Source organism: Strongylocentrotus purpuratus, unplaced genomic scaffold (assembly GCF_000002235.5).
Source record: "Strongylocentrotus purpuratus isolate Spur 01 unplaced genomic scaffold, Spur_5.0 spur5_scaffold_19, whole genome shotgun sequence".
NCBI classification, from domain to species: domain Eukaryota; kingdom Metazoa; phylum Echinodermata; class Echinoidea; order Camarodonta; family Strongylocentrotidae; genus Strongylocentrotus; species Strongylocentrotus purpuratus.
In genome coordinates, this window is record NW_022145604.1 from 13908421 (window position 1) to 13980509 (window position 72089).

General features: G+C 38.1%; 3 protein-coding genes across 3 annotated transcripts in view; all 3 read right to left on the reverse strand.

Annotated features, from left to right (window-relative positions):
- Positions 1-3295, reverse strand: part of LOC115917925 (monocarboxylate transporter 7-like) — a 21757-nt gene extending 18462 nt beyond the window's left edge. The window contains exon 1 of the mRNA XM_030989793.1: positions 2942-3295. The gene's annotated coding sequence lies outside the window, so the exon portion shown is untranslated. The remainder of the gene's footprint in view (positions 1-2941) is intronic.
- A 24361-nt stretch (positions 3296-27656) lies between these two features.
- LOC115926048 (vacuolar-sorting protein SNF8-like) lies at positions 27657-35106 on the reverse strand. Its single transcript, XM_030990354.1, has 6 exons — positions 34984-35106; positions 32835-33024; positions 31275-31458; positions 30683-30827; positions 29540-29614; positions 27657-28296 (listed from the first exon to the last, which is right to left on the reverse strand). The coding sequence occupies exons 1-6, from the start codon at positions 35032-35034 to the stop codon at positions 28204-28206; spliced, it is 738 nt and encodes a 245-aa protein (XP_030846214.1). The 5' UTR covers positions 35035-35106; the 3' UTR covers positions 27657-28203.
- Positions 35107-38829: 3723 nt separating this feature from the next.
- LOC755913 (asparagine synthetase [glutamine-hydrolyzing]) lies at positions 38830-51886 on the reverse strand. The gene is made up of 10 exons (XM_030990355.1): positions 51465-51886; positions 48634-48780; positions 47576-47663; positions 46020-46193; positions 44817-44918; positions 44008-44135; positions 42192-42318; positions 41122-41329; positions 39798-40035; positions 38830-39291 (listed from the first exon to the last, which is right to left on the reverse strand). The coding sequence occupies exons 1-10, from the start codon at positions 51735-51737 to the stop codon at positions 39019-39021; spliced, it is 1758 nt and encodes a 585-aa protein (XP_030846215.1). The 5' UTR covers positions 51738-51886; the 3' UTR covers positions 38830-39018.
- Between the last annotated feature and the right edge of the window lie 20203 nt (positions 51887-72089).

Here is a 72089-nt window from a genome sequence, read left to right on the forward strand (position 1 = left end):
TAAGACCTGATTGCAACATTTCAATAAAAGTGAATTGAATGGAATGAGAAAATATCACTTTAATAATCAATTTGAGATACAAATTACAAGTATATATATTTCTCACCTTTTTTCACCCATCTTTATTTTTCATTTTTCATTTCAAAGTTACATCTATGTTATAATTGCATAATGGCGTTCTCCCAAAAAGGCATTATTATTTATTTATTTACTTATTTATTGTGGTATAAAAGAACATTATACATGGCAGCCTTTCAGCTGAATTGAGTGCAATTTACATAAGTAATAACACAAGGATACTGCACAAAATACGATAGTATTAAAAAGTCATTAAAAATAGTACATTCATAACAAACAATTATAGGTAAACCTCAGATCAACGAATATTGATGGTAGGATAACGGAAGCGGGTAATGGATGTGGAAAAATAAATGTTTTATGGTATGACTTAAGCAAATTCATAGGAAGAATATAACAGTTGAATAAATTATGATCAGTGCTAAGAAAAATAATCTGTTTTGCATGCTTCAAGGTAGGCCTATTGTCATATGGGTGTAAGGTACATGACTTGTATATGGAGAACAAAATGGACATATACTTCCCCTAAGACGAAAGGAGAGTGAAATTATAGTTTCACTTCCTGTTATTGGGTAAAAGAGAATGTGATTGGTAATGCAATATTGAAATTAACATAATCCGTATAAACAAAATATGTACCTTCAGTAAACAATATCATTTTTCATTTAAGCACATCTATAAGATAACAATTTGATTTACGTATATGCTTAGCATTTAAGAACAAGAGATCTGTCTGTACATTATTCCAGTTTTGAATTGAGTAACCTCACAATGAAGGGTAGTGCGCTCTTTCTGTAGCGTATTATGCTTTTGTGGTATAGGCCTTCACTTCGCATTATACCTACCCGTTATACTAGGACGAAACCATTTGGGGTCCCGTCTAACCCATTTTGTTTCATAAAGAGTATATCATGGGAATCAATTATAATTTTGTTATGAATAATCAGGCCCAAGTCCGAGAAAGGGAAATTGATGGTGTTTCAACACACACGATCGCCAAGACTTTCGAGAAAAGAAAAAAAACCTAGGGCAATTTCAATAGCTTTGTTCATCTCCTATTTAAACTTGAAACTATAGTTCAGGATTATTTATTTCCATATTTTTAAAGAAATGTGAATGTTTTACAAAAAAATGTTACATGCTTTGTTATGGAAATGAATGGAAATAATCAATCAATATTTGTAGATACTTTTTACCCTTTATGTTGCATCTACTGCGTTAGCCTGTAAACCTTTTCTAACATTGCCTTACTACCATATTTCTAACGGTAACAATGAAATGGGATCAAGGCAACAACTCATATTAGTTTCCACTCCCTTAAAATAAATTTATTACATCTGTCATGAATTCATAAACCCGCATAGCCAGACTCACATTATCACAATCATCGACATTTTTCGTTAATCTATGCAAATTGAAGAAAAAAAAAGAAGATATTTCGATATGTCTTGTTGAGGGTAAATATAATCATGAATTCAGCTCGTAAGGGGCGACGATACTTCTAACGGTAGCAATGAAATGGGATCAAGGCAACAACTCATAATATTAGTTTCCACTTCCTTGAAATAAATCTATTACATCCGTCATGAATTCATTCACCCGCATAGCCAGACTCACACATTATCACAATCATCGACATTTTTCGTTAATTTATGCCAATTGAAGAAAAAAATGCCGTTGTATGATGCAATATGAGACGGCTGTATATAAAGCATATAGTGTAGACCATTCTCACGCCACAGGATTAATTGCAGCATATATGCCAGGATGGTAGATATATATATATATATTAATTTAGCATCAACATGCAGACATAAACTATGGCGGCCTACGTACTGTCCATACAATATAGACGCCGGTCGGTTGCTTTTGCGACATAGGTCATTGGGCAAGCACAATACTATCTCACACCACACATCGAACAGCGCTATTCACGATGAAGTGTGACGTCGTATGGTATGGAAACTCAGTGCTATAGTGATCTGGTTCATAACACTAGGAACAGAGCACTATAACACTGAGTCCCCATATCCATAAGACATATATTTATTCAGATGGTCATATCTCAGCCAATACTTGTCATATTCAATTGGTTTTCGACATTCGGACATTATTTTTGACGCGCTTTTGGAAAATGAAGAAAAAATGAGAAATTCTAAAACTAGATTGTTATTTCATAGCTTCGATCGGTACTCGATCTATTTATTATGATATGTTATATTGATATGTTTTGTTGCGGGTATCTACAGTGATGATGTACAGCAGTATCAGTAACAGTATGTCAACATGGCTACTCGCCCTATATATACCTTATTGTAAATCTTCGAATCACATTTATACCGCAATCTGAGGATATTTTCAAACTTCCATGAAATTATTATCGTAGTGATAAAGAATGCATATTCGTGATCGGTATGTACAAGGCCTAAGTATATTATATGGCATGCACTATGTAGGTGCATAAAAACGATGACTCATTTTTTGCATCATAATATACTCAAGTAAAATTGAACCGTTTATAGTGTAGACTTTTCATTTCATTTCATTTAAACACTGTTAAAGCCATGTAGTTCGGTTTTATAGCTGGATTAAACCATCATTAGGCCGAGTGCCATTTTGAAGTTAAGATCGAGTATGTCTCTTCTCGCTATAGCTGTGGTGCATTCCCGGGAGATGACTCAATTCCTTCTATACACACTAGTGCTTCTTTCGAATCGGATAGACTTAAACAGTTACATGTATACACCTATAATCTTCGTGAAAAGCATTCCCAGACAAGTGGTTTTTTTCAGTGGTGCTATCTGTAAACCAGACACAATGCGCTTAACCATTCAACGAAAAAATAATCGATTTCACACATTACCTGCTATATATGATCCCGTTTGCATCAGACGATCACTATAAAACTCAATGGCGACCAATGTTTAGAATCATCCAACGTTATCCTTTTTCTTCTTAGATGAATTGGACGTTGGATTATTGGACGTCCATGTCGTGAAGGAGCAGCTGAGCTATCGATCGCTTTATCTCCTTTCTGAAAATAACCCGTCCTGGATTTCGATCACGAGCGCGCGCATGAAAGGCTGGGCTCGCCGTTTAAGACGACGGGAGTGCTATGCTAAATCCTTGACGTACGAAAGCGAATGGACTGCATTCAAGTTGGCGGGGAGTCGCTTTCTCCGAATGCGTTGGTGCGGTACTTACATTTACTGCAAATAGTCTGGCGTCGCTGCAGATTATGTGCGCGGGGAGGTGTTATAGAAATTCTTCCAAACCGACACAAATCATTTTACAAGGCATTACAAACAATAATATCATGCAGATATCAATTTCAATGATTTACATAATCATATCCGAGAGTGCACTGGTATATATTGGCTCTCAAACGAGAGGTTCCGGGCTAGATCATCGCTCGATCTGTGCTTACATTGTGTATCCGTGACCCCGCCTATTATTATAGTTATAAGGCATTAAAGATTTCGATATCATTTTACTTATGAGAAATATGCCAAAAACTGAGGGGAAAAATGACTTCGATGTTATGCAAAGAGACTTACCAACATTATCATTATTCAATGGTTCTTTTTTTCTCTCATTATGTTATTTATTCGACATTAGAGAGATAAAATACAATGAAGACATGTGTAGCGTCAGAAATGAACTTAGAAACATTAAAATTACAAATTAATTAACCACATACACATGTACAATATTTCCAAAACAGTATTCATATACTGTGCGTGTTATAGTGTAGGCATTAATGTATGTACATTGTACATGTATCAGTCAGAATTAACATTCCTCAATGCCTGACCCTTTTGACCTACAAGGACATTAGCTGACCGAAAGGGGCATGAGTCCCAATACATGTAACACCACCACTAGCCAGAACAGGAAGTGGTCACTACGTTTTGAGCCAACAGAGCATAAGCAACGGTAGTCTGAAAATACTATCAAAATGTTATTCATTTAATAAATTTAAGTGTTGTATCTATAACTTTTCTGTGTAGTGCTTTGTATTTAGGCATAAAAAAGTGGAATATATATTCCAAACGGTAATAGCAAATCGGTCGATTTTATTCAAAGAACATACATTGTTTTATAGCTGAATTAATATATTGACCTTGAGAGGGAGCTATACAACATAAAGAGTTTATTATTTACAATTTCATCACTTTAGACTCGATTTCAACCGCTACAACGATCACTGAATATTGTAGGATCGCAAATGCTTCCAATATGTTCATTTGAACCAAATTCATGACCCCATACCAAAACTTTGTATTACCTTTAAAGAAGTTTGTGAGAGAAACACGGGAAACAGACGTACTATCATTTATATCTATATAACTCCTTTGTTCTTCCTAGTACTTTGTGATTTAGATATATTTTATCCCATGTTCCTGTGTTTAAATTACTTGTAAAATAATAAGCACTATATATTTGTGATCATGCTTGTTATAAGCAATTCATTCATGTAAATTGTTTCATGTCATTACTGGCCTATACTGGAGAGGTGTTTACGCCCGACTTAAATTGCCTGATTATTCTTTGATTAATTAACTTAGCATCTAAATGAACGAACTGTAATACTACGTTTTTCATTTGTCCTATTACAGTTAAACCATCCTCACCGGCCATCATTGAGGTGCGCCAATCGTCGTAGAGCAAAGGGCTTATAAGAATTAAAAGACATAAATGCGGATATTGGCTGTGGTTTGTTTATTCGTGACGTCGCGTGACGTCGCGAGAGTGAGAGCGGATGCGTTTGACATCGTTTGACAATAGGGACTAAAGTCTTTTAGATTTGCACGAAGACAATGTGGATTGCTACGGTCGACGTCCTTTTAATGCACTGCCTTGAATGGACGTCACAGTATCAGTCCACGCAAATCTAAAAGTCCCTACTAACCTAATGTAGTTTATGCTACTACACATGAAATATGAAGTATAAACGTATTATTATGCTTCCCAGAGAGTGCATGGAACTGTAGATGGGGAAAACTGGAATTCATGGACAGAAAAATAAATCTTTTAAAAGGGTTTGAATTTACTTCAATCAATTCAATTCCATTCATTTTTCAAGTTATTCATTGCATAAGATCATATGGAAATGCGTAGGGTTTAGAACATTTTTGATAGTGGATGCAAAAGTGTAACGCTAACATTCTTTAAACTTCGTCTGAAGTGAAAGCATCGAAAACCTCAGAATAGAGCCCTAAAATCATCGCTGTAATAAACAAAAATTAAGAAAACGGATTGATGGTTATTCTGAAGTTATCATACTCATAGCCAAATATACAACAAAATGGCAGCTCATTTGCCAACCGATGACAACATGACTACATTTTACCTTCCGAATGAGATGTGTTCTTTCCTAAACCCACGAATTAAGTTCCTGATTATATAACTAATAAATAATTCATGATCTTGGTTACCACAATGCCAATGAATGGCAAAAAAGGTGACTTTTAAAGATAAAGTTTCGTGGTTATTTTCCCACATTTTAAACAGTTCCGACTGATTCTTACTGATCGTAGATCGAGGTGTCGTAGTCGAATGGATTGAGTGTTTGCATTTAATTTGATTTCATTTCTTTTTATTTATTTCCCCAATAACAGCATTTAAAAAAAATACAAAGCTTTAGTTTTCCAAAGTCATTCCATTTCAAGAAGTAAAATAGTACCAAACGAGAAATATACATAATATGATACGTGTAATGCAGTAACAGTAAACAATTGAGACTAAGAAGATAACAGCTTGCTGTATTGAGGAGGAAACCTAGGAAAGCATATCTCGTAATTGCCATCATCGAAATGCAAAGGTCGTGGGTTTCCCGACAAGGCGTCCCCCCCCCCCCCGCCCCTTTCCCGTTAAAAAGCACCTTCTTATAATATCATCCCCTTTCTTTCGTTTCCCCATATCAGTATTTTCCTTTTCCGCCTTTTCTCTCCTCTCTCCTTTTCTCTCTTCACTCTTTTCTTCTTCTTTCTCTCTTACTTTTTCTTTCTTCCCCCCCCCCCTCCTTTTTCTTTTCCCTCCCTTTTCTCCTTTTCTCCATTTTTCGTTTCCCCCTCAGCCCCCTTTTTTTTACCGGGGGAGGGGGAGGCACGTGACCGCTGCCCCCCCCCCTGAATCCGTTACTGATTATTACACAGTCACTACAAATGCAGGCATCATTGTAAGGGAGAATAAACAGGCTTTTCAAGTATACCAACGAGAGAGATATCAACGCTCAAACTTGAATTGCAGAACCTTTTTTTTCTTGTTCAGGAGTTATTAGTCGCGTGAGCTAAGACGCGTGAGCTAATCACGTTGTTTGCTATGTGTATAAACATCATGCTTATTGCAACGTTTAAGAATTGCGTTTACACCGATTTTTGTAGATCATGCAGGGAGTTGAAATGAGGTTTTTTTTTTCGTGTTAACAAAGACCGTTATATGAAAATACGTGTATCACAATTTAATGATCTGATCTGGAGATACTTGAAAGTTGATTGAAAATAAAACCGTCTGATCATATTTTCCCAAAATAAACCAACTCGATATAAATCAATAGGCCATTTTCGTAATGTAACCAAATTTAATACATAGGTCTTTGTGAAGTGCCTCAATAGAAATTATTTCATTCACCTGATAAGAATAATAGTATTTCAATAGTCAGAATGCAAACTGCATATATTAAGTGTTGCTAGGTAGGTCAAACCATAATGTTTATCCTAAGGCGGGCCCCTGCATGCTTGCCTGACCGTTCTAAAATGCCTAAAACCCCTGAGCTTCTGGGGGCTCCGCCTCCTAGACCCCACACAAATACGTGACCTGCCGGTGTCACAAATAAGGTATACAAATATGAATATCTGACGATAATTTAATGTATAAGAACCCTGAGATTCTGGGGTTTACGCCACTTGGAGCCAACACCAATTTGTGTCCTGCCAGTGTCACAAATAAGGTTCCAAAATATGCTCATCTAACCGTAATTTATTGCCCAAAACCCCTGAGCTTCCGGGGGCTTCGCCTTTTGACCCCACCTCAATTCATGACCTGCTAGTGTCACAAATAAGGTATCAACTAATGCTCATCTGACGGTAACTTAATGTATAAGACCCCTAAGCTTCTTGGGGCTCCGCCCCCTGGACTTCACACCAATTTGTGCCCTACCAGTGTCAAAAATTAATAAGGTATCAGAGTATGCTCATCTGACAGTAATTAAATGCCTCTACCCCCTGATCTTCTGGGGGCTCCACCCCTTGACCCCCACCGAGAAACGTTCAGCATGTAAGAGTAGGGTGATGGGGATTTTTTTTGTCCACCCCCCCCCCCCCTCCTCCCTCCAAACGTTTTTGCCACTGCCGGTGTCACCGTTCCGTACCAATATTTGGCTCGCATAATTTCAAATTTGCCCCCCCCCCTAAGAAATCCTTGATCCGCGCCTGATACCACTACTACTAGGCCTACTACTACATGTACTACTACACTAATGACTGCTATTGAGTGTTATGTTGACGTCGCTGATGAAAATAATAATAATAATCATCATCTTTATAATCATCATACAAATCTATATCCGATCCCCTTAAGTCGTATACCATGATCCCGCCCCCCCCCCCCCCCACTCAGGGGTCGGATTGACCGCATGCGTGTTGCCAAAATGTCCGATAAAGGGGTACTTTTCGTGCGACAAAGTCCGGCCCGAGAATTGTAAAAAAAAAAAGGGTTGTATTTGACTTTTCACCCGGAGATTTCTTTAAAAAGGGGGTGTTTTTCCTTTTTTCCTCTCATCTCTTTGGACTCCTGAGAAGTTATTCCGAATTTAGGGGGGGGGGCACATTGAGCATTTTTCCTGATTTAGGGGGGGGGGGGTCTCCAAGGCAGGAAAAGCCCGCGAAAAGCCCGCGAAAGGGGGGTTCGGAAATTTTCCCATTTCACTGCAGACACCTTGTTCCACTCGATAGGCTTACTGGTTAATGTCTTGTGATATCAGCTTGTAAACGTGTTTTCTGTTCCCTCCCGTAAAAGAAAAAAAACCTGACGACATTTCACGTTTATTGATTATATTGTCTCAAAAACAACGAAAACATACCCTTACAAAAAACCTCAAGCACAAATTTACAATTTCTTGCCTTTTCTTCTTTAAATCACAGCGATGGCGAGGAGACGTTAGCAGGAGGTAACATCCGCTTTACAACGATTTAGATCGTCACGTCTGTCTGACTGAACCAGTATCCAGCTAACCAGGATATAAAGAGGAAGGCTGACAAGAAGAGACCGATACGTTTACTCGTTATACGGTATTGTGTGGTTGTGTGGTATATATTCTTCTAATCATCCGAGCAAAGAACTTCAAATGTTAAGTTCACCCGATGACCGATGATCTACGTCACCTCAGCCTAAGTATGACCAGTCACCGGATAGACAAGATAAACGAAGGAAACTGTGAGAAAATGGACTATCCTTTTTTACATCGTCTTACTATGTATCCTCAGATAGGGGGTGCTTTCAAAAAGAGGTTGTCGAATAGATTGTTTAGAGTAAAATTACAATGGAAAACTATTTCAAATGTAAGCTTGTCTATTACAATTGGGCATTACTCCGTTCCGCTTCGATACAAACATTCCTCGCTACAAGAACATACGAGAAAACTCAGACAGACTTGAAGTGACAAAATGGAAACAATATTTTGGCTTCTGTTTATGACACTTTACCTGATATTGAGGTCCACCATCCTTAACAAGATTTCAGACTATGCATCATAATCAGGCGCGTACGCAGGGGGGGGGGGGGGGAGGGTCAACCCCCCCCCCCTCAAATTTTGTTATGTGTGTGTTTTGGAGGAACCCCCCCCCCCCCTCAATTTTTTTTGTTTTGTCAGGCCTATATAAAAAAAATAAAAAAAAATTAACAAAAACAATTGTGCTAAAGGGTGACCAAAAAAAAGGTGACCTCACCCCCCCCCCCCCCAACTAAACGAAATATCGGTCGGCCAAGTTTCTCGGGACAAATAAAAATGTGCTCTAACCCCCCCCCCCCCCCCCACACACACACACACACTTATTAAGCGGCTGGCTGAGTCGTTGCGAAATTTTCGGCGCGATATTCAAATTTTAACCCCCCCCCCCCCCACCCTCGAAAAAAAACTCCTGCGTACGCCCCTGATCATAATGTAATTCAGGAAACAGGTGATAACTCTTAAGTGTAAATATTTAACTACATTTATGTATTTAGCTATGATATGCTATACTCGAACCTTAGAGAGCGTTTAACCGTTAAGCTGATGTTGAATAGATTGAGAAAACCTGAATTTTACAGAAACATTTTTTTTTTTCTGCAGACTTGTACAATAGTAAAAGAATATCAGAACTAGACAAAGTTTTTTTTCTTCTTCAATACAGATCGATCAGTCGATCTTATTTATTGGGTATAAGCCACATATATGTTTAAATAATTGAAATTTCTCCCAGGAAGCATTACGTTTATATAGAAAAAGTTTATCTAGGCATATTTATCATGTATTTGGTGAAAAACACACGAGTCCGTATTTCAATACTATTGTTGATACTTCAAATGATCACGTTATATATTCCTCCGTCTCCCTTACAAAGTATTACAGATACATGAACTTATAAATCAATTTTTATGAAATATATTTAGGCCCTGGCTTAATTAAAAATCAGATAACTAAACAACAACATTCAAGCTATGTAACCTATTTATACCCTAACCTAAAGGCCGATTTTGTACTGCTGAACCAATGATGTTACAAATTTGGTAAAAGTTCATAAAAAAACAAGAACATTTGTTTATTTTGAAACATGAAATTATAACTAAATCACTAAACATTACTTTATATTACAAATATGTTCGAAAATCGCGCCCCCAAAAGTCTGCGTAGTAATGATTATTGATTGAAATAACTCAAGAAAAAACATTATAAACTTATATGGATGTTATGATGCTCCTCTACTCTATTACTCTATCAGGTTGTCTTTTTGTTTATAAGCTATGCTTTTTTAAAGTTGCTGCTTGTAAGTGTCGGCTTGCATGGTGATGTAGATATACAGTAGGCTTGCGGATGCACCATGTGAAAGAGAGAGAGAGAGAGAGAGAGAGAGAGAGAGAGAGGATTGAGGGTGTGTAGATTGATTGATTTTTATTCGACAAGCTTCCAATATACAACAATATACAATAATAACAGATCAAAAATAAGTCAGCTTGAACAGGATAACCCACGAAAGCTCGAGAGCTTATTTCCAGTGGGGTCCCTTACAGACATGTATACAATTAATAAATTAAAATAGTAATATTTACAGACAGATAAGAAAATTAAAAGAACTACTTATTAAAGATAATAATAACAACATTAAACTGATGATAGAAATGATATTAAGTACAAGAAGAAAAAGAAGAAGGAGAAGAAGAAAAAGAGGAGAAGGAAGAAGAGGAAAATAATGATGAATTTGTAGAATTTCTATAACGTACGAAAACATAAGTATATACAACATGAAAAAGTATGAACCGACAGAAGAATAACAATTTCAATCATATAACATGTCATTCACTTCTCTTCTCTGACTGTCAAGTATTAGGTATTCCTTTAATTTCCTCTTAAAATGATCATAGTTTCCTATTTCTTTTACACCATTGGGAAGGGAATTCCAATGTTTTATGGCATTGTAATAAAACGAATTTCCAATACTACCTACTCTTTCTGGTAAGTTAAAGTTGAATCGTCTATTTCTTGTATTATAATCATGTACGTCAGTAACAAGATCGAAGTTGGATCGAATATAATGATTCGCCCTAGTATGATATATTTTATGCACGTGATGCAATGCGAGTTGTTTTGATCTTTGGTCGACTTCAAGAAAACCAGCTTTAGAAAGTTCGCTATAGCCAACATGAGTTCTTGGACCAGAACAGTTGATAAATCTCACCATTTTGTTCTGTATAATCTTCAACTTCTTTTGATCTGACTTGTTTATGTTACTGTACCATGCAGGGTTAGCATAGTCAAATAAACATTGAATAAGAGCAAAACAGAGTGTACGTCTTGCTTTTAAATCCATACAACTTTGATATCTGTACAAAAATTTCAGACGAGAATTTGCTTTTTTTACAACTGATTCTACTAAAGATGAAAATGAAATTGCGCTAGCCAACTCAATGCCTAAATACTTCACAGACTCTTTTCTCTTGATTGCTTGATTATTGTGTGTCACTTTGAATTCAAATGACTTTTTAGAACTACTTTTAGAACAAAATAAAATGCTTTCTGTTTTTCCCAAGTGTAAAGAAAGCTTATTATCAGTCATCCAATCGACACACGTAGACAGCTGTTCACTGAGCTTTTCCTCAATATATTTAGGATCAGGATTTGAATAGAGTAGTACGCTGTCATCTGCGTACAATAATAGTTTGAAGTCTTTTATACAAATACACATATCATTTATATAACTTGAAAATAGAATTGGGCCTAAAATACTTCCCTGAGGAACACCGCATGTTATAGGCATTAGTTTGGAACGAATATCATGAATGGCCACTACTTGGTGCCGATTAGATAAGTAGGATCTGAACCAATCTAAACTTGCCTTATCAAAACCCATTAGTTGTAACTTCTTCAATAAGACGCAATGATTAACTGTATCAAAAGCTTTTTGCAGATCAAGGAGCACCATACCAACAAAGCGTCCTTGGGAAGTTTCTCTCCTCAAATAATCAGTCAAATGAATTAGACATGTTTCAGTCGAATAATCATGTCGAAAACCAGATTGAAATTCATAAATTATTTCATTTTCTTTGAAGTATCTTTCAATTTGAACACAGACCGATTTTTCTAGAATCTTTGATGCTACGCTTAAAACACTAATAGGTCTATAGTTGCTAACATCAGTTTTATCTTTCTTTTTATAAAGTGGAGTCACTTTTGCTATTTTCATATCTTCTGGAAAAGTACTCGTCAAGATAGATAGGTTCATTAAGTAACTTAGAGGCTTAAATAAAACCTTCGCACCATCTTTTAGAAATTTAGCTGGAATCAAGTCTAACCCAGTACTTTTTGATACATTCAACTTACGTAACTCTTTGAAAACAAATTGTTCACTGATTGGTAATAACTCGAAGCTGTTTTCACGTACACCTTTTCTTTCGTAAAAGTCACGAATACAATCATTGTCTGCGCTGAAAAAGTCTTTGGAAGGGGGGAGTTTGTCTACTAATTTGGCAGCCACATTTGTGAAATGAGAATTGAATTCATCAGCGATGGCCATCTTATCATGACATAATTCCCCATCAATTTTAATGACAGATTCTTGTTCTTTTCGCTTCTTATTTTTCAATCCTAAGCTTTTTAGATTCTGCCAAAGTTTTTTCGAATCTTGTTTATTTTCTTCTATCTTGTTTTGTAAGTAATCGAGTTTAGCCTTTTTCACCTCTCTTTGGACCATATTTCTTAATACTCTGTATCTTTTATAGAGCTTCTCATCTTTTGCTCTTTTCCTCCATTTTTTGTATACTATATTTCTCTCTTGAATTAGGGAAAGAATATCTTTAGTCACCCAAGTTTCTGATCTTTGTTTTATTCTTATCCGTTTCAGTGGCGCTATCATATTCAAATTTGAGATAAAAACATGTTGAAATATTGACCATGCCTCATTTACATCTGTACAGTCAGTTATTCGTGACCAATCAACAACAGATAGTTGAAGATTGAAAGACTCTTCTGTATATTTTTTCATGGATCTGATATCATTAGTCCTGTGATGACCTATAGCCAGTCTAACATTTTTCCGTGTACAGAAAGTAAAATAATGGTCGCTAATACCTAGATCAATGACACCACTTTGACTTATTTTATTTTCTTTGGTACAACCAACATGATCCAATAGAGAAGAACATGTAGGTGTAACGCGTGTTGCCTCTTTAATGAGTTGACTAAACCCATGAAGACTCAACAAGTCAATATATTTTTTAGCCAGTGGCGATTTGCGAAGAAGACAAATATTCATGTCTCCTAAAAGAATTATTTCGTCATCCTTCTTTAATGTATCAAGAATATTGGACAATTTCTCGATAAACAAATTGTTTTTCGGAGGTCGATACAGAACACCAACAACAATTGGTTTTGATCTTGGTATAAGCAAATTTATCCACAGGGATTCCGTATCTCCAGTACTTATAGCATCCATAATATTAAATGCAATATCATTTCTGATATAGAAACATACACCACCTCCAGAGCCAGAGGATCGATCATGGCGTATGATTTTATATCCGTCTATTTCAATTTCTTCATCATTTATGGAATTGTTTAACCATGTTTCAGTGAAAGCAATAATAGACAGCCTTTTTCTTTTAAAAAGAATTCTAAGTTCCGATATCTTGTTTAGAATAGACCTCACATTAAGGTGTAAAAAATGAAGACCTTTAACTTTAAACTTTTCTTCAAATTCTTGATAAAGAGAAGTGTTTTCATCTCTGAGGTTTGGCTGAATTACTCTTGCTATCGCTTGCTTTTCAGGTGTAACGCGCGTTATCTTAAAATAGTTTTCTTTTAGTCTATCCTCGTTTTGGCTTTCTTTCTCTAAACAATCGTCGTTAAATAATGAGTCACAAAAAGATGGCAGACAACATGTTAAACAATTCCACTTCTCATCAGGGCATTCATAATATAACCTGCGGTACTCTGAAAAACTGATAGCTTGACAATTAGTGTGAAACCATTTTTTACAATAAGAACACAGAAGGCCGTGTTGATTACATTTGACTGGCTTATCACAGTTCCCACAAGGGAACTTATATTTTCGACCGTCAACTATAATTTTCGGATCATCACTAGATTTTGTCAAACTTTCACTTAATTCAATACCCTTCTTACAAATTGAAGATATTTCGCCCAGTCTTTCATGTCCACCTTGGATGGTCTGAAGGCTGGTTTCAGTCGTGACCTCTGTTTGACTGCACTGAAATCCAAAGATCTCCCAGAAACAGATTCGGCGTAGGACTTTACGGGGCTGCTTTTCTCCTCATCAGAATGAAGACTCTGGTTTTCTCGGTAGATGGCTTGATGCCGCCTTGCTCCAGGTTCACTGCCTGTAACTTGATCGGACGACCGTTGAGTCCAGCCATGGCCTCGTGTTGTCGGTTGGTCAGCACTGTTGATGAGGCGTTTCAGGTTGCCTGCCAAGATTCGTTGACCGGCTCTGTTGAGGTGAACGCCATCACGCCCGAGATGCTGCTCGCTGATATCATTGTTGATGATGAGGCCCCATCTGTTCTCGCTGGCTGCCAACTCCATCAGATAGTTGATCTCATCAACCCGCTTCTTGTCCGCTTCACTCTCCCCTCTACGATGGATGATCGTAGAGACTGAGACGTTAAACCCCTCGGCAGCAACAGACTTGCCGAGGTCTGTGATTTGGTGGCAAACTTCACCAGCACCCTCAGAGATGTTATTGGTGCCAGCGTGGATGATCAGTTCTCCCCCTGGCTTGAGAAACTCGCAAGGTGAAGAGGTGAATATGTCTCTCACTTTTGCACCGGGAAAAGAGACGCACCTCACATTCTTGCTGCGGGAGAGATGTCTTCCGTCGATGTGTTTTATCATGGAATCACCGACCACAACTACATCTCGTTTGTTGCGGATCACACTATGTCGGTGGCGGTATCCCTCTATCTGCTCATGGTATGGTGGTGAAGTAGAAGTAGTACTAGTAGGTGTTGACAAAGATCGGTCTGAGCTGTCATCAGTTGCGTCGTTGTCAACAGTTGCGTCGCTGTCATCAGTTGCGTCATCAGAGATAACTTCAGAATGGGTGATGTTGGTTTTGGAGAACAACTTCAGGTGCTTGGCCTTGTAGTCACGAAGTTGATCTTCAATTGGCATTGATACACTCTTGGCACTGTTGTCTGATTCCGTGATCTCGGATAGTATTTCAAACCGGTTATGCGTAGCAATTGTCGGGAAATATTTGGTGGTAGGCCTAGATACTTGTTGTTGTGCCCTCAGATTCCCTTGCTCCTTCTCCTTCTCCTTCTCCGTCTCCTTCTCCTTCTCCTTCTCCTTCTCCCTTGCACTACATCCTGACTTATGGATCCTGCTGAGTATCGTCGTAGAAGTAGAAGTAGAAGTATGCTGTTCGAATAGATTGTTGAACTTCTTCTCGATAGTATCTAGCCTACCATTCAAGCCTTTTATTTCACTCAGTACATAATGCAGTAGTTGTCGGCAGTCTGCGTCATCATTGAAGACATCATCTGGCTTTTCATGTTTATCTTCATCTACATCACCAGCGGCATTAGTGTTCCTTATTTCGTCTAGGCCTACTGCATTTTCTAGTCTTTCAAGAAGGATCGCCTTTACTCCGTTTGTATGCATACCTCTTTTCTGTAACTCAGCACGTAGTTGCTTCACGCGGAGTCCACGTAAATTTGTTGGTAAAGTTTCCATGGTTACGTTGCTGCGTTGGTATCTGCTGGTCCTTTGCGTAACTTAACTAGTATGGCGCAATATTTTTGCGCACAATTGTTTTGATGCTACGCAGAGTGTTCAAATTTGAAATATAAATTCGCTAAAAAACTGGATTAAAATTGACGAAAAACGAATATATCTCGGAAAATGTTCACATACCGTCGAAAAGAGTGAAATGTCCACAATCACAGGAAAATTTCCAAGACGTAGATGTATAACAGTCAAAAGAAAGTGCACTATAAACGCACAAAATATGGGAATTTACGGAGCACCACAAACACACGTCTGCCTCTGTCAGAGGCAAAAAACATACATTCCTGAAAAGGACTGTTTGTTATCTTTCTGAGCGTATAGTTCTAAGGAGAACTATAGCGCTTGGAGAGGATGAGTGGCTCGACGTTTCGAACAGGTTGACGATCCGTCGTCAGGAGTCGTCCTTAGAACTATAAGCTAAGAAAGATAACAAACAGTTCTTCTCAGGACTACACACCCCCAAGAAAGATCACCGCGTCAGAGTCCTTTTCAGGACTCCTCAATCCAAGTTTCAAGTTTCAAGTTTATTTGTCTTCCAGAAAACACATGTGACAAAATATAATAGAGTATAATCATAACAGTACAATGTAGAACAAAGGAAGACGAGGAGACCTTGGTTGAAGCACAGCTTGTTAAGTTAAGGCCCCCTCATATGATGTGACAAAGATAACTTATTTATGAATACAACAACAAATATGGAATATATAAAACTATTTACAAAAAATACTCTCAGAGAACAACTACCCAACGTTGCATCTAATATGATCTAATATGGACAAACCCAAGCCGACACCAAGTCGAGACATCAATGAGTTATTGCTCTCTGAGTGCAGAGGTCAAGTAGGAATATATGGTATATGTAGTATGTACAGATGAGAAAGAAGAAGAAAAAAGAAAAGGGATGAAGGGGGTTATATGTCAAAGTCAAGAATTAACGAAAAAAAGATCAAGAGTAGAGTTAAATATGCTACAGTACACTAACAATAAAGCTTGATAACACATTCATGTGTCATCGACATACTTGTCAAGAAAATATGACTTAAGTCTACGTTTAAAAACTGAGATACTTGAAGCATTTGTTATGGTAGTATCAAGTGAATTCCAGAACCTGGGGCCAGTGGACATTAGTGTATTCAAAGTGAAGGTTGTCCTTGCATATGGTAAATGGAGAGCAGAAGCCTGTCTAGTATTATAGCTGTGAATTTGGTTATTTCTTCTAAAGATTTGAGCAAGGGCAGGAGGGAGGTCTCCAGAGTGAATGCTAAACATGAGCATTCCAAGTTGCATTGAATAGAGATCTTCTAGTTTTAGAATACTGTTTTCATAATAAAGTAGATTTGTATGTGCACGATAATTTGCTTTACAAATTATTCTAATAACCCGCTTCTGCACAACAAAAAGCCTGTGGATTTGAGTTTTGGATGATTTGCCCCATGCCAACATACCATAATTGATATATGATAAAATAAGAGTAGAGTACAAAATGAACAATACCTCTTGAGGTATACATGATCTCAACTTATAAATAACACCAGTATTTTTTGACACCACTTTACTTAATTTGTCCACATGAGTTTTCCAATTCAGTTTCTCGTCTATGTATATTCCAAGAAATTTCGTTGAAGTTACTCTCTCAATTGGGTTATTATTGAATGCCACTTCGCCTGGCAAAATATTAACTGAATTACTGAACAGTATATAATTAGTTTTCTGAAGATTCAAGGATAACTTATTAGCATTAATCCACTTCATTACTTTTCGAAACTCTTCATTAATAGTTTTCAACAATGTTTGTGGACATCTATGAGAAAAAAATACACTTGAGTCATCAGCAAAAAATATGAATGATAATACACTTGATGAGCGTTGAAAATCATTAATATACAAAATGAATAAAAGTGGTCCCAAAATGGATCCCTGGGGAACACCACATGTTACTTTTTGGGGACTAGAGTCAATTCCATTTAAGGACACATATTGCTTTCTATCAGTTAGATAACTTCTAAACCAATCCAAGGCGACTCCCCTGACACCATAATGACATAATTTACTTAAGAGAATTTCATGGTCTACAGTATCAAAGGCCTTGGAAAAGTCTAAAAATGTACCAATGGTGTGTAAGCGACTGTCTAAGGCAGAAGCAAGTTTATCTATAAGGTGTAAGATTGCATGTGTTGTTGTATGCTTCTCCCGAAAACCAAACTGATAATTACTGAAGACACATGTTTTGTTTAAAAATGTTATAGTTCTTACATAAATAATTTTTTCCAGAATTTTTGAAAAACAGGTTAACAAAGAAATCGGACGATAATTTGTCAGTAATTGAGAGTCACCTTTTTTAAAAATTGGTACAACTTTTGCGATCTTCATGTTTATCGGTACAACTCCGCTTGACATAGACAAATTAAAAATATGAACTAGTGGTTGAAGGATACCGACAATAACTTGCTTAATAAGTTCGTTCCCAATATGATCATACCCAGGACTTTTCTTGTTCTTGAGGGCTCTAACAATACCAAGCAATTCTTCTTCATTTGTGGGCACCAGAAATAAACTTTGCATGTTAGGTTCTACTAAGTAATCATGAAAATCAGTTTGACTGTTAGGAATATTTTTTTTCAGATTCGGACCAATATTACAAAAATATTCATTAAACTTTTCCACTATAATATTTTTATCTTCAACCATTTGGTCATCTATATTCATTTGTATTATACTTGTTACTTTAGATGCTTTTTGAAATACATTTCTTATCACCTTCCACGTGCCCTTGATATTATTGTAAGTTGCTTTAAACTGCGCTAAATAGTATTGTTTTTTGGCTGCACGCAGCACAGAAGTCAGAGTATTTCTGTAAACGGAATATTTCCTTTTTAGAGCTACCGTCCCTGCTTTCTTATACTTATAAAACAGCTCATTTTTCTTATTTATTGATTTCAGCATAGCATTGGTGACCCACGGCATACGTGGAGTTCTTCTACGGTTGTTTTTACTCTTTACTACTGGAATATTAGCATCATACAACAATAAAAACCTATTCATGAAAATATCGAAGGCACTCTCATCACACTGATTCAAAAGAACATCACTCCAGTTTGTCGCCAATAACGCCTCTCTAAACTGATTAATATTTTCTGGGTGTTTCTTCTAACATAAATGTTCTTATGGGTGACTACAAGTTTTTTTCCCAAAGGAATTACAGTATACACAGGAAAATGGTCAGACAAGTCCGACACAACAATAGTAGATAAGGGAAAAGGTTGTAAGTTACTAAAGATATTGTCAATTAGAGTAGCAGAGGATTCAGTTACTCTTGTTGGTTTTGTTATCAAGGGCAACAAAGAAAACGACAACATCAAATTCAGGAAATCATCAACATGAGCATCAACATTGTGCTGTAAAAGGTTTATATTATAATCTCCAACCAAAAATAAGGATTTACTGTTAAGTGACTGGCTTTCCAAAACTCTCTGCATTTCGTCCAAAAAAATGTTCAAAATACCATTGGGAGGTCTGTACACGACTCCAATTACGATATTATTTTTACCAGAAATAAAGACTTCAACAAATAAAGCTTCTAGATTTTCAGTCATAACATTAAGCTCGTGACATACTCGATAATCGAGCCCAGACGGAACATAAAGGGCAACACCACCACCACGTCTGTCTACTCTACTATTGCTTAACAAGTTATAACCTGGAATAATAAAAAAAAATTGCATCATTTTCATTGGTGAACCAAGTTTCAGTGACACCAATGGCAGTTAAGCCTGAGCTGATTTTGTTCACAAATGATGTCACATGTTCAAAATTTCTACTCATGCTGCGGATATTAAAATGAAGAAGGGAAAGCTCTTTATCTGTGGCATTTTTAACTGACTCAAAGAACTGTTGTTCTGTAGAATAATTACATCTTAAAGAAATATTTTCAATGCTGTCACTGATATCACTCAAGCTAGCTTCAAGAAAATTGCAAATATTATGGTCATCTATTTGAGCCATGATCGGTCAAGATAGGTGACAGGATAAACACGAGTACTGATAACAAAGACATAAGGAAACGGCTAGCTAACTTAAATACAACTAGAAAGATAAACACTTGAGACATATAGAATATGAGACAGCAAGTTGGAGAGGAAAAAGGAAGGTATAAACAGGGAAAGGAAGACAAAAAAGAACAGAATGGAAAACATATATATAACTGCGCACAGGATACATTGCGCAGATAAGTAAAAAGACAATTCATATGAAGAAAAAAACAAAACAACAACAGTACCAATAGTGTAGTAAATAAAAAGAGATGTTTTAAATATCATGTGGCAAGAGCTATCAAGTTATTTATAGACAAAGGTTGAATTTAGAGCCTGGCCAAGTCCGCTTCAGAAAAGATGGTTTTCTTCATTTCTTTGCCATCGGTTGCTGGCAACAAGGCGATGACTCGACCATCCCGTGTCCAAGCAGCTTTCACCCGTTGATGGTCACGGGTCATCTTGAGGAGCTTGGCGTTATCGCGCGTGAGGTCCTCCTGGATGGATTTTCTCGTACCCGCGAGCTTGCGTCGACTCCCGAGGACCTCGTTCCTCTTCTTGAACGACAGGAACTTGACAATTATGGTGCTTGGACCCTTTGGACCAGGCTTAATAGCGGAATTCACCCGTTGAATATGGTCTATGTCCCCCTTCTGGAGGTGAACGCCAAGGGAGGTGTTCACCAGATCAACTATTACATCCTCTGAAGGCACCCCTTCAACCTCGGGGATACCAAAAAATCTGAGAGAGTTTCTCCTACTGTATTGCTCTTGGGAGTTAACATCCCTTCTCAGCAGACTGAATCGTTGACCCGTGCCATCATGGCTTTCCTTCAGCAGCTTAATTTCTTTTCTATTTCTTTCTTCAGAAAGCTCAAGGTCAAGGATCCTTGCCTCCTGCCTTTCTATTGACTCCTCGAGCTTTCTCTCCCTCTCGGTGGAAGCATCCTGAAGATGTAGAATCATGGCCGCTTGCTCATCAATCTGTTTTTGAAACTTAGCTAGACTTGAGTCAACATGTGCTGAGACTAGCTGCATAAATTTCTCATCATGAAGTATATCGGTCATGACTGCTCTCTCTCTCTCTCTCTCTCTCTCTCTCTCTCTCTCTCTCTCTCTCTCTCTCTCTCTCTCTCACACACACACACATGGTGCACCGCAAGCCTACTGTATATGCTTTTTAAGTTATCAACGCAAATAAGACCGGCCGGTGAATATCGCTAGGTCTATTTGATTTTTAAAACCTCTTTCATTCACATTTGGGCCTGTCCCTATTTTCACGAAGTGAGGGATTGAGCGCGCAATTAAAAGAAAGTTAGTTTTTAATAAATCGCTTTCAAACTTTCAAACCATAATCTCAACCTTTTTTAGTGTAATTGATACAACATATCTCAATGTTTAGCTCTATGTTTAATCATTCAATAATTTCTCATATTGGGGGGGGGGGGGGGGGGGAATGAGCTGTAAACATAACCGTCACTTCGTGAAAACACGAAATTCAAGGATGCACTGTGATTTTGACTATGTTCTCTACTTATTCCTTCCTAATATTTTAATTGATTTAAAAGATGTATTCATTTTTTTTTTCTTTTCTCCAGATAATATTTCATCAACGAATCGAGTTTTGGTAGACATCTTGGATCAGTGGCGGATCCAGGGGGCGGGGGGCCCGGAAGCCCGCCCTAAGGCCCTAGAGCCCTAAAGCGGACGACTAGATGCTAATCTGACGGTAATTTAATGCTTAAAACCCTGAGCTTCTGGGTTCTCGGCCCCCTGGACCTCACGCCAATTAGTGTCCTGCCAGTGTCACAAATAAGGTATCAAAATATGTTCATCTGACCGTAATTAAATGCCTAAAACCCCTAAGTTTCCAGGGCTCCGCCCCCTCGACCCTAACAGGGGCCCTAAGGCGGACCCCTGCATGCTTGTCTGACCGTTATGAAATGCCTAAAACCCCTGAGCTTCTGGGGGCTCCGCCCTAGACCCCACGCCAATTATGACCCTGCCAGTGTCACAAATAAGGTATAATTATGCTCATCTGACTTAATTAAATGCCTAAAGCCCTGAGCATCAGGGCTTTGCCCCTGAACCCAACCATTGCCCCAAGGCGGGCCCCTGGATGGTCATCTGACCGTTATCTATTGCCTAAAACCCCTGAGCCTCCGGGGGCTCCACCTCCTGTACCCCACGTCAATTAGTGACCTGCCAGTGTCACATATAAGGTATCAAAATATGCTCATCTGACCGTAATTTAATGTATAAGACCGCCGAGCTTCTGGGGGCTCCGCCCCCTGGACCTCACACCAATTTGTGTCCTGCCAGTGTCACAAATTAACTTATCAAAATATCCTCATCTGCAGGGTTGTCGATTTGTATCCGTGGTTGGGGGGGGGGGGGTGATAGGTGCCAACATGTTTTCGGCAATGGATCAAAGCAACCAAGATGTAGAAGCGTGTGGCAGGTTGCACCCCCTCCCTTCCAAGTTATTACATTTTTCAAGTCACCCTCAATAAAGATAACATTTCAGAGAATATAAGAGTGGTGATAAAATTAATAACATGCTAAATATTAGTCCTGACTCCTGCCTGCAGTGTAGGCCTATCAGACTGATATCATCTATTTTTTAACGAAATTTAGACATTACCAAAAAAAAAATCCAATGGTGAGGGATATCAACTTGTGAAAGTATTATATTACCAGTGGGCAAATGCATTAATAAGCAAGCAGGAAAGGTTCATGTAGACAAAAAATTCTTTATATCCTGGTGATAGAAATTTTATGAATATTGATGTCCCCAAACAACATTCATCGTGAAAAACCCATTCCAATATTCTGTGCAAGGAGATCTCAAAAGAACATAGTTCTCATTAGTAAATGAAAAACATATTGCTTTTGGTTCTACATTTGACTCTCTTCCTTCTTTAATTTTCAAAACCAACTAAATCCTCTCTGCGGGAAACTCAATTCAATGAAACAGAATATCACTGATGCAAAATTTGGTTCTCAAAATGACAGAAAATTTCTACTCCTGATTTCATACAGACTGTCTGTTTCTTAAAAACATAATATAACACTAACATTCCAACTACCAAACAACAAACTTCCATTATCTCCTTCTTCACCCAGATATACTTATCATACCAGATACGCTCTAAAGTATAAGCATAATATTCCCACACTATTTTTTTCTTTCAAAACTATAACCAGTCTTAGAAGGTGCATTGTTATTGGAAGGGTGTTATAGACAAAACTTCAAACTTAAATAACATTCTAACCTTCAAAAACACCTTAACTATCTTATGCCTGTTTCGTTTGAATACAATACATATAGGCCTATATCTGCTTTTCAATAAAACAAAAATAAGTTGTGACATAATAATCTTTCTCCAAAATATCGAACTGGAGTATTCCGTTGTATTGGTTGTTTATGTACATACACAGAGCTTGTTTTCAAGAGGCACTAGATCCATGTGTGTAACTTAAGAAAAAACTCTTTGTTTACCCGAATTTGTTCAGGTGTCTATGGAAAATTGTTATAAAAAGATGCATGTGTTCAAGGTAAATAGAGAAAAATGTATATCATTATTTCCATTTTGCTATCAAAAGATTTTGCTCCTTTCGGAAAATAGCTCTTGAAATGTTTTACATGTAGAGATATAAATAAACAAAGAAATGAATGGAATCAATAAAACAAAATAGATACGGAGTATGAATCAGGGAACAAACTGAAATTTTCGTCTCCTACATGCTGCCATTTGGACAAAACCGTCTTTCTCTTGTCTTTCTTCCTTTTCTCTTCCCCCTTCCTTTTTTCTTCTGCCCGTTTCTTCCCCTTTTCCCCTTTTCCCAGGTAGCAAGCCCATATGGGGGAAATGGGATATGTGGGTACTAAATGGGCTTGCTACCTGGGCTATTATCCTCTCAGTCTCTCATTATCTCTCTCTCCCACTTTTTACTTCTTTTTTGCACTTTTGCGCTTCGCGCTTAACATTTAGCTCGTTGCTTTTTAACGCTGCGGCTTTGCATTTGGCGCACTGCATTTCTATGATGCTGTTGATTGAATGAATTGAATAAATTCATCAATCAATTCAACCATCAATTCCTGATGACGCCGTATGAGCGAGAATTCAATTTATTCTTGTCTCATATAAGGTTGTCTCATTTACTTCGTTTCCTATTTACATATGTATGTATTATGAAAATGAGATAGCAAAATATTTATATTGGTGGTCATCTTGTGGTCAACTACTCTCATCGGGCTCTCATCATTAATTTTTCTCTTCATTTTGATGGTGAATTATTGGGGGGGATGATTGTACTGGCCATTCCCCCACCTGAAATATTGGGGGAGGATATATCCCCCCCCCCCCCCCCGTGATCGACACCCATGCTCATCTGACAGTAATTAAATGCCTATACCCCTGAGCTTATGGGGGCCCCATCCCTTGTCCTCCGCCAACAAACGTTCAGCCGGGCCTGGATGTAATGGGGATGATGGGGATTTTTGTTATTCTACCCCCCCCCCCAAAAAAAAAAAGTTTTTGCCGCTGCCGGTGTCATCATTACGTACCAATATTTGGCTTGCATAATTTCAAATTTGGCCCCCCCCCCCCCCAAGAAATCCTGGATCCGCGCCTGGTTCTTTCTCCCCTTCTTTTAATTGCCCTCATTCTGCCGCCCCCCTTCTCTGTCTCTCTTTCTCTCTCTCTCTCACTCACTCTATTTCATCCCCTCCCCTCTTTCCCTTTCTCTTCTCTGCCTCCTCTCTCTCGCCTTCACTCCGTGAATAGAAAAGCATGCATCAAATGTGATGGCATGAACTACCGACAGATCAATCAGTCCACCAAGAGATGGAAAATACCAAATGTACACAAAAGAATGTTATTTTATCTCTTTTTACATTTTATTTTTTATCTCTTTTTACATTTTTATTAGGTAATACACATTCATATTTCAAATAAATGTACAGTATTTCAATTACGAACAAGAAATAAGGCTGACCAAAGACTGGATATACAGTCAAACCTGTCTATAGCGACCGCCCAAGAGAAAACACAAAAAGTGGTCTTTGTAGACAGCAAGGACGGGTTCCTTTAGTACATGTTTCAATGAGAAACCATGGTCAAGGGAAACAAAAAAAATGTTTGTCTTTGCAGACAGGTGGTCACTAAAGCAGATTTGACTGTATAACAGTAAATGCCTCTTAAACAATCTTGCTGATGTTCACATTCATTCAAAACACATGTTGTATAAGTCAACACATTATTACTACGGGTACCGGTATACACAGGGGCGGATCCAGTCGGTGGCAGGGGAGGGGGCCCAATTCATGAGCACTAATTCTTTTTGGGGGGCCCTCGAAAATGTGAAAAATCGCACCCCCTCCCCCCTTCAGCAGCAGGGGAGGGGGCCCATCTCCAAAAAGGGTAAAATTAACATGTTTTTACACATTTTTTTCCCAGGGTAAAGGGGGGGGGGGGGGAGGTCCCCCTGGATCCGCTACTTGGTATACATACATTCCAATATCTTTCTGTATTAACACTACAAACAACCCAACCCAACATAACAAATTTTGGGTCAATTTCAATAACCTTTTATACCGCATATAACAATCATATTCAGATTACAGAATATTGCATTGTCAAGTTTGCACGGTGGAATGGGTCACGCACAGGCATTGCCTGAGGGTGACCTATTTAAAGCCTTTGTGATCCTCTCTTCCTCATCTGATTAAATAGGGGCACTTTTCATGTTCACATCACAAGCATTTGCTTGAGATTTTTTAAATACATGCATACACTGGAGTATTGAATTCTGCTCAGTGTGTGTAGCCATTTTCAGAAACAAATTAGATATAATTACTTGTGTCTTTTACACACATTCATTTAAGAGATTGTTTAAACAAAGTTGTAATTTGTGAATGGCTCAGCCGAACATACACTACGTGCATGTTCTGTAATATTCACATAATTGCGACTTAATTAATATTTTCCTATTGACATTACTGTTTACTAGGTTAATGATTTATGTTTATTTTGCAAACGAGTATTATTTTTGTGACTATTCTGTAAAAATGTTATAAACGATGTAAATATGTTCATTCAGGGCCCCATGGAAGACCACTACTTGTTGGTGAATGGGCTACCCTGTCAAAAGATTAGAAATAAATAAATATATAAATAAATAATTTGCTCTAATCCCCGCCCCCCCCCCCTCCCCCAACTCCGCGAACGGAGGGCCTACATTCATGACATTCAGACAAGGATTAAGAGTTGAGCACGGTTCAAAGTCTGGCTCGTACTGCACAAAAAATAGGCCCGTATTGACTTTACACACCGGATTTAGGGGGATGCTTTCAAAGGGAGAGATCATGCATACGCGTACCCTAAATAACACTGAGTGAAGGGGGGGGGGTGGGGGGTGGGGGGTGGGGGGCTCTAGTCCTGGGATCCATGTTAAGTCTTGTTCAGATATGAAGCGGTAGGTGTTCAAAGGAACACCATTCTATGTATTAAATAAGAAGAAAATGGATAATGTAAACGTGGTAGAAGGAATTCGGACTGAAAAAAGAAAATTTCTCTGATTAAGTGTAACTTTGTAAAGACAGCCAAAATTTGAATTGTCACAATTGTGGAAAAAACTCGACATTGGGCTAAGATTTGCCCAGGTGCAATTTTGTTTAGTCATATATGTTTCTTTCTCTTTCTCTATAATTTTACAGACCATAAAATAATGAATCAAATTGAATTTCAGGGACTGCTAAACTATATTAAAGTAACAGATCAAACATGGGTTCCTCAATTAGCCCTATTCAAGTCACATATCCAGAGCTGCCAACCTTGTGCGACCAAAAAAAGGAATCATGATGGCAAAAAAAAGGAATTTCAAGCAAAAAAAGGAATTCATAAAAACGAAACTTACAACCACGCGCGAGACACTTCCAATGCAGAAATGTTCATTCATCATGCTGTTTTTTCCATACAAGCAGGTAGTTTTGTTGGTGGTTATTTTGGTATTATCGGCATTTCATTTTTTTTGAGAATATTTTTTCTCTTCAAGTTAGTTTTCTATTGAATTTGTGATCAAATCGCCATTTTAGGGCAGTTGTTTGACGTGTGGTATGTAAAAAAAAAAAAAAAAAAAAAAAAAAAAAAAAAAAAATTATTAAAAAACGTATTTTATGAAGAAAAAACGTAATACCGTAATTTTTTTTTTTTTGGGGGGGGGGGAAACGGAGTAATTCCGGCAAAAACGGAATGGTTGGCAGCTCTGCATATCCTGTTTTCTAATGGAGCCTCCTACCTGTCTAGCCCTCCCATTTATGGAACCATGGCCCTGTATCGTAAAGAGTCGCGGTTGATCAATTTAGATCAATGGCAAGTCCTCCGATCAATTGCAAGTTTGCAGTCTCATATCTCTTATTTACATAGTTGCAACTGAATTGCTATTGATATCAACTCTTTATAAGACGGGGGGCCCAGGGGGGCGTTTCATGAAACAATTAGTCGGTGGTTTTAACCGACTAATATCATGTTCACCGACAATTCTATTGTCACCTACTATTTTCCAGGCCTCTGATTGGTCAAATGTAGTCAGTGCTGACTAAATTGTCGGTGAAAATGATATTAGTCGGTGAAAACCACCGACTAATTGTTTCATGACGCCCCCCCCCCCCCCCCCCCCCCCCCCCCCCTGATGACAACAGTATTGGGTTATGAGAAGAAGTAGGATGACAGTGGTGTCAAGATCAACTCAGGGCAAATGTTGAACCATGACTCTTAAACTACATGTATGTCCTTTTTTGCAGCCAACATCAAATTCTGTAGAACTTTGCAGGAATTATGAATATGTCATGTATGTCCTATCTGTGGAATTTCAACCTTAGCAGTGTCCTAGTATTCAAATTATGCAAGGAAACCAGTTTACCTTCGAGACTTAACTCTAGACAGTGCTAATGACCATATGATATATGATATATATTTACTAACATCGAGTTGCATATAAAGTCACTAGTATAAAATCATCACATTTATCAAGTTTCTGGGAAACTAGTAGAGCTTGTCCGGAGTTTTTAATGACACCCTTAGTGATAAATAAGTTCACATACTAACATAATAGTAATAATTACATTGAGGTGTCATAGTTGAGTGGTTTAAGCACTCGACTTTAAATGCAAAGGTTGTGGGTTCGATACCCTGACATGGCACTAATGTCCTTTTTCCATAACCAGGAGAAACCCCGGGGACCTGGTAGGATGACAATAGCCTTTGTGAATTGTGATAGTAATTGCCATATGCCCTCGCGCTGACCATACTGTACGAATACTCCCCAGGGAGTGAAGATGGTGCTCATTGTGCTTGAATGAATCCGATGACCTGGGTAATAATACCTATAAAGCGCTTAGAGGTGGTATTCCGTACTAAGCACTGTATAAATCCATATTATTAATCCTATACATTTATCAACACAGTATATGAAATATACCTATGAAGCGCTTAGAGATGGTATTCTGTGCTAAGCGCTGTATAAATCCAGATTATTATTCATATACATTTGTCAACACAGTGTATGAAACAGAATAAAATAATCACTTTCATCAAGTTTCTGGGAAGAGTCCTGGAAACCAGTAGAGCCTGCCTGACCTGTCCTGGTCGTCCACCCATACTAAACCTTCCTTGACCAGCTGATCCTATGAGAGGGAGAAAGAGAGGAAGAATAGGACAACAGAGCCAGGATACCCACAACGAAGAGAAAAAAGAGAGCAGTGACAAAAATAGGATGAAGGAGACAACAAATTGAGAGGGAAAGAAGATGTAAAGAAAAGAGAAGAATAAACATGTAAATACAACCAACATCTGAAAAGACTAGCTTAAAATTAGGTTATTCAAGCTCATCTCTCCTGTCCCTTCTTGTCTTTAACTTAACTTTATTTCTATAAGAATCTTAAAGCCCCTCTGCACTGCTTATAGCTTATTACGCCCTCTATATAGCAAACAATTCCTAATCGGTGACCATTGGTCCCCCATGGTCCCCCTTTCCTTATGTTAATTGAGAGCTTTGATGAGATAACCATGAAGGGAGGTCTAATCCCTCCTGGACAAACTAGTTCAGATAGGCTTTAACATCTGGTTTCTTTACAGGAAGAAAGAGAACATTGTATGTATCATGGGATCGATAACCAACAACTTCAAGATCATTTAAAGACCATCAATACTACTGGGCCAGAAGGGATTAGACCACACAGCGAGGTCACTGACAGGTGGCTATCTCATTAACTCAGCTCTCAACTAACATAAGAAAAAGAGGATCATGGGGGACCAACAGGCACCGATTGAGGAAGTTTTCTATATAGAGGGAGCAAGTAGCTGCAAGTAGGACAGTGGGGCTTTAACTGTTTCCAGTGCAGATAAAGATATACAGGTGTTTCCTAGGGTTGTCATGGAGCTAATCAAGACTGGAATTTTGCTAAACCACTGTGTTGCACGAAGTAATCCTATTGTTTTGTGTAAAGTTGCACGTGTGGCAAATGAGCATCCATTCAAGAGAGGCAAATACAGCAATTGAAGTGTTAAACATTTAGACCGTTAGTTGTAAAATTGCAGTTCAAATATCCATTCAATATTGTTTAAATATTGCCTTCAGAGGTTTAGATGGCAATGCTTCAACCTAAATTCGCAAAAAAAGCAGAAATGTATGCCCATATGTTTGATGTTGGAGTGCACTGGCGATATCTATCCAGGCCGGATCGATATGATAATTTACCAAATATATCAATTAGTAGGTGATTTCTCGGCAAAATTTGTGTCATCATGTATTAGTCAAAACATATTCTTTCATATGATTGGTAATAAGAGCTTCCAATTCATTTTTTGAGAGGGGGGTGTTTCCAAAACTGGTCTATCCCTTTAAACTTGATATCATAATAATCATACCATAACTAGTCTTGCTCTGTCTTCTTCCCATTTCAGTTTGGTCTTCAGATCTGAGACAGACACACATCCGGTACCCTAAAACAAAGAGAAAAATAACACTTTCAATTATAATGGCAGATACACAAAATATGTTGAACATATTGACCAGAAAACAAATTTACTGATTGCACAATACAACTGTTAAACAAAATATATATTGCTCAATGAAAACAATCTAAAAATTGTATTCCAATGTCATTAATGTAGTCTTTTCCTGGAAAGTTTTTTAGAATACGAGTATGAACACTACTGAGTTAACTCATACAAGCTATCGAGATTCAAACAAAGCCTTTGCAGGGATAATAAGAACACAACTAGTTTAAAGCCCATCCATAGCACACTACACGTTCTGACTAAGATCCAATTTTGGAAGAATTTGAAATGATAGCATTTGAAATGAACAGTTAAACCTGTCAAAACTTCATGACCAAGGATCTGAATAGTCATACATGTATTATTAATAAAATCTAAATTTAATGGGATATCATGCTTCCTTTGAGAAGGATAAGCTAAATTGTTGTCTGACCAGTGACCAGTACTAATAATGATAATAAGTTAAACCGAAAATGGAAATTCTTTTTGCCCAATTGATCATGAGCCCGGCAGCCACTGAGCAGCGCCAGATCGAGGTTGCTCTATCCTTTAATTTTGAGCGCCAAACAAGGTAGCAGCAACTCCCGTCTTTTGACGTCTTTTGGTATGACGCGGCCGAGGTTCGAACCCATGACGGTCCTCCCGGTTGTGAGGCGAACGCTCTAATGACTGAGCCAACACACTGTGATGGTCTATGATTTGAAGCCTATTCTGTTTTTAATTTGATTTGAAAAAATACTACAATTCCATTTATTAGTTTTCTTATCATTATTTGGAATCCAAATCAGGGAGAAGATGTTTGTTTACATTTTCATATCTATCTACTATTATTCCCATTTATTTTAAATGAGGTTGTATGAGATCTGTGAAGTGTGCGTTGGGCTATTAAAACTCCCCTGTGCTACATTATGTGGTCCAAATTAAGCCCTTTCAGAGATAGTAAGAACACAACTAGTCTAAAGCCCATTGCACAATATACGATCTAACAACGATCCAATTTTGGACACTCACCTGTGCTACATTGAGAACACTTGTGTGGTCCATACTAAGCTCTGCCGGTACAGACTGAACGATGAACCGCCCATCGTCCAGGCAATGAAGACCGAATCCATTCCCCAAGATTTTCAGCTTCTTGATAGCTCTTTTGATGTCATCGCTAAAGATGAGAAAAAGAAAAAGGCAAAAAACAAGATGAATGGGAATAAATGCATGCATGCATGAGCAAAGGACTTTACCTCTAAAACCTTGTCCACATACAATGTATGCCGCGGAAATCCACTATAAACCGCAGGAGTGAATTAAGCGTAATGCACTTCACATATCATAACATGCAGGTATGTATGGGAACGTTCTAGTGCATAGCTTTTTTTCGTTATTATCACTTACCATTCATTTACATAAAGTTTAAATTCCACATCAAGAACATGAAATCTCCTTGATAATAGAAAATATGAATGATTTGAATCAACATTTTATGCCATTTAAAATAAATTTTACAAAATATTTTCATAGATGTTAATGGCTTCCCATAATTTTTAAGTCCAACTTAGGATCTTTGTGAAAAACCCCTCTGAAAGAAACTTCAACTTCAAGATGTACTTACAGACTGACATCCTGGGCCTGCTTTGTCTGTCCTCTCGTTTTCCTGACTTTGTGGAGCAGCTCTTCAAGGTTCATGAGTCCTCCGTTGCGATGCTGCGTCGCCAGGCAAACCTCAATGATCTGAACGCCAATTTCATAGTAGAAATCTCCAACTCCTAACATCTCTGACCAGAACCCTTTCCCGGCTGATAAGAGTAGGAAAAAAAATCAAATTATGACAGAGATCGCTAATAACAACAAGCAAAAGAAAAACAAGTACAGTCAAAACCTGGTTTAGTGACCACCTGTCTACAACAAGAACATTTTTTGTTTCCCTTGAAAATGGTTTCTCATTGAAACATGTACTAAAGGAACCTGTCTACAAAAAACACTTTTTGTGTTTCCCTTGCGGTTTTTGCGGTTGCCGTAGACAGGTTTGACTGTACAAACAAAAATTGGTCAACTTTGATAAAACTATCCGTTGCAAGGTATAGCAACATTTCATTGTCAATATCTCTTGGCAGAAAACTCACAACTCGAGTCAGGACTACAACTCTTACCAAAACCGTTTCCCAGCTGTTTGTTAAGAATATTTAAAAAAATGAAAATATAGACCAAGATCACCAACAAGGACAGGCCCAAGAAAAATAAGTAAAAAAAAAGAAAGGGTTCTACATCCGTTGCAAAGTCTAGCAATATTTCATTGTCACTATCTCGCAGTAGAAATCTTATGCTCCTAACAGCTCTGACCAAAACCCTTTCCCAGCTGTTATTTTTAATTGGGTATTGCTTAAACATTCACTTATTTCTTTCTCTCATTTTCTCTGCTTTTATTAACACCAAGATAATATCCAGGAGAGTGTTTCACCAAGACTAAGATTGACTTTAAGTTGGACTTAACTATGGCAGGCTGTTCATGCCACCGTTTTCTCTCACCATTTACTGGCATTGGTCTATCAAGGGACTTGCAAAACATGGTCACATATCTACATTTTTTGATAGTTCATTACTGAAGGGAAAAACATTACAGATCATAATTGAGAGACCAAAAGTGAGAGCAACCAGTGGCATGAATGGTGTGCCATAGTTAAGTCCAACTTAAAGTCAATCTTAGTCTTTGTGAAATAACCCCAGGTGAAGCTCCCCTACAGAGATCCCAACCTCTTGACACAAAAAAAACAGACAGAGTATCCTAAAAAATCAGAGTTTGAAGAGAAAAATCAGATTTTCATGAAAACTCGACACTAGTCTACACTGGCGCGTTGGCCCTGGGCCAGTAAAATTTCAGGAAAATGTTACACTGGTAAGAACGGTCAAGTAAAATGTTTGCTCGATCATCAAAATGTAATGAGAAAATTGTAAAGCAAAGTTTTTGTTGGGGTTGCAGGGCTTACTTGTACATGTTTCTATGGGATTCCGTGGTTTTTAGGGGTTTTTTGTCTTTTTTTTTTCTTCTTTTGTTTTTTGAAAAATGAAAAATCTTATTTTAAGAGGTGATATTGTATTATTGTATTTCACTCTTATTATAGAACTAAATGAGTTTTAATCGTACTGGTTGGCATCTCTGCCTTTAACCACTCACATGCTAATGGATCGACTCCAATGGTGGCGCACATGTCCTGGAACTGCATCCTAAACTCTGGGTTCTTCTTGATTTCTGACTTATGGTTGGCAGCAAACTCTTCAAGATTGGTCCTGAACACCTCAAGCTGTCGGCTCATCTGATTCAACTGATCCTCCGCAATCTCAGATCCTTTGTCCTTGTACTTGGCCTAGGTGGATAGGTCACCAAAAAAAAAATAAAGACTGACACTGGTGCAGTACAAGCTTATTTGAAATACATTTTAAATACATTCAGGTTGGTCATGAACACCTCAAGCTGTCGGCTCATCTGATTCAGCTGATCCTCCGCAATCTCCGATCCTTTGTCCTTGTACTTGGCCTAGGTGCAATGGTTACAACAAATTAGAGATAGAGACTGGTGCAGTACAAGCTTACCGGGTATTTGATTTTTGGAATACATTTTTATTTGTTAACAACTAAATTATTCATACCCTTAACAAGTTTTGTACTTTTGTAAGTACTGTAGTTGAGTAATTGATTTCTTCCAATTCATGTTTTTGAGAATGTGACATATTAAAGGTCGTCAATACTACTGGGCCAGAAGGGATTAGACCACACAGCGAGGTCACCGACAGGTGGCTATCTCATTAACTCAGCTCTCAACTAACATAAGAAAAAGAGGATCATGGGGATCAACAGGCACCGATTGGGGAAGTTTTCTATATAGAGGGAGCAAGTAGCTACAAGTAGGACAGTGGGGCATTAAAGCTTACCGGTACATCTAAAAGTATTTGACAAAGTACCTAACTCAACCAGTGCACCTTTTTTTCTTGAGTTACGAAAAACACAAAAAAACATCAAATTTACAAGGGGTATGAATAATTTAGTTGTTAACTGTAAGCTTGAATGACATGTAGCTGTTCCTGATAGATTTGGCTTTAATTGATTTGTGTATCAGCAGGATTGGTCCAAGGTAGTTCATATACATGACAAGAGATGTACATCATTACTTAAAATGTCCTTTTCAACTTGGAAACCCAACATTTGTGCCAGAGTCTAACCTTCTATTTTTTAAGTTTGCTATCTCAAAAAATTGATGACATTTCGAAAATTAGATATCACCAATGGAAAAAGATGAAATTTTCTTTGGGATTGGGTGTAAAATTATGAAAATATTGACAAAAGATCAGCAAATTTTGCGGTCTGTTCCGAAAAATACTTAACTTACCGATAAAGGTTTGGAAATTTTCATTTTAAGAGCAGATATCCTCAAAATTATAAATAAAAAGTGGTGCCAGCTGATTGTATGATATCTTGCCTTGCAAATTATGAAATTTCTATAGCATTTTTTGATAAATCAGCTGTACTAGCCTCATTGCGCGAAGTAAGGTCTAAATGTTTTTATGACTTTTTTTAGTTGCAGCCACACATAGGAGCATCACTATCCTGGCTGTGTAGTAAAAGCTGTGCTTTTGATTCTCAACATTTCAAACACCACTGTACAAAACTCAACTGATTTCACTCAAAATCAGTACTTTAGTGACAATTGATGACACCTAAATAGCAGTAAAATACATTTATTTCAACTTACTAATGTTAAAAAGAATAATTTAAAAATTCAAATTGTAAGTCTAGTGTCAAATTTTGCTTACAGCTGCATCGACATGATTGTGTACAGTCTATGCGATATTGTGTGGTGTGTGTATTTGTGTATAGACTTCTAGGTCCCTGCCTCACAGCATGTATGCAGTGCTAGAGGTCAATACGCTTTAGCATTGACTCTCTATGCTTTGCTGGAGTGGTTGCAGCGTGCACGCCGATCCGACATCAAATTTTTATTTTAGATTGCGATATTTCTTGAAGCCAAGTTTTAGTATATTTTTGCCGTCCATCTGGTAAAAATTGAAATTAATAAATTTGTGGAGAATATGAGAAATCATAGATCGAATATCACATACTCTAATACCGGGACACAAAATCTCTGCGAACTTTGGTCACCCATTCATTTCATATGCATACTTTACATAGAAACTGATTAGCCTACTCCCACATCAATAAGAGTATGTCGGACCACAGCTAAACAACTGAATGCAGAGTCCACAACTTTTAACACCGTTTATCCTGAAGTTTAACTTTTTACTTTACAAAATTGAAATAGAATATCTTACCTGAGCAAGTTTGTGTTTGTTGATTTTCCCGAGACCTGCCGCTCGCCGCATGATGAAGCCGAAATAATGACAATTAATTCGATAAACATAGGGAAGTTTCCTGTGTTGTCACTGTTCCAGCTTGTGATGGCGCTCTTCAATTTTTTTTATTTTTTTTTTTACTTCCAGATAATATTAAAGGTATGGGGTCATGAATTTGGTTCAAATTAACATGATATTAGCATATGCGTTCCTACAATATGCATTGATCGTTGTCCCTGTTGAAATGGAGTCTTAAGTTATGAAATTATAAATAATAAACTCTTTATGATGTATAGCTCCCTCTCAAGGTCAAGATTTTAGCTATGAAACAATCAATGTTTCTTGACTAAAATCGACCGATTTGCTATTACCGTTTGGAAATTATATACTACATTCTGAGATTTTCATGGTTGCAGCTACCATTGTTCGGCCGTAGGCGCTATTGACATTTTTAAAAATTTACCGGGAGCACCGGTAAATTGTTATATTCAATTTTTCTCGAAAACAGAAGTGTTTTAGGAGTTAATTCTTTTAATGCTTATAATACATCCACAGTGGCATCCAAATATATCAAAATTGTAAAGATTCACTATCCACCCAATTTTCAAAATTTCCCAAAACTTTGCATTACCTTTAATATCGGAACAAGCCCCCCCCCCCTCATTTTTTGTATGTGTGTGTGTCATTTTTGTTGGATATCCCCCCCCCCCCCCCTTGAGTCGTTGCGAAATTTTTGGGACCAAACAAAAAAAAGTTTTTTTTTCAAACATTTGGGATGAATTGACAAGGGTTGATAGCAATTACTGGCGTCGGGCTTCAGTTTCATTCAACAGCTTTAAACACATTTCATCAGGATCAGGTCCCGTGGAACCTTTTTTCAAAGTTGGGGAGGCTTCCGATCAGGTAGAGCGTACATTGGCGTGGGGTCGAGGTGGCGGAGCCCCCGGAAGCTCGGGGATTTTAGCAGGCCAGGGGATGCGGAGCGTCATTCATAGTGAGGGGGAGCATCAACAACAAGGGGGCACTTTCCGGGAAAAAGGGGCACCTACAAAGGGAAAACTCAAAGCGAAAATATACAATTTTGTAGACATGGTTATATACCCCTACACTATGATTACATTATCAGGGATGGTTTCAATGATTGTTTCTCTCTTTACATGGTCCAAAATACTGTTTAACCATCATACACATACATGTACCTTGCAGTTGGGTGTGCATGCTGGTATAAATATTTATTTGCGAGCGAGCAAAAATTTGTGAGGTCGCGCGCAAATACATCTTATAAGGAGGCAAAAACAACCCTGATGGGGGTCTTAAGCTGAGCATAATCTAATCGTGAAAGACTGAAAATATTTTTGATAAGAAACATAATAATATCAACTTTAAATACGAGCTAGTGTAGCGAGCCAAATTTGGGTGAAATCGAAGAAAAGTTGCTCTTAATAGCTTTAAATTAGAAGCACTTTTTGGATGGAAAGGAAAAGTACAATTACCAGAGGTGAAAATGGGGCACCCCTCCCACTTAGTAACGGCCCTTTTAAGGGGCACTCACCAGAAATTTTTTAAAAAGAGGTGAGTTTTTCTGAAATCTTGGTTCTACATTCCAGTCTTGAGCAACATCTCGATTACTTTCGCTCGATTTTTTCCCAGCTTCGAATATGTTGTAGCTGTGAAAATCCTCTACACTAAAGTGATATTTTATTTTTTAATCAGAAGTTTGGATCATGCTGATATTTTAACAACACAATGTGATTTGAGAATCCCATTTTCCGTTTACGTGCAATGTCTCTGTGTATAATATTTGGTATAGTGGTTAAAGCACTTGCCTTCCACCCCGACGACCCACGTTCGATTCCCGGTTGGTCACTTTTCTTTCTCTCTCTCTCTCTCTCCCTCTCTCTCTCTCTCTCCGTTAACAACAAAGATCCTTTAGAAAAAAAACAGGCAGACCAACTCATTCGTCTTCAAGTGACGAATTCATATCTCGTTTTATTAATAACCATATTTTCTTCTTCTTCTTTTTTCTTCATTTACCCCATTTTCCCTTTGTTTCTCCTCCTTATTTATGTCTTCTTTCTCTTCTTCTTTCTCTTTTTATTCCTTTTACCATATCGATTGAATTACTAAATGTATTAATTAATATTTGCCTATTTTACATTGTACTTTTTGCATGTTGCAGTTATATGTTGGCTTTTAGCTGTTACTTTGAATTGTTATCAATAAACCTTACCAAAAACCTTAACCCTATCGAATAATAAAACAGTCTGCCAAAAAACAGGTGGACACTCTATATTGTTAAAAATGTAATTATGTAAATCATCAATAGAATATAATGAAACATATATCAAATGAAAGGAATATTACTACCTCTACCAAGTACCAACATATAACTTAAGATCACGTTTTGAACTTTCACGTTTGGAAAGGCACATTCAATTAACCGTTGCAATTTTGAAAAAACGGACCCATTTTTAAAGGTATTTTTTGTCAAAAAGTGACCAATTAGAGCGGCACACCCCCGTATTCTTAATATGTGAGTACCCCCCCCCCCCCCCGGGGGGGGGGGGGGGGCGTGGAGTACGCAAATTTGATTTTGCATTAATTAAGCACTGTAACTGCGGCGAATTTGTCCCCTGTTGACCTTTGATTTGAAGAAGTGAATAAAATAAGGTTTTAATTCGCTTTTGTGCAATACTGAAAGGGAAAATAACTTAAAATGTTCATTCAGCTTTCCATTGACATAAAGTCGTATTTTCATCGGACAGGGTATTTAACAATGAAAATTAAAACAATAGAAACCATGAGGATAATTGATGAGCTCAGGATGATTCTTTTTTCTTGTTTCTGTGATTGGTCTTTTTTTGAAATTGTTTTAATTTGACTCTACAAGATGGGAATGGTCATTAACATTTAAATGGCCAGATGCCAACTTTTGCAAATTTCTTTCAGAGACTCATTTATTGTTATGCTCACTATTTTTTGTATTCATTGATTTTATTTCTCAAAACTTCATTTCTTTTTCGTACATATCATAGTTTATACAAAACTGCAACATCATTATAACAAGGCTTTTTTTATCATTTGATAAACGAACATAAATACAACATAATTCGTTGTTCATAATTTCACAATGTATAGGACTAAAATATATCACAATCGTATAATAGGAAAATATTACCGCACTACTAAGATTTAAGAGGTCATACTAAGAAACTTTACCAAAGACGTACTCGCACAAAACTAGCTGGCCACTTTTTTTCAAATCGAGTGGTCCAACCCTGGAACAGCTTATCTAACGACATAGTGTCTGCACCTACTGTGGCTACCTTTAAGAGAAAACTGAGAGCCCTTCCCATAGGACAAGAGGGCTAATCAACCAAGTAACCAAGTAAGTAAGTAACCTACACATTTATTTCATCCCCAAAACTAGAACAAACATTTCTTTCTTTTTCAGAATGAGACTGAATACTTACCAAAAAAAAAAAAAAAATCATATTTTTTAACATATTGTTATAATTATGAATGAATCTGAAATTATGAGTTTTTCTTTTATTACAACACAATATAGCCCATAACCACCTCCCTTCCTTTCCACCTATGTTACTCGTTGGACTCCCCCCCCCCCCCTCCTTTCCCCTTCTCCCTCTCCTTCTCTCTCTCCCTCTCCCTCTCCCTTTTATAAAAACACAATCTACCCCAAAACCCTCTCCCTTCATTTCCTCTTATCTAACTCATTGGACTCTCCTCCTTTCATCCTTCTCCCTCTCCTTCCCCCTCTCCTCCCCCTCTCCTTTTCCCTCTCCCTACCCCCTCCCCCTCCCCTGCCCCTGCCCCTCTTTTCTACTTGACTTGAAATGGGGATAGGGAATGCATTCTGGGACAGGTTTCTTTACAATATCGAAATGACTTAAGCTGTTGACTGTGTTCCATCTTGTCCTTGCCCGTGTATGCGTGAGTAGTATGATTCTAAGTGGATATCATAGTACAGCTGCCTCGGAGTCGCTGGATGAACTCCTAAACGCTCTTTCCATTAGTGCCTTTAAGGATCTCCGCAAGGCAAAACTCATACCCCTTGGAAGGATCATGTGTGCCGTGTGCATAGTGCTTTAGAGCCCGACCCACAGGGTCTTTTGCATCCACCCAACGAGGCATCCACATGTACGGTGTCCATTCGGCCCGTCCAGGAAAGAACTCTTCAAAGACCATTCGATAGTAGTAGGACTCCTTTGTAGTCGGAGTAACGAAAGGGAACTTTGTTGGAGCCTCATTCAGCATGCTGTCTGTGATCTGTAAATTTCATGGCAAAATAGTTTTGACAAAAGAAAGGATAACTGTTCGGCTCAGTTTTATTTTAAATTCTGAGAATGAGCGTGAGCTTTGACTTCAGGCCGCTGACTACAAAAATGGAAGAGATGCCCTTGTGGTGCACCCAAGAAAGTAAAAACAGAAATGTTGTTCCAATTTTGTTTCGAATATTCGACCTAAACGAGTGACCTACGGTGATTCGTCCCAAGAGTAGTATGGCTTCCGATTTAATTAACTCTTTAAATAATATTGAGTCTAATTAATAGTGATATCAAAACTTCGCCCTATATACACAAAGCTGTATCGAAACACTCAAGAAAGGAAAAGATAGATAATTTACAAGGGCAAAACGAAAGGGCGCTGCACAAAGACCGGACCGCGGGCCATGTCAATCCGGATAGCTGGGGAGGCTCTTTTTTATCTTTTTTTTTATTTTGGTAAACCATAAAAGGGCTAGGGATTATGACTGAATGAATATGATATCATACCTGTTCTTCGAAGTGCTCCGCGAGGATAACATACCAAGACTTCTCAACGGAAGACACGCCATCAGTAAATCCTTCCTTGGTACGCCACAATATCTCATCCGGAAGTACAACACCATCATCGAAGGACTTTCGGATCAAGAACTTTTCAATACCGTTGATTGGTCGGCGTAACGCTGCCGGAAGCGAGAGGTAGTAGGATGTGAAAAGGTGGTCCAAGAATGGCACTCGGATCTCAAGGCTAGAATGCGAAAAAGAAATACCCAAATTTTACGGAATTGTGTCGATTAAAATAAAACACAATCAAAAGGACCTCCGAAAAATTACCTTTCAATATCTTACTGTTCTACCCGTGGAATCATGGATTATGTAATAATTGTAAAGTTCAGACTTTTCAATGGCTATCAAATTTGCGTCAGGTTGATTTTCAGAATGGAGGCGATTGCCCGGGTAGCAACTGTTCCAGAAAGGCCACTGTCCTGTAGTTGTTGTTCGGATGGAGGATCTTAGCGGAGTGCATAAGAAATGTCCTGGTTAGTAGTTGGTGGTAGTCGTCCGTTAGTCGCCCTGTCCTTCAAGGGTGTTGTCTGGGTGCATTTTGGTTATCCGAGCTTCAAATATCCTAGATAAGTAATTACCATGCATACAGTTATTCGATCACTTATCATTACAAATCGTAGGTTACCTCCACATCATTCTTCTTAAGTTCAATTAATACTGAGTGCAAACAAATCGATACGAGGTACTGACCTTCCGTTTTATTCTGTTTCAATAGAATTCATATTTGTTTGCACCATTTAATTTGTGAGATCATTGTACAATGTGAAAGTGTAAAATATGAAACAATAAATTGAAACTGACACGATAGTCCTGTAATGTCGTTGCCCACTTACTGCAAGTTGACCGAATCGCTTTTTGATTTTTCAACAATCTTTTAGAAGGGGATATTGTTTTGTTTTTCTTTGTTTTGTTGTGTGTTTGGTTGTTTGTTTTTGTTTGTTGTTCTTGTCATGTCTAAATGTAAAAGAGTGGTATTTCCGAAAGCAGACTAACTTTAGTCTATGGTTTAATACACCATGGAATGCCAAGTGTCCATAATGAATATATTTTTGAATACTTTAATCTGTCAATAAATTAAAATTAAATGTAATCACATAATCAATAAACAACAATTATAATATAATTATGTAATCATGGTTATTTAAGGACATATCAAATTATTCAAAAATATATTCATATGGACACTTGGCATTCCATACTTAGTCGGTGGATTAAACCATGGACTAAAGTTAGTCCGCTTTCAAGAATACCACCCAAAGACTCTTACCCATGTACCGAAGATATACGATCTGCTCGTAGGACGTCATACATGTAAAGATCTCGGAGAAGCCGTCTGCTCTCAGCATCCCCTGCCTCGGGGTTCGGCTGCTTGTGAAAGTAAAGGTAGCCTTGCGCCAGCTCGTCCGACCCTTCGCCTGAGAAGACCACTACGGTATCGGTCTGCTCACGAATGTACTTGAGTAAGAAGTGCATGGCTATCAACAGAATGAGGGAGGATTATTCTTTAATAAAATATTCTTTTCACGAAAAACAAAACAATCAAAACAAGTCAATGCAAAGCGTAGCATCCCCTCGCAGGGTACACATGGCCTATATACGCCAAAACAAGTACCTCCATTGGACTATACTATTATATTACTAGGCAAGGAAGTTAACAACATTTTCACATATATAACTAGGTGTTTTTGCATATTTCAAACTTGAATAATATTGCATAGGCCTAAATATTACTTAATGAGCTATGACCTTTCACCTTTGACCTACATACTCAGAAATCGAACTTAGGCTGTACATGTCATATCAAATTTCATTAAAATCCGTCAAACAATACTAAAGTTATGGATCGGAAACCAGATTCGCATATTTAATGAGCTATGACCTTTGACCTACATACTCGGAAATTGAACTTAGGCTTTTTTTTTATACCATGTACCTTCATTTCAAATTTGATTAAAATCCGTCAAACATTACTGAAGTTATCGATTGGATTGGATTGGACGGCAGCGTTACTATATCCCCTCCGACTTCGTCGACGAGGGGATAACAAACAAGTGATACAAAAACATAAGTCAACGATTTGTTCCTTAAAAGAAAGAAATATCACCATTATATATTTGACCACCGTTATCGTTTAGCTATGTCTTTCATCTGTATTTTTTAATAAATCGGTGTATATCAACGATTTTGGATGATTTGTTTTTCGTCGTGTTTTGTTACCTCTCGTTTGTCGTTCTTTTATTCTAGTTTGGCGCTTTATTTCTTTTTTATTTCTTTTTCGTCAGAGTCAGTCTCGTCATATTAAATTTCGCAAGTCATCAGAAGTCACGTGTCACATACCTATACTGGGTCTGATGCTCATGATGTCAAAGGTCTCTAGTGTGTATATGACGTCACGAACAGCCGCAATGCCTTCTGGGATAGTGAATGGGATCTCATGATGCTCACTGCCGATATGAGCGGCAACCTAAAAATAAAAAAATAAAAAAACGGAAAAGTCCGGTCGTCGAAGATGAGAAGATGGACTATAGGTTTAAGAAAATAAAGTCTTCGACATTCTTTGCCTCTGTTGAGAGAATAAGTTTGTCGCCAACAATTTGTAAAGTTTTAATCTTTTAGTTTTTGTCGTCCTACACCCACCATTAAATCGGATCAGCGTTTTTCAATCGCGGTGCCGCGGGATAAATCTAGTTATATCAACAAATTATTTTGGAGTAAGTTCCATTTCATGAAAAACGAAATATAAGAAACTGTTTTTTAGAGTATGTAATTTCATGAGAAAATAGCATTCTAAAGTTAAAAAGTGTACTTATTCCTCGTTCGATTCGCTTCGTTCGTTCGTGTCTCCTTAGATCAAGATTAATGTAATCTTGATCTTCGGAGTAGTTGCTACAACTGGCCGTGTCAGACACGTTGCCCCGGGGTGCGAGATAGGACTCTTGTAGCGTGCCCTCATTTAAAACAATTATACAATAACAGTTAACATTACATTTAATTAATAGTGTGAAACTATTAAAATTACTCTCATGTTACCATGGGTGTCGATCTGTAACTGATACCTATTCATCAGGGGGGATGATCTATTCATTCATCCCCCCCCTGATGAATAGGTATTACGTAAGGATCGAAACCCATGCATGTTACGGGAAAAAGTATTGCATATATATATATTATGAATCAATTGATTTGGTCGATCCAGTTCGATGGCACAAACACGGCACTACTGGACAGAGATCCTAATAATTACAGAGCTTGGTCTTGTTGCTCTGTTCGCCAGCAGTTTGAGGATATGGAATCCCGCGGCACATTACTCACAAGAGTTCTAACAAGCCAAGCTTATACATAGCCTATAATAAGAAATGTTGTGCATGTACCACCTACCCGATCGATCAAAAACTCAGAACTCATAACTGAATTTAAAAAAAAAATAAATAAATAAAGGAAAAAAAAAAAACACGAAATGGTGACCATCTAAAATGTCATAGTTGTGATAAATATCTAGATTTATCAAGCACCAAAAATAAATAATATCATGTTCAAGAACAGGATATATACACTTTGTATTTTTCTTTCGTGTCCTCAAATGCTCTGCCAGGACTTGGCACACTGAAGAGCCTTCTCATTTGCTCGCGTGAATTAATTAGAAGCTGGTGCCCGAATAACATTTTATTTGACAAAATATGTTTTATGTCATTTATATCAAAATAACATTTACTAGTTCGTCCGCTGCACTCGCTCGCAATATTTAGAAACGCGATGATTCCGGGCAAAGAGATGCCCCCAAATCCTCATGTTTACGTAAATATGGCAGTAAGTTGCCTGCATACCTTATGTTGTATCTTCTCTAGTGTGTTGATTAAAAAACATTTTTAAAAAAACATATAAAAGATGTCATTTTTGGCCCACTCGCTTCAGTCGCTCGCAAAAAATAGAAACAAATATACTCGTAGGTGTGCAAATGGCACTTCACGAGTTTCAGAGTGATGTACACGTAATATTATGCGAATTTCGGATTGGAATGACACGAAACTTTTTATTTCTGAAAAGGGTGCCATGACTGAAATACGGGCTTGGACGGAAGAGGCTGAAATGGACAAAAGAATGAATGTTGGATTTCCCGTTCCTGCTCAACAGAGACTCTAGACTATTTATTTACCTTTCTCGCAGCTGCTATGTCAGGACTACCTTCCATCCCGACAGAAAATGTTTGTAGTGAGTATCCACGTGGTTGTTCACGTAGAGCCTCGGATACCACGGCCGCTACAAGACTGGAATCAAGCCCCCCTGAATGAATTAATGACATCAAGACTTAATAGTAATGAATCAATAAATTTGATGATTGCAAAATAAGATCCCCAATACTTCAAGCCATGTTAACGAAATATGACACCTTAGTTTTCTCTTCGGGAACTATTTCATATTATTGTCTTTCAAATGAAGTACACTTCTACTTCTCGAGTCATTAAACAAACTCGGTCCAGTTGAGGTCTAGTCAAGGACGGTATTTCGTGGTACAGAATTTTGGGAGGAGACCAAAAGATGTGTCATCATCATTCTGTTCTTCCCTTAAGTTGCACACAGTTCCTCCGTCTTTACTTTAGCCCAATGTATGAGGACTCTGAATCGAAAAGATCAATTAAAGCCCGTGTGCACTAGTATGGCCAGGAGGGATTAGACCTCCCTGCATGGTCACTGACAGGTGGTTATCTCATCAAATCAGCTCTCATTTAACATAAGAAAAAGGGGATCATGGGGACCAATGATAACCTATAAGAAATTGTTTGCTATATAGAGGGCGCAAGTAGCTATAAATAGTGCAGTGGGGTTTTGAGGGCAATTTCACACGACCATTTTATTTATGTTCGGCGGTGGTCACATAAGGGTGACGGCCAGGGCTATCGAAATCGCCTGAACAAAGACCATAACAAACTACCGAGCATCGCTAGGAAGAGAGAATCGGAATACCTGATAATAAACATCCTATGCGTCGGGTACTCATCAACCTCTTCCGGACAGCATCCACGAAAAGACGACGGATATGAGACAAGACGTCATCAGAGAGACCGACTGTAACCATGGCAACAAAGACGTTAATGAATATGACGTTATATTTTAGAAATTAGGCAAGCGATTACAAAATAATAATCTAAATGATTTAGAATTTTTTTAATATCCTTGCGAACAAAATAAGCACTTGTAAATCTAAACAGCCTAGATAGTTTGTGAAGAATACAAAGTCAATATTGTGGAAACAGGACCAGACACCTTTTTACTTAAAGATACTATGTCCCATTCGCAGCCAACATCAAATTCGGTAGAACTTAGCAATTTTATGTCCTATCTGTGAAATTTAAACGTTATCAGTGTCCTAGTATTCAAATTATGCAAGGACTTCACCAGGGGCGTACGCAGGATTTTTTCAAGGGGGGGGGGGGTTTAAAATCGGGCCCAAAATATTTTGCTCCCGAAAATTTAAAATCGCGCCGGCCGAAAAGTCGCTCAGTGGGGGGGGGGGGGGGGGGGGTAAGCGGACCTTTTTTTTTTTTGGAGTCCAAGAAAAAATCGCAACGACTCAGCCAGCCGAAAAGTCGCTCAGTGGGGGGGGGGGGGGGGGGGGGGGGGGGGATAAGCGGACAATTTTTTTTTTGGGGGGGGGGGGATAAGCGGACAATTTTTTTTTTTTGGGGTCTCGAAATTTGAAAATTTGACATTTTTCTTTGTTGGGGGGGGGGGTAAGGTCATTTTTTTAGGTTAGCCGTGGGCATATATATATATATATATATATTTTTTATATTTTTTTAAAAAATAATAATAAAAAAAATTAAAAAAATCCAAAGGGGGGGGGGTTTAGGTTTTTTTAGGGGGTTTACATACATAAAAAAAACCAAAGGGGGGGGGTTTGAACCCCCAAAACCCCTCCCCTGCGTACACCCCTGGACTTCACTGTCAGACACTATTGAGTGAGTGACTGACTTCTTTTTTTCTTTGGTAATAACATACATATTAATGATCGAGCTGTAAAGTCTTTTACTTTATTTTTGTGAATGGAAATATTTTTTCTTTTCTTGGCAGTGAAGATTTGGTTCGGCTACTCCCTCCACTTTAGTATTTCTATATTCTTCCATGCTGATGATATTTAAAAATAAAAAGGGGAAGAAATTAACTTACATTCAATTTTCATGTTCACGTCGATTTCATTCGATTTCGGTTTGGTATCAATTGAATGGAATCGGATGGGGTCGGAAGCCGTGGAAACTTTGCCATCGGAAAGTATGTTGAATGTTTGTACATGACCCGGTGGGAACCATTTAATATCACTTCCGGTGCAGAGACTCACCAGACCTAGATACACAGCGAAGAGATTCATTCGAGGAAAGATATGTCGTTTAAAAATAAAAGCCCTAGAAAAGACGCTCGTTATTGACATAGACATTATGGCAACTGATGGATATCATGAGCTGATTACAAAAAAAAAAAATAGGAATATGCTAAATAAATCTCATATCTATACAGTAGGCTTGCGGGTGCACCATGTGTCAGAGAGAGAGGGGGGGGGGGAGGATTGAGGAGTCCTGAAAAGGACTCTCGGTAATCTTTCTTTAGGGTGTGTAGTCCTGAAAAGGACTGTTTGTGTAGTCTTGAAAAAGACTGTTGGTTATCTTTCTTAGCTTATAGTTCTAAGGAGAACTATAGCGCTTCGAGAGGATGAGTGGCGGGAGTGGCTCGACGTTTCGAACAGGTTGACTATCCGTCGTCGGAGAGAGGATTCAGGACTCCTCAATCCTCTCTCTCTCTCTCTCTCTCTCTCTCTCTCACACACACACATGGTGCACCTGCAAGCCTACTGTATATCTACATCACCATGCAAGCCGACACTTACAAGCAGCATCAATGCCTGTTCTAGTTTTAACATGTAGATTTATATTGGTTAAATAAGTATTCAAAATGTTTGTAAAGACCGATTTCATGTGAGATTTTCCTTTCAATACGTTTGGCTTCTGAACAGAGCAGGATAGAATCATAGGGCGTGGTCGTAAAAGAGCAGTTTTATACTATACAAGTCGCGGCCAAGGTGCCTCTCCATTTTTACCAAATCATGAATCCACTCAAGTTAAATTAAAGGGGGTGTAGCATGACGAGACTACGTGTCTTTCCAGTGGCCCGACTCGGGGCCAATCGGGTATCGACGAAGACGACGCGACCGCAGTATTCAAATATACATGCAACATAGAGGCTGTTCACACCGGCAGAGATAGCGCGCGCTAGACCGCGCTATCTCTGCGGTTTGGAAGGTACAACGACGTTTCGGTCCGCCCAACAGCGAGCCACGGCGAGCCAAAATGGCGTGCCACTGGAGCACCTCTTGGGGGTGGTCCACGAGAGAGAGCGCGGTCTAGCGCGCGCTAGAAAAAAAGGGGGGTGCTACGATAGACCGCGCTATCTCAATGCGGTGTGAACAGCCTCTAAGTTACGCAAAACCGAAGCGTGAGGAGAACTTCGGACTGTTTCGCGATCACGCTAGCGCGCGGTGACCGTTAATCAAGTCCATGCGTTTACGTGCAGTTGTCCAACAGAAGTCGTAGATGTCGTTAACCAGTATTTGTCATGCTACATCCCCTTTAAGAGTATCCATACACTGGTTATAACATGTAGATTCATACTGGTTAAATAATGTTTCAAAACGGTTGCAAAGACTGATTTCGTTTGAAATTCCATTTAAATACCTTTGGCTTCTGAACATAGTAGGAGAGAGTCATTGGGGGTTGAAGTGAAGAGTGGCTTAATTCCATAAGTGTCCCGGCCAAGATGAATCTATGGGAGATATTAAGCAACCAAAGTACAATATTCATATCAGTATAACCCATGTAAGCAGTGGATGGGTATGTTCATTAAAGGGGAAGTCCCCCCTTACATTCCCTTTATATTAAGTTCGTTTTTGATAAAAGCAGAAAAACGAGGGAAAAAATTTAGTGAAATTTTGAGCAATATCCAAATAAAAGAAGGAAAGTAATGAATTTTTTGAAGTTGTCATCAGTAAACCACAAATTGGCAACACTGTGACGTAATTTGGGATCTCCTCTCCATTTTCCTCTGTATAGAAAATTTCAAAAACTTTCCTTTCTCTTAGTTATTAATGACGTAATAGATTTGTTCTAAATAGGGGTTGTTCAAAAACATATTTGCAATAATTATATTTAGGGTGAATGTAAATTTTAAAGCCTTGTTATCCTAAATAATTATCCTTTTGATAACTTAATGAAATAAGAATCATCTCTAGACATAGTCCTGGGCTTTCCTTGCCTCGATAGGTTAGTAAGCTTGCGTCAAGGTCAAAAAGCAGATACATATGATTAGTGACAATAGTCGAGGTCCTAGGCCTGCTTGTAGTCCTTGGTTTATTAGGTTTGCGCATGGGATCAAAGGGCCGATAACCCCCAACACAAACAAGCTAGGCACAACTACAAATATTACAGATTTAGGACATGTGAAATGTTTTTCTCTTTGGGGGAGGGGGTGGTGTGTTAAGTCCGTTGTCTGTCCTCGAGTGGGTCTAGTCGACGTGATCTACAAGGAACTACAATGAAAATGCACAGTGCCAAATATTTGCAAATTGGACCACTTGTGCATCTATAAAGACCGAAACTTTTTGTTGCCTTGAATAGTTATTCTCATTGACATATAATAAAGAACCTGTACATTTTTACACATATTCCCTTTTACATGATAAAGACCGCTGTTTTAGTCTCACTCGAGTGGCCATAAAATAATAAGAGTATCATACCTGTTTTTTGCTGGTGTCCAATATACAGAACGCAAAAACCCCGTCGAGCATGGAAGCAGCGAAATGAGCCCCGCCTTTCAAGAAGAGATGAATAATAGCCTCTCCATCCACTTCGGTCTCGTACGAGAAACCATAAGCCGATTGGATCTGCGGATAAGATAATAATAATATACAAATATACACTGTCTTGAGAGGTTCTGGTTAAAACTATGCGCAAGAGGTGGCTCCAATAGTACTATTTGCTGATACCGAAGCAAATGGCACTTTTGGAGTCACCGAGGCCCATAGTTTTAACCAGTGCCTCGAATAGAAGGCATTGTATATTTGTTTTATATCCTGCATCAAAAAAATTATTTGAAAACAAAATTAAAAAAAAACATTTTTGGGAAGAAAACAAATTTAGAACAAAAAATGTCAATTTTTTTATCTAAATAGATCTAAAATATTTTGTTTTTATTTGAAAAGAAAGAAAAAAAAAATCACATTTTTTTTTCAACTCACAAATAGTACTCCCAAATAGTACTCTCATATAGTACTTTTTCAGAGCAAACCTTAAAATAGTTGAAATATTTCTGGTCACGTGACGAGCTCTCAACCAATACATTTTTTATGCATGATATACCGGTAATACCATATTTATAAAGCGCACAATGAGCAAAAGTTACTCTATGCGCTGTTCAAGCATGAATTACGAGAAATATAATCACACAAAAGTAATAAACAAAGAGAAATATAAGACAAGATGTAAGACATCAAATCCAAATTAGTCTTGTTGTTGTGCCCGCGGTAGGCACAGCCCGAATACAGAACCCGCAAGGAAATCTGGACATCAAGGAAGACTAGAACCAACATTTAAATAGTTTTGAATATATTTTAGAGCGCTCGTGGGCTTTATACGGAAAATAAAACCAAACCAAACCACGCACACTGGTCCGACAACCCAGGAGACCGACTTTTTCTATCTTCCCTTATTTAAACCTTTGTTTTGTCGGTCTCATTGGATAGGGGGAGGGGTGCCGACCAGGCACGTAGCCAGAGTTTGGTGTTTGGGGGGGGGGGGGCACATACATGTAATCGATCGAGGTAAAAAAAAAGGGGTCTTAAAAAATTTCAACCGATCTTCGAAATTTGTGGGGGTCACGTGCCCCCCCCCCCCCCCCCCCCACCCACCGTGGCTACGTGCCTGGTGCCGACAGAGACAAGAACGGGACAGATAGGAGAACAGGGTCACAATACAAAGAGTAGACAAGGCCAAATAAAGAAGTAATAGATCGGGGGTACAGAAGAATACAACAGTTTTATCGTCTAGAGATTGATTATCTCTCTCTCTCTCTCTCTCTCTTCAAGCCTGTATGATTCGTTGTAAGGTTTTGTGAGAAGCAACCTATTTTGTTAAATCGCGATTCAAGAGGATTTGTACACCTGACTCGGTCCGAACAAGTAAGAGTTTTTAGAATGTCTTTTTGTGTTATAAACAAAGCAACTCCCCCCTCCTCCCCAATCCAGTAGTGGTTCTAGGGGGTTTTGAGTAATAACATTATTGTTCGTTTGTTTGTCTGAGAAGATATATTATATTGGGGTTGATCTCATAGGAACTGGGAGTGAATCAGACTCCCTTTTACAAGAATAAAACCCTGTAGCCTTGTCTGTACTGTCTTTATAGGTAATAATAAGACAAATTTTTCGAACTCGAAAATACTCCATTCTCCAAGTCCAAGCCTGCTTCCCACATGGAGCAAAATTAATACAACCACAAGTAGCTAACGTATCCCACTCAGAGCGAGATGTATTTTTAATCTCGCGTTTCAAGATTCAACATTCAAGATAATTTATTGTCATGCAAAAAATACATAAAATTTGTCTTCAGACATTAAGTTGCATATACATGTACATTTTCCTAAATATATTAACACAAACAAAACGATTTCACTTTAACATAACATTTAACAATCATCACAATTTTAATTAGGTTGCGTTAAAAGAATAAGATTATACTGAGGAAGGCAGTGCAATTAAAAAGCTTGTTATGTTTTGAGCTCGTACATCCAGGCACTTCCACGCTATATAGAACATCCAGCTGGGATAGGTTTATGTTGTGAGTGACAATGCCGCTCTTTAAAGCTGACACAAAACTATCGAAAGTTAGAGCCTTCACTTCTATCCGAATGTGATCGTTTTCACAGCGAGTCGTCAATAAAATATGGAATGCGCTTCCGATCCAGCTTATGTAATTGATAGCCCATCTGTAAACTCATTCAAATCCAACCTAGAAAAAGCATGGAGGGCTAAATATGACATATACACACTAAAGAAATGTTTCCTTGCTATTTCGTTGTCCGAAGCTCCGACATAGGCGCAATCCCCAGAACATACAGACATTAAAGGTAAAGACCAGTTATGGTCATGCGATTGCATTGTGAAAGAAACGTTGTGGAATCGATCAGAAAAGGTTGATCATCTAGCATCTAGCATCTGCAAGGTTCTGGAATCATCAAAATGATAAGAAATTTGGCCCATTCTTCGTAAAGTTACAAGCACTATACACAGAAAGATGTATATGGGACTACCCTATATCTCTCACAGACCATGAGAGAAACAAATTTACCAAATATATGAATTAGTAGGCGGTTTCCCGGCAAATTTTTTATCATCATGTATTAGTCAAAACATATTCTTTCACATGATTGGTAATGAGAGCTTCCATTTCATTTTTTGAAATTGGGGCGTTTCCAATACTGGTCTTTACCTTTAATCCTGCTGCAGAGGGGCATATAAGTAATTATACTTGAAGCCCAACATCAACGTAAATCAAGGTAAAACATGAAAATTACCTTTTTGTAGTTATAGATCTCGCCGTTGTACATTAGCCACAAATGAGGATATTTCTTCAACCTCATGGGTTGCATCCAGTAGGATCCCCCGACGATGTTCAGGCGATGAAAGCCCATAAAACAGGGACAGTTAGGGACGTCGGGCAGGTGCTCGAAGCGGAATCCGTCCGGCCCGCGATGGCTAACCTTAGAGGCAGATGATATAAGTCGTGCGACTTGCTCGCTGGTTTTGGGCGACCAGGAACCACCGAAAAGCGCCCATATTCCGCACATCTCGATCACGAGGATTGTTTAATTGTGACCCCTCGCTCGAATGCGTTCAGCTAATCAATGGATGGTAGGTGAAGTGTTCGACTCCGTAACAGCAAGTATTACTGGTTTGAGTGCGTCGGAGCGAGAGCGTGAATAATTATGTAAGTGGGTGCGGGGTGGGCGTGCGGGAGTGGCGTCTTATTTAGAGAATAGCTGTAAAGCAGAGTGAGGTTGTTGTTGTTGGTTTAGTTTTAATGGCGCCTCTCATTCAAAGTTGAACATTGTCTCCTTGTGAGGGGTGCATTACGGCAGTTCTAGGACAATTACCCCCTGGTCAATCACCCTCGGAAAATTACCCCCGGAAAATATCCCCTAGGATAATTACACCACGTGGATGATTACTTTCGAGGACAGTTACCCACCCCCTGAAAACCACCCCCTTTGAAATCACACCCCCTCCCCCGAGAACATTTACCCCCGAAAAAAATTCAGCTTTTTATAAAAACCGAATTATTATCAGGGAGGACTGTCCCTTCACTATGTCCCATTTGCAGCAAACATCAAATTCTGTAGAACTTTGCAGGAATTATGAATATGACACGCAAGTCCTATCTGTAAAATGCAATGTTAGCAGTGTCCTAGTATTCTAATTATGCAAGAAAACCCGTTTACTTTCTAGACATTACTGTCAGACACTACCGTGTGAGTCAAAAAAAAAGTTTACACCTAGAAAATTGCTAATTATTTTAAAAATCATCTATGAACAGTTTAGTATTATACATCTTATAAAAGAGTGTTTTATCCCAAATCGTTTGGTATCATTTTTGTGTGGTATGTGTTCACGCTTGGATGAACATGAGGCATTGTTTGCGAGAATGCAAAAATCGACTTGCGCCAAAGTGATGACTACAGCATGTATTATGTTGGGATTAGCGGAGTGAGAGAATGAATTGAATGTATCCAGTGAAATGCAGTGGATATACCTTTTGCAGAAGCAAATTCACACACACACACACACACACACGCACAAATGTACGTTGATATTTGATATTCGATATTTGATATGTGTGGCATGATTAATTTTGTTAGGGATGTTATTTGGATCTGCAAAGACCGAATTAATACTCAAATCCCAATTGTTTTATTCAAACATCACACAAGCAACTTTGGTGCAAATCGACTTTTGCACTCTCGCAAACAATGCCTCCTGTTCATTCAAGCGTGAACACATACCACACAAAAATGATACCAAATGATTTGGGATAAAACCCTTTTTCATAAGATGTATATTCATTTACTGTTCATAGACGATATTTAAAACATTTAGAAATTTTCTAGGTGTAAACTTTTTTTTGACTCACCCTGTATATTGAGATGCTGACTGACTTCTATTTTTCTTTGATAATAAAGATTTATTTACCTCTCTTTAGTATGTTGAATATAAAATCTAGTCATCCATCTAATTGGTCGAAATTGAAGTCGTGATTTTAGCCATGCCCGCCTACCGGTCAATATTTTTTTTAAAAGATGCCCGCATGCCCTCCTACCGGTCAATAGTTTTGTTAAAGATGACCGTTGCCCCGGGTAACGGGCCGCATAAATACGTTTTGCTGAGATCCCCATTGGTACGTGTAAACAGTTTCTCCGTGCCAGCGCGGATACCATACAGTGTTTTTTGTCTGCTATTCCCAAGTGATCGTAGCATTCAGGCAACTTCTCAGCGATGATTTACAGACAGTGTCTCAGATTTTCTGTGATGTTCCTTGGTTTTAACCAGTACTTACTGAAGAAAAGGATAAGGTAATAATTCCTTGTATATTTGCTTATGAATTCGGTATATAAAAGATATATCGATTGCTTTAATATTCGAAGCATAGCTGTTTCTATACTGGCTCTCGGGGACGTTACATCTTGATTTAATTTGAGAATTATAACTTCCTTACAGACCTTTAAGTCCAAGCTGAAATCTTATCTTTTTTAACAATACCTGTACTTGGCACTATGACACTCATCCGAACTTTCTCGTCCAAACTTTCTCATTCTTTCTATTTTTCTTGTGCGCATTGTTTAGATAGACGGCGCTATACAAATGCCGCCCGCTTTTTTCTTCTTCCTAACCTAGCCATCCTCGCGCTGCATATTAATATTTTGATATATATATATTTGCGTTGGTACGGTGTGGTGGAGATCAAAATAAAATTGGCCAGATTCTGGACTATCTAGTATGTCGTAATCATTATGGACAAGTTACGACCTGTGTAGTCTTTTGTTTACGGTAAGCCGCCCGGTTTTCTCGCAATGTCATTTATTTTAAGAAAACATAGCTTTGCACTTGTAATTTTTGTATGAAATCCCATTATTTGATAAATTATCGCATCAGATTCTGTGTGCGTGCGTATCAAGAATATTCATTACTAGCGCATGACGTATTGGTTCCTCTTGAGCCAATCAAATGCAGCGGTAGGATGGCTAGGTTTACAGGAGAAAAAAAGGCGCGCGCCGCCCGCCGCGAGCCATATTCTAATTTTTAGGTTGTGCAAAACTGAGTCGGAATTCAGCTAAATTTTTAACAATTCTAGGTATGCTTGTTTGTGTTAAAGGGCACATGACATCGAAATACAAGTGTATACCTTTTGGTGTGCAGTCCTGCATGCATCTCATATTTTGATATGTAAACTTTTGAATTTGTTTTATAGATTTTTAAATGTTTTTTGAAATATTTGTTTTTCAAACTTGCTAAGCTCCACCCCAAACACCTCCAGATCTCATTCCCCTTGAGACATCATCTGTCAGTCATCAATGAGCTAACTTGAGAAAGTGGCATGTAACTTTGCCAAAGTTGACCACCTATTACAATACCACAAACAATAGCTACATGAAAGTTGTTATGTCAGACTGACATGACAGACTAAACTAATATTCTAGACTAGACAATGGTACACTGTCGCTCATATAGTTGGAATAGTGTTTTTTTTTACCCCAATTTATGGAATTAATTTGACAATGATTTATTCCTAATAGATCTAGATAATAGTATACATTCTAAGATTTTATTGAATAATGATTTGCCAGTGTTTGTTTCCGTGACTGCTAAAGCATGTTTATGCTACTATGCTTATCAACTAGGGGACCTACGCCCTAAAGCCATAAATGACAGTAATGATGATGCCCCGCAAAATGGCACTAATATGACACATCGACACGGTTTTGATCCTGGGTCCTCACAGTTACGAGGCCATTGAATGGCTACTGAACCATGACTGTACGCAGCGGGGGCTAGGGTAGGGGGCATTTCCCACGAATTAAAAAAAAACCAACGAAAATGCAATAAATTTTCAATAATTCATTAAATTCCCCCCCCCCTTCCCCCGGTCCCCAACAGAAAAAGAAAAATTATGTGTGCCCTTGCCTTGAGCCATAATGCATGGTCGTACACAGGATTTTTATTTGTGGGAACTGCCCCCTACCCTAGCCCCCGCGTTGTACAGTCATGGTTCAGTGGCCAAGCAATGGCCTCGTAACTGTGAGACCCCAGGATCATAGCCGTTTCGATGTGCTGTATTAGTGCCCTTTTGTGGGGCATTATCCACATATCCAGTTTCCCCCAATTTCTTCATAATATTCCAAAGTTACAACGCACAGGGCTAACAACGATCCTGGCCTTATAATTAATAAGGTCATGGGTGTGTGCGAAAGTGTGCGAATCAGTAATAATACATTTCATATCACCAAAATCGTCTGCTTTTCAACTTTTCTGCTCCCCATTGGGGATGTTTTTATTTAAGACACACTCTTACAGAGCACTCCATCTACAAAACCCAAGAGAGGGAAACTGCTCCTTTGTCAATGAACAACTGAATGTTCTCTTTAAGATGCACATAATCAGAAGGCGGGGGCCGGGGGACACTCATTGGAATAAAGAAAGAATCACGTTTGGTTTGGGTTGGTTTTAAATTCCGTATAAAAATTCAATACATACAATTTACAAATAATACAAATCAAGAATTAAAAAATGGCGGGAAAGCTCTATTCAGAGCCATTATTAAAATGGCTCTGTTCTTCCTAGAGGTCCACCCGTAATGCCCGCGTCACACTGTCCCGAAGTTGACACACGGTGAAGGAAATTTGAACTTCGCACGAAGATGGCCCCGAACTTAGTCAACAGCCAACCAACGGCCGAAGCAAGTACGATGCCTACAGAAGGTCACACGATGGCACCCGAACCACTCACGAAGGCAACACGAAGATGTAAATTTGTAATAAGAAGTGTACCCGCAGGCCACGCGAGGGCCACACAATGGCTACATGACGTCGTATTGAGAGTACGATGCGTTCCATGGTACAAAACCTTCGACCGACGGTGGGAAATTCAATTGCTGATCTGAAATTAATGATGCTCAGAGCAGAGGTGTCGGAGCGACTTCCAAATAGGGGGACGGGACCAACAACAAAAGGGTACCTACAAAGGGAAATCTCAAATAAAAAAATATATAATTTGTTAGACATTGGTATATACCGCTACATTGTGGTTACATTAACAGGGATGCTTTCAATAATTATTTCTCTTTGTACATCATACAAGATATTGTTTAAGCATCATACTTTGCAATTGGGTATGATGGTCTGAATATTCACATGCGAGCGAGGAAAAATGTTAAGATTTGTGAGGTCGCAGTGCCAAAAAATACATCTTATAAAGAGAATTAAATCCAATCCTGGTGGGGTTATTTATACTCACATTCCCATAACGGAAGACTGAAAAGACCTTTTGATAAGTAACATAATTATATCATCTATGAAATCAATGTGAGTGAGTGTAGCGAGCGAGCTTTGGGAGAAACTGCCCTAATAGTCACTTTAAATTAGGGGCACGTTTAAAAAGAGAAGAAAAGGGGACACTGTCTTATCGAAAAGGATAAGACACTTATTTCTTATACTTGAAAAGAAGCACTCATCAAGGATTAAGAAAGGCACTTATGAGAATAGTAAATGGGCATTTGTAGACGAAATTGGGGCACCCACCAGATTTTGATAGAGGCATTCATAAGAGTTGAAAATGGGCATTAATGAAAAGGGTCCCTTATTAGAAAGGAAAAGGGGCACGTATCATTGTTAAAAAGGAAATTGTCAGAGGTGTAAAGGGGCATTTATCGCCCATGAAAAGAGGCACTGGCCAAATATCAAAAGGGGTACTTATGAGAATGAAAAGGGACACTTTTAATAGGTGAAAAGGGGACATTTATGAGAAGGGGAAGGAGCTCTGTTGTTTTAATGGGGGTACTTATCATACGGAAAAGGGGCACATGTGAACATAAAAGGTGTGCTTATGGGAGTTAAAGTGAGTTATTAAAGAAGGAAGAGGCACTCCCTACAAAGGAAAAGAGGCACTGGTCAAAGTAAAAGGGGCACCTCTCAAATTTGAATAGGGTTATTATCAGAGGTGAAGGGGGGGGCACTTGTCAAAAGTTAAATGGGCACTTTTTAAGGTAAAATGGGCCCTTTTGCTATGTAAAAAATTGCACTTCTTACGAAGTTATAGGGGTACTTTGGGGATACTTGAAAAAGCCTCTGGCTATCAGGCTGGCTTTTTATATTCATTTATTTATTCTTTCAAAAGAGTTTATTTCAAATAAAACTTTCATCGCGGCGTTTAGCCGAATTACAAAAGTTTACAAGCAAAATTAAAAACACATAATGTAATATAAAACATTGCATAACATGATATATTGAATCTGAAAAACAAATCAGTATAGATACGAGAAATATAGCTTAGTGCAACATATGTCCACGTTACCATGACACATGGGAAACGATTGAGCTACTTAAATTTGGCTGTCTTCGCCGACCGTGACCGTGGTCCTATCTGGATGTCATCGTACTATAATATGATGGCTACATGATGGCATTGCGAGGGTTTCACGTAGTCGTGTTGCCTTCCGAAGACATTCGGGCAGCTTCTTGATTCCTTCGTATTGTCTTCGTGAGGCGATAAATGCCCGATGACACCGATGATCACACGAAGTAATTACGAAGATGACACGAATTGACAAGATGTCCTCACGATGGCCTTACGAAGGGCAACATGGACACACGAATACAACACGAAAATGAACCTTCGCAAGTTCTTCGGGCAATTTTTGGCACGCCAAAGAGATTTTCTCTCTCTCTCTCTCTCTCTCTCTCTCACTCTCCCTCTATCTCCCCCTCTCTCTTCTTTTTTCTCTCGCTTTCTCCTTCTCCCTCTCTCTTTTCTTTTTTCTCTCTCTTTCCCCCTTATTGTCTCTTTCTCTTTCCTCTATCTCGTTTTCAATCGACACACGTAGACAGTTGTTCACTGAGTTTTTCCTCAAGATATTTTAGACTAGGATTTGAATAGAGTTGTATACGCTGTCACCTGCGTACAATAATAGTTTAAAGTCTTTCATACAAATACACATATCATCGATATATCTTGTAAATAGAATTGGGCCTAAAATGCTTCCCTGAGGAACACCGCATGCTGAGGCATTAGTTTGGAACGAATATCATGAATGGTCAGTCGGCCACTACTTGGTCTCTCTTTCTTATATCACCTTCTCTTCTTTCTCTCATTCTCTTCTCTGTCCCCTCCCTCTTCTAGTTTCACTATCTTCTTTTTCTTACTTTCTCCCTATCCTCTTTCTTTCTCTCTCTGTTTTTCATCTTCCTCCCTTAATTCTCCTTTTCTCTCACATTACAACTTGCTTTATGTCATTTACATTTATTTCTCTATCATTCTCTTTCTCTTTGATTTTCGGCTTATTTCATTTTACGTTTTGTCTTTCTCTCTCTCGCCTCTATTTTTGTTACCTATTCTGTTATTTTCCTTCTTTATCGCAAATTTAGTTATTTCGTTATGAATATTGTCATATACAAATAAGATCGTATCTGAGTTATAATTAGCGTCATGTTTACCAATATAATCTGAATACAGACTTATAACTTTTATGGTTGATACAAACAAATATATCGCGACATAGTATCATAATGATAAAATACTGCGAAAGATTTATTAAAATATAAACTGCAAAACAAAAAGAAAAGAAAACAAGTTCGGAAAGAAATTACAAACAATTTAAATGATGTATGAGAACGGTTTTTTTCCTTCCACCGCATTTTTTCAGTAATGTTGTGAGAAAAGGTTATTTGATTTACAGGCATTGGGTGATTCAGTACAAAATGTCCCATACCACATAAGACATTTATCTATATTTTTCACCCATGAATGAAAAACCCCGTGATATATCTGTGACTAATGGAAGAGATTGCAGAAAACACCATCATTCAAAGGTTATATAATTATATAGCTTCTTTAATTTGGGATGATTTATGTGAAAAAGAAATTCTCGCATTTTTGGCACATTACACGGAATCGCCCCCAAAGAGCAAAGAGTACCGAAGTGCTAACGTCATATTCGCTCGTTGTCCCGTTTACTGGTTTCAAACAAGAGAGCCTGCGCACGAGGTTCACCGCGAAATTATTCAAACAACGGGCTGGAGCAGGGGACATTCTGTGTTTTCTACTAGTGACGATCAACACGCCATTGTTCAGCACAAAATTATTTGGGTCCAACAACCTATACAACTTGGCCAGTATATGGCGTCATACTTCGGTACTTTAGTGTTTAATTACATGTAAACGTAATGTTTGTGAAAATATTGAATCGGCAAACTTGAAACCCACTCTTCCCCAAGTCTACGATCGGATAATGAAACCGTTACAGAAAGTCATCACTTCAGGTTCAGGGACAGAGAAAGATAATTAAACCAACAATTACAATAATTGGGTCTTATTTATCCATGGTCATGGTAGTGACATGCTCTGCCTGTGGGCCTTGCAATTAGTATTACCTTAGAATGGTCAGGTATTCATTTACTACACCTGGGTAGAGAATGCCGAATGTGGATTAATGTCTTCCAAGGAAGACGTTAGTGCCGAACTGTGATTCGAACCCTCTACCCTTGTACTGAGCTATTAGAGTTTAGCGAATGAACTACAATACCACAAGATCTCTATGTAAAGAGGCGTACGATCATTACCGGGCATGTACGTAGGATATTATTCTTACGTTACACAATTCAACAGGAATCAACAAATTTGATTCTTACTAAGTAGGCCTACAGTTATGCATGAGAGCACATATTGTGTATACTATTTTCGTACATCACAATTTACAAAGCAGTGGAACTCATTTAGTTTTTATAGCATTTGTTTTACCAAACATATAGACAAGATTAACAAAATATCTGATGAGAAGAAAACAAATATGAACGAATCTTATAAATCCAATGCAGCTATTTAAATGTTATAACGATGCATATTGTATGGTATCTTGGATAACAAAACTGACAAAAAATTTGAGTGAAACTTATTTCAATATTAAACTTTTTTTCTATCAAAGATTCTCGTTAACAGATTATCTGATAATGGAAACAAAATCAACGATTCTCTCAAAAAGTAGTACGATGCAGATATTAACCTAACTTAGATAACAAAATTGACAAAAATCTTAATTGAAACTATTTGAATATCATACCTTTTGATCTATAAAAAATAAAATAGATTGTTGTGATATTTTCTACGAAAAAAATATATACACGAATCTGAGAAATACTAGTACTATGCAGCTATTTACATATTATGATAATGCATATGGTATCTTGTTACAATAGCATACATTTCGATCTCGTATCAAGACAATTACCCCATGGACAATCATCCCTTGAAAAATCCCCCCGAAAAAACTACCCCTGCAGGATAGTAACCCCCGGAAAATTACACCCCGGAAAAATATCCCCCCCCCCGAGGACAATTAACCCCGGAAAGTTACCCCCTAGGACAATTACCCCCCATGGACAATTACCTCCACCCCAGGACAACCAAGGACAACTACCCCGGGGACATTACACCGCCCCCACCCCGCAGATTTCCCCTCTACCTGTAAATAAATTGATTTTATGGGCAGCAGTTATTTCGGGGGGTAATTTTCCGGGGGTAATTGTCCTTGGGGGGGGGGTTGTCCCGTTGGTAATTAGCCGGGGGTGATTGCCCAGGGGGTAATTGTTCTTCAACCTTCTAATCTATAAAACATCAAATAGATTGATACGATATTTGCTAAGCAAACAAATATATATATATATATATATGAACGAATCTTTGAAATACTAGTACGATGCAGCTATTTACATTTTATAACAGTGTATATCATATGGTATCTGGGATACCAAAACTGGCTGAAACCTTAATTGAATCCTATTTCAGTACCGAATCTTTTTTCCTTCTATCAAAGATAGAATAGATAACATAATATGAACGAATCTTAGAATAATAATACGATGCAGCTATCTAATAACACTGTATATTATATGGTATCTGGGATATCAAAACTGACTCAAAACCTAATTGAATCTTATTTAAATATCAAACCTTGTTGTCTTCTACCAAAGATAGAATAGATTAACATAATAAATAAAAAGGAAAATGTGAACGAATTTTACAAACACTAGTACAATGTAGTTATTTACATGAAATGTAGCTGTGAAACCTTTTAATGCGTCTATCAAAATCCATCTAAATATCAAAATGTCTTATAGCGACCTGCAAAATCAACTAATTGGAATAGCTTCTACCGAATTCTAATCATAATGTCGATATTAACATGCTACTAGCGTAATTGAAATCTATTGGTCGATCATGAAACCGTTCAAACTATTTCGTTGTTTTTGTCTGTATAGAGTACTTGCATTTATATCAAAATAAGATGTCGAAGATCAACCTGTCGTACAGGAAACTGAGGAAGACAAAAGTAAATCGTAGAGGTGAGGATTATCATCATTATTATCTTGCAAATGAAATCCAGCTATTCACATTTTATTAACACCTGAAGTATGCATGTGACTTAAAGTGACTTGGTAACATTGCTGAAGGTTGTATAAAATGTTACTTACTATATGCCTTCTATACTGTACTGACATGCAAAAAATCCTGACAAAATTCTCAAACCACGAAGATATCTATAGTTTTCTTTGAAGGAGTCGATGTATGACACCCTCTGACAGTGATTAACAGTAAATTCTCCCAACCATTTTTGAATTTTCCCAACCGTTTTTCCATGAAAAAAAGACATAAAACAGGATATAAAAAATCTGTCAACACTTAAATGGCTGGAATGGAATGTAGAGCCATTTTATTGCTTTGTGACGATTTCCATTCACCTAAAATGTAATTAAATTGTAATTTATAGTTGGGAGGATTAAGGAATCGATCAGATCAGTTTTTCTCAATTTGTACCATGAATAATAGTCCGTTTTCACTAAAATTTTCAGATTATCTTTAATTGTACATCTAGCATTGAAGTCCCTACCTTAGCACCACTATCTCTCACCTGAACAATGTCACCAAGTCCCTTTAATTGTATACATCATTGGTAAGCTTGATTTATCTTCTTTCTTAATTATTTTAGAAGAAATGGCAATTATATTAGATATGGAAACCTAAACAAACATCATCTCCATGTTGTATGTTCTATAAAATGATAAGAATGCTAACAACTGGCATTTTAAACCGCTTAGAGGCAATTTGCAATTTGCGGTATACAAATGTCTTATTATTATTATTATTATTATTTTAGCTTTCGAGTCAGAATAAAGGCCGAATCGGCTTCAAGTCGTAGACAATCACACAAGCAGTCACCACTGGTCTGAACGTCATTACGATTCTGAGCCGATAATGTTTTTTCTTCTCCAAGGAAGCATGATATCCCTTGAAACTTAGATTACATTTATCATATTGAATGTTTACATTAAATGCTAATTACGAATTCTTCCAAAGTTGGATCGTAGTCATATCGTTGTGAACGAGACATTATATGCTCAATGGTTTTTGAATACGAGAATGTTGTCTCCATCGCAAGCAATCATATTCCCTGATGACGTCATCATCACGCGTGATGATAAAAGGTGACCCAACATTTTATACAGTGAGCCATGTCTAGTTGATAGAGGGAATGATGCTACTCTTCTCTTCTTCATACCACTCCCACTCATCACCTGATCAATTACACACGTCTTCCTCTCATCATCTGATGTCACAACGTAGAGGTCGTCTGTCATAGGATTGATGCAGGCATTCAGGATTTCATGACTGTGGGGGATTACCCTTTGAGCACCCTGTCTGTCGATGAGGAACACTTCGTGATCTGTTGGTGAGGGTCGAGCGATGATGTGACCTGATGATATTACACCACGCATCCTTATTTTCTCCTTACATGTGATGGTAGTCATGATCTTACCATCAGCTGGGTTGATGACGTATATCTTGGGCTGATCCCACTCAGCAGCAATAATCTTCCCATCCTGGTCAACAGCTACATCCACCACTGTAATGTTACGCGTTGTGTTTCTTGGTATTGTGACGTCCTTGATGTGCTTCCATTGTCTGTCATACACACGGATGCATCTAGTCAGACTGTCCCCTGTACAAACTCGGCTTGAATTACCGCATACCATCTTGTCATCATTCAGCAATTCACAGGAGATAACCTTTGATGCATTACAGCCGGTTATCACTTTCTGAGTGTGTTTAGTGTTGAGATTTAACATGTATGAATGCATTGTAGCCATATCTGTGATGATCACATTACATTCATCCATGTATCCTACAATGTTCGGCAATTGGAGTTTATCACTGACTTTGATTGTATCAATGAGCTTCCACTCCCCACCATGCAAATCAATCTTCTCTCTCCCAGCACCCTTCACAAACCTCACATTACCCGATATGGCATGGGGGATTTGTTTCACACCATCCTCATTCAGTGGCTTCTTTAGTTCACCACTCACTGATGTCTTCACATGAAGCCCATCTTTGACGACATATTTATCATCTTCTAGTACTGTGTCAAGTGTCTGTAGTGTAGTTTCTGCAGTCTTTGTGTTATCTCGCCATGTTTTCTCGAACTCCTCAATGTTTTTCTCTTTCTCTTCAGCAATGTTCTTAATGTCCGTTTGAAGACCATGTTGTTCATTGTCGATGGGTTCTCCTCTTCTTGCTGCATTTGTACGGTTTAGTTCAAGTCGTTTTTCTCTCTCCTCATCGTTCTGTCGAATCTGCTCATTGATCTTTTGAATCTCCTCTTGGAGTTCTTTATTCTTCTCATCAATCTCCTTGTTGATTTTTTCATAATCCTCCTTCTCCGATTGAACTCCATCTTTCGAAGCTTGTAAATGGGTGTCGGTGTCTTTTCTACACTGATGAATCTGATCTTCAAAAGCTCGAAAAAGCTTTGGCTTTTCTTTCAGAATGTTTTGTTTTGCTTTAATTTCCAAGATCGCGTCCGCTATAGGCCTATCTTGTCGCACGCAATGCTGTTGAAAATGATTAATCATTGCGCATGAATAACACAGTGCTACATCATGTGTTCTAGAATAAAATTCAATTTCTCGATCATGCTTCACACAATAAACTGTTGGCCAACACTTTCTTGCTTTTCCGATGCGTCCCTCTTTGGAGGCGCAGTCATGGCAAAGCTTCTTCTTCTCTTTCACGTAGTACGTCTTATCCGTGATTGTCTCACAGTTCTCCCCTTCACAGATGACCTCTGCAGAGCTGGATTTAGGCGCCATGCTGATCAGAATTTGATCTGTAGAACATAACCCAAGTAAAATAATAGTGATAATAACGACAATGATAATAATGATAGTAATAATGATAATAACATTTTTGGAATAATAATGGTAATATTATACTACTACTACTATATATTCGTAACATTCTCATTTCATACTCGCTTCATGTTTGTTAGATACTCATTTCATTCTCATTTCATTCTCATTACATACTCGTTTTATATTCGTTAGATTTTCATTTCATTCTCATTTCATTTTCATTTCATACTCGTTGTATGCTCGCCTTCATAATTGTTAGATACTCATTTCATTCTCATTTCATACTTGGGGTAGGAGCACTTTTTTTTTTGTCCCGAAAATTTGAAGAAACATTTTTTTTTTTTTTTTTTTTTTTTTTTGGGGGGGGGTGGGGGGGGGGGGGGGGGGGGGGGGGGGGAAGGTCACCTTTTTTGGTCACCCATTAGCACAATTTTTTTTTGAGGGGGGGGGGGTACCTCCAAAACACACACAAAACAAATATTGAGGTGGGAGGGTCCACCCCCCCCCCCCCCCCCCCCCCCCCCCCCCCCCTGCGTACGCGCCTGGTTGACATTATGAGACGCGACAGTGAAGTCCTGAAGGGCGAAACATACTTCATAACTGATGATCTAACGAAAGACGATCTACAGGAGATAATGAATGGTCACAGCGTCTGTACAGAATCTCTATCATAAGAACACCAAACATAGGTTCTATGCTGGGAAATGGCGTCTGCTTTATGTCGTACCATTTGAATTCAAAGAGTGAATTCGTTATTACACCTATATATAATTAAATTTCTACTGAGCAAACAGAGTATGAGAAATTAAAATAAACGAAACAAGTGGTTATTTGAAATAATTTGATGCTATAATAGTTATTATATACCTCACTTAAGAAATCCAGCCATATGATTGGTCGAAATTGCATTCATAAACTTTGACTATTCCTGTAAAATTCCCGGTAAAATTCCAAACCCATGTAATAGTTCTAAAAAATAGTTCTAAAATCCCAGTAACCATGGTTACCGGGAAAATAGTTCAGTCTTGGTGAAATACCCATAGGTTTACATGTTCAAAAATGGTTTGAGCGATTGCGGATACCGTAAGTGTGCGATGAATTGGTCGGTAATTTCAATACAATTGAATCTCGATCGATCTTACCGACAATTTTATCTTGCATTGTTGACATGAAGACGAAAATAAACTTCCAAAAACAACATCTGCCGATAGATCTTGATCTTAGTTCGTGCCAATGCATTGCAAAGGTAAAAGAAGGGCCCGTTTAATGAAGCTGCCGTGAAGCATCCAGCACGCGAAGCCGTTTTCAATCCATCTAATTAATGTATATATCAGAGAAAACTGCAAAGTATGGTATTAGTGCGCGATTGCCGAGCGGTCTACGGCGGTGATTTCAGTTACATCATCGTTGGTACGCAAGAGATCGAATCCTATTTTCGACAAAAGTTTTTTAATTTTTTAATTTTTAGTATACTCTCAAAGATACACTCATAAAAAAAAAACGTGCAGATAAACTAGATAAAGGCCAAGGTGGTGTCATAAGTTGACTCTTTTTTTTTTTTGGCATATAAAAGTATTAATGACTGCGTAAGCAGTCATTAATACTATACTATTTTATTCTAGCATGAAGTTGCTGTGTAGACAGTTTCTTATTAATGCAATTTGCATTTTTCCTTTGAAATCCATGACTAAATTTGTATTCATAAATGTTGATTACTTACTAATGACATTTTTGTATGTATGTACATGTATGTATGTCCACTCAGACAGAAGCTCATTAGCATATCAAATTAAATCTAATTTTGTATTTTGTATTTGTATTTCTACCTACAGTGCCAAGCTACTGTGTGTTGAGATAGAAATGACAACAGAAAATAATAATATCATAATTATGTGTTGTATACAGACCACTTAGACCACTTAGTGGCAATATTAACTTGTTTTTGGACGATCTCGAGTTCCTCCTTGATAACATCAACGTCATAAACAAACATGTGCATATCATGGGCAGGCGCGTACGCAGGGGGGGGGGGGGGGGGGGGGGGGGGGGGGGGGGAGGGGTTGGGGTCGAACCCCCCCTCAATGTGTGTATGTGTGTGTGTTTTGGAGGAAATTCGCCCCCCTCATTTTTTTTATTTTTAAATATGCTAATGGATGACCTCACCTCCCCCCCCCCCCCCCAATGGAACGAAATGTCGATCGGTCAAATTTTCAAATTTCGGTCAAAAAAAAAGTGCTCTAACCCCCCCCCCCCCTTATTCAGCGGCTGGCGGAGTCGTTGCTAAATTTGTTGTGACCAAATTTTTTTTTTTTTAAAATCCTGTCCCCCCCCCCCCCCCCCCCCCCCCCCCCCCCCCCCCCCCCCCCCCCCCCCCCCCCCCCCCCCCCCCCCCCGTCGAAAAAATCCTGCGTACGCGCCTGATCATGTGTAACTTCAATATTTACCTACTAATTAAAAATAAGTTCTGCAATTTATTATATTCCAATGCCTTCGGACCTTGTATAAGTAAACCAACACTTATTAAGCCCAAGTTATGTGACTCCGATAGACAATATTTTCTACAATACTGTTGATACCTAATGGAGCCCGGTCTATTTTACAGCGAAATCTCGAATCATTTGCCTGTATTTTTAATCATAAAGGATATAAATCGTAACCGATTTAATAAAAAAAGAAAATGATAAAGATACGTAAATTTACGCCTGATAACATTTACTTCTTAGTGATGACTTAACTTCCGAAAACTGGAACGAGATTCAATTTTTCAATGAACCAAATATTGTATATGAGAATTTCTGGCATAGATTTAAATATTATTTAGATATTCAAAAGATTGAAAAGCACCCCCACAATAATACTACAAGGCACCCGTGGATTACAAAAGGCATCTTAATATCAGTTTTAAAAAAGGTTTGTATTATATCAAACTAGCCTTAAAATTTCTAGTGATCATATTATTAGTACTAAGTTACAAGAAATAAGTAAACTACAATTATACAGCTTTCACGTAAACTGTACTAAATACCAAAATACCAAAGTACCAAAATAGCTAGAAAATGCACATGGAAATATGACCTTCACGTGGAGATTTATTAATCAAATACTTTGTAAACAAGTCAGATCCCTTAGAGTACAAACCTTTTTCTCTAATAACCATAAATTGGATAACCCAAAAAAAACTTTGTAAACGGTTTTTAATACACATTTTGCTAACGTAGGTCCAGAGCAGGCAACTAAGAAGATTGATCCACAAGGTTAAAGATATCTCCCCAAATTTATAAAGAAAGTCAGTATTCGTAAAACCTAATAATCTTCTTGACACACTACGCACAATGAACTCGTTAAAGCAAACCCATTCATCTGGCCATGACGAAATTAGCACCAGTGTTTTAAAGAAAATAAATGGCTGCGTTTTAACGCCCCTTGTGAAAATATTTATTCTTTCATTAACAACTGGTGTATTCCCCCAAAAAAATTTAAACAGCAAAAGTTATACCGATATACAAATATGATGATGCCTCTAATCTAAATAACCAATTTCCATGTTGTCAAGCTTTTCAAAAATACTTGAACGTATTGTCTGCAGCAGATTGTATGAATTTTTGACAAAAGATGACCTCCTTAATCCAAATCAGTTTGGCGTCAGGACATTTGGCATATTTGGCCCTATAACCTAGACGAGTTGCAGAGTGCGTAGATCTACAGTGCGTCCCAGGAAAAAAATGACACCGAGAATTATCGATGTTTTATCATAACTTAATCACAATTATGATTAATAAAAGACACATATTTGTAAAGCTTAAATTCTCCTCTTTCATTTGATGCAACTCACATGATGCTGCTTATCAGCGGCGGATCCAGGGGGGGGGGGGGGGTGTACAAACACGTTAATTTTACTTTTTTGGGAGATCCCCCCCCCCCCCCCCCTCTGGCGCTCAAGGGAGGGGGGGGGGTGCGATTTTTCAAATTTTCGAGGGCCAACAAAAATAAAAATGTGTTCACTAGGTAAAAGACTTGACCACTCGATGGTAGCTCGAACACTTCCGACTTCAAGAATATGACCTTGCTTTCATGATTTCATGTTTTGCAATAAGTGATTTATATTTCTTTATTTAACTTACTCGTAAGCTATGTACTAAAGCATTTTTTTCTAAATCACATTTTATTGATCAATAAAGGGAATACAATAAGTCCAGGCTACCTGTTCTTATCAAACAAAGTAGCTAGAGTGCTGTTGTCAGTTAAAATGTCCACTATTATGAAAATACTGGATAAATAAAAAATTTAATTGAAAAATACAAAGTCATTATAAAACGTTTCAGGCTTTGTGGGTATGCTAGATTTCTATGAGGAACCCTGAGCTGTCCCCGTGAGAAAGCAACCAAGGCTTTGTGTCGATGTTTGTTCTTTTCCAAAGTCAGATTCGCGTTTTATTGCTCTCATTATAAATATTGTACAGTCTACTTCTATCTGTACAATGAATACATTGAACTGAACAATATAAAAGTCATTCTAAAGTAGTTCAGGCCTAGTATAGGTAGGCCCTTTGCTGCTGCTGGATTGTTTTGGGAACCTCTGAGTGGTCCCCCGGAGTTTGGGGGAAATGCAACCCAGGTTTTAGGTCGATTTTTGTACTTTTCCAAAATCAAATTTATTGCGCTCACTAATAATTATTGTACAGTCTATTTCTAACTGTACAATCACAATGTATATAAAGCATATGCATTAATATACAAAAGTCATTTTAAAAATGGTTCAGGCCTAGTGAGGGCCCTTTGCTGGATTTCTACATGATCCTAATGAGAGGTCCGTTGGAGTTTCGGGAGAATGCAATGCAGGTTTTGGGTCTATCCTGCTGGTAACATTAAGATTATCATTTAATGATTTTCATTTTAAAAATATGCTTTCCTATCATATGATGAAATGTTTATTAACATCATTCGGATTTTAATTGAAAAACCACTTTGGGAATACTTCCACAAATGACACATCAAACAGTTTAACCGTCGCCATGAACATGAGTTTGTCTTGCAAACCTTTGATTTTCTGCATGGTCTTTCCATGGAGTTATGATATTCCATATTCCTTGGAAAGACCATGCATGAAATCAAAAGAAGTATTGAAACACAAAAGTTGAGAGAGAGAGAGAGAGAGGGGGGGGGGGCAAGCTGGCTCACCCAAAACCCCTTATATTCAAAGTGAAAGATAAAATTAGACAAGTCTGTCCTTTCCTTTCCTTTCCCAAAGCTTCAGTGCCCATAAGCTGGTCTCAATCAGACTTATTGTTGGATTCTGAACAGGACTTCAATATCTTACTCGTATACATGTTTAAGTTGTAGCAGTTCTTCTGATAAATGAACTAGAATGAAATTAAAGTTATGCTTCTGATATTTGGGACACACTCAACGCAATATATAATCGTCACTGATGGTACGTTCAGTTCAAGGGGAAGTCCACACTGATATATTGCGAGCCTCTCCAATATGATCAGTATTTCTTCGATATTGATGACGGGATAGATTTTTCCATACAGGGACTAACTATAAACATATTTACAATACTTATATTAAGGGTGCATGAATGATTGAACATTTTCATGAGAGAAAAAAAAAATCTCAGTCTTTAGTACAGTGCAAATAGGAGAGGAGATTGCAAGACACGTCACAGAATCGGAGATGCCAAGAAGTGATTGCTTGAGCGCAACCTAAACAAAATCATAACTTTCCTGTATTAAATCAGAATTCGCTAAAACTTTCACTGACCTGTTCCTCTCATTTTTCTGCTTCTGTTAAAAACAATCTTATATCAGGGTGGAATTCCCCTTCAAAAGTGACCTTGGATACAACAACAATTCCAATAATTTATGAAGTGAAAGGCAGCCTACTCGAGACAAGGGGAGGGGGATGGGGGTAAGTTGAATTTGTATATTTGAATGCTTCCACAAATCATTCACAAATCAAGTAAATATTCAGATCAATTTTATACGCTTAAAAATGGGAGTCCCCTGATCAACTACGATTGGAAATCGGAATGTCAAAAACCGTTATCCTAACGGTTTTTATAACACTACAGTATATTGGAGAAATGATTATGGTAAAAACGGTCACTCAAAGTTTTCCTTTTTCTTTTTTGAGGCACTTCGATCATGATCAATTTGAAGCGCATTCTTAAGGGCTTTAATGTTACACCATATTACAGACACTGATAACACGTATGGCCATGCATCTCAGATTTAACATTGTTAAACGATGCCTTTAAAATAAATTCACATTTCTTCATGTACGTTTTAATGAATAGGCCCTACTGATTTTATTATGTATTCAGAACTGAACTAGATGGAACTTTGACTGCGCGCAGTCAAAAATGATGCCTCCGCCATAGAGCAATTTTACAAACCAAAACAGAAACAATTTTTAAATTCAAGTTTGATTGTAATCCATCTGTGGGTTTTAATGATAATGCATGCACAAGCTATTTTTGGCATACATAATGAGCCATGTGACCTTTGACTTTCGACCTGGTGACCCCAAAATCAAATCAGTTCATTGGCTCTGGAAGATACATACATGACTTGAGTTTGATAGTAATATGTCTATTTGATCTCATGATAATGCGATCACAAGCTATTGTTGGATACATAAAGACCCCTGTGACCTTTGACCTGGTGACCCCAAAATCGAATCATTTCATTGGCTCTGCAAGATACATACATGACCTGAGTTTGGCAGGAATCCATCAATCGGTTCTTGAGATAATGATCACAAGCTATTTTGCATACATAATGAGCCCTGTGACCTTTGACCTTCGACCTTGTGACCCCAAAATCTAATCAGTTCATTGGCTCTGCAAGATACATCCATGACTTAAGTTTGGCAGGAATCCATCAATCAGTTCTTGAGATAACGCGATCACGAGCCATTTTCGCATACATAATGAGCCCTGTGACCTTTGACCTTGGATCTCTTGACCCCAAAATCTAATCAGTTCATTGGCTCTGTGAGATACATACATGACTCAAGTTTGGCAGGAATCCATAAATCGGTTCTTGAGATAACGCGATCACGAGCCATTTTCGCATAAATAATGAGCCCTGTGACCTTTGACCTTGGATCTCATGACCCCAAAATCTAATCAGTTCATTGGCTCTGTGAGATACATACATGACCCAAGTTTGGCGGGAATCAACCAATCGGTTCTTGAGATAACGCGATCACGAGAACGGGACGTACGGACAGACGTACGAACGGACGGACGGACAACCAAAAACATAATGCCTCCGGCTACTTTGTAGCGGAAGCATAAAAATAAATGAAATGAAATGAAATGAAAATGAAAATATTCTTTACATACTCGTCTCATTCTCATTTCATACTCGTTTTTATATCCGTCACATACTCATTTCATTCGCGTTATACTCGTTTCATACCCGTTTCATCCATTTTTATCTATCACTTCCGTGTTTAGGACATATTGTCCACACACCCATCAAAATGACCCGGCTCGATCACTTCCTACACCTCTAAGTTGCTGTTCTCACCTTAGTAATTAGAAGTCCAAAAGAAAGTCCACCTCCTCGATTATTTGTCCTTTGATGTTAAGCTTCGCCTGAAGAAAAACTATTTGATGCTGTACTAGTGATTTGTGCAAATCAAGATGGCGTCTAAATGTATACCATCCAAACTAAATTAT

Bases quoted from the DNA above. Each gene is read 5' to 3' on its own strand.
- LOC115926048 (XM_030990354.1), bottom strand. From the start codon at position 35,034: ATGCGGCGAGCGGCAGGTCTCGGGAAAATCAACAAACACAAACTTGCT. The intron at 30,828-31,274 runs GTAAGTACATCT...TCTCATCTTTAG, and splicing joins CAGGCCCAGGATGTCAGTCT to CGATGACATCAAAAGAGCTA. The intron at 28,297-29,539 runs GTATGATTATTA...TCCCTCTCATAG, and splicing joins ACAGAGCAAGACTAGTTATG to GATCAGCTGGTCAAGGAAGG.
- LOC755913 (XM_030990355.1), bottom strand. From the start codon at position 51,737: ATGTGCGGAATATGGGCGCTTTTCGGTGGTTCCTGGTCGCCCAAAACC. The intron at 47,664-48,633 runs GTATGATACTCT...TATCTCCCATAG, and splicing joins TGGACACCAGCAAAAAACAG to ATTCATCTTGGCCGGGACAC. The intron at 44,919-46,019 runs GTAAGTTAATTT...CCATGGTTACAG, and splicing joins CGTGAACATGAAAATTGAAT to TCGGTCTCTCTGATGACGTC.